Genomic DNA, 72,089 nt, shown 5'->3' with positions numbered 1-72,089 from the left:
TCTGGAAATGTTGGTGATCTAGTGGGTTGAGATTGATGATTTTTCATTAGCAGCTCGTTGTTCTTTTCCGCCACAAGAAGACATGCGATAAGTTCAGAATATCTCGCAAATCCACGCACTCTATATTGTTGTTGTAAAGTTATATTTGATGCGTGAAAAGTGGAAATTTTTTTTTAAGCATTTCCGATTCCGTAACATCATGTCCACAAAATTTTAATTGCTAGATTATTCGATACATCGTCGAATTGTAATCATTGACTTTCTTAAAATCTTGGAATCTTAACGTATTTCATTCATCACGGGCGGTCGAAAATATTATTTTCCTTATATGTTCAAATCTTTCATTTAATCATTTTCATAAAGTCATGAGATATTTTTCAATGAGATATTCACATTTTAATCTTTCATCAAGATGTCGACGCAAACATATTATATCTTTTGCTTTTTCTTGTGATGATGAGATACCATTTTCTTTAATGGTCTTAGTTAGACCCAACGAATCAAGATGCATTTCTACATCGAGAGTCCATGGCATATAATTTTTTCTCGTAATGTCGAGCGCAACAAATTCGAGTTTTGCCAAATTTGACACGATGATGCTAGAAAAATAACAATGCATTTTATTACTTAAGTTTTAAATCTATTAATATGGCAATAAAAAGTAACAGTTAAATTATAAGTACAAGCATTCTTAAAAATAAAGAAAATACGCGAGGCGGATATTCTCCGATAAATACAAGACTAGTTAGTAAATAACTAAAATAATTATACAAAATAACCTTGAAAGAACCATTTTCTTCTTCTTCTTCGAAAATTTTGATGAAGAAAATTTTTAGGGAGGAAGATTAAGTTTGGAGTGATTGAATGTGTTTGTAAAATCATATTTATAGGGTAAAAACTAGCCGTTTATGACCATTACAAAATCTTAAAAAAATAAATGTATGTATATGTAAATTTTATGGTAATAATATGATGTATACACACAATAAATAAACAGTAACACAATAAAATTATATAAGCAGTTTAATAATATAATCACATCACGTTATTATAATGAGGTGTCATAGACTCCTTTTATATATTAACATGATATTATATATTAACTATATACACAATAAAAATAAATATACAGTAAAATAAATATTCTTACTTTTGAATATTTACCTTTTTATTGTGTTTTGGAGTTTGGAAAAATTTAGAGAACCGAATCTTCGAGTATCGTGCTGATATCGTGTTAATAGTAAAAATTTACGGTAAAAATTTAAAAAAATTTCAAACTCACAAAATATATTAAACTACATACTTTATAAAATTTTGTCTACTCAATTGTGTTCTTCTTCACAAATTGAGGGACCTATTTATAGAATTTCTTTGGAAATAATTCAAAAATAAATACCTAATTACATACATCATCACACACTAATTTTCAATATTTACAACTCTTATTTTCAACATTCAATAATTTCAACTCTTTATTGAGTAGGTCTTTTATGATACGGTAACACGAATCTTTATCTGTGAGACGGGTCAACCCTACCGATATTCAAAAAAAAAAAGTAATACTCTTAGCATAAAAAATAATACTTTTTCATGAATGACTCAAATAAGAGATCCGTTTCACAAAATACGATCCGTGAGATCATCTCACATAATTTTTCTCTATCTTTATTTTCAACATATACAACATATGTGCACAGCCTATTTGCAAATTAGATAAATTGTGGGCCAAGCGGGTAAAAAATATTCGCTTTTCGTTCGATTAACGAATAACTGCTATAAATCCCAATCTCATAGGCATCGATTAGTGGCCCTGCTCGACCAATCAAAGATTCCAACTGTTTCTCATCTGAGAAGAGGATAAACCCGAACCCAATTCCCCGTTATCCGAAGATGAACGATGCAGATGTCTCGAAGCAGATCCAGCAGATGGTCCGATTCATTCGCCAGGAAGCGGAGGAGAAGGCCAACGAGATCTCTGTCTCCGCTGAAGAAGTATGCGTTTTTGTTGCAAGTCGATTTAGCTGTTGAATTCTTGCGTTTTGCGTACGTTTTTGGTTTGGAGTGGGTATTATTTTATCGATTTGTTTGTTTTGCAGGAGTTCAATATTGAGAAATTGCAACTAGTGGAAGCTGAGAAGAAGAAGATCAAACAAGAGTATGAGCGCAAGGAGAAACAAGTTCAAGTCCGGAAGAAAATGTAAGCTTTTTTTTTAAATGTGATTCGCTTCTTTATTTGATGTTTTTCAATTTTGTGCTGTGTATGCATCAATCGCAGCAGAAATATTTAATTTTGTGCTGTATGTATATATGTGTGTGTGTGGTTAGTGTATTGTGCTTCCTAAGAATTGGGGCCACCCGATGCATTTTGACCAAGAAGGATGAAGTTTGGGCAAATCCCTTGTATCATCAAAACTTTTTTTTTTGTGGAGATAACATATTTCTGAAAAATAATTGTTTATATGAGAGTTGGTTACCTCTCTTGCTCACTGTAGGATATGCTACTGAAAGTAATGATGATGTGTATCGGGGACTATTTTTCTTTCGTCATATTTGTAATATATTTCAAGTTTATTTCTATAATGGTGCTGATTCATTTGTTTTCTAAAATGTTCTATTCTCTAGATGAGCATTAATGTATTACTCTAAACTCAATATGTTTTTGCTTTATCTCCGGTTGGGGCCCTATAGGGATATGGACAAGTGTTCGTTTGAAAAATCCTAACAAACTGCGATGTTCTTGTAGTGGAAGTTATTTACGATATATTGAATTGAATTTCTATTAACAAATGTTCGTTTACTATTGTGTTTTACAGTGAGTACTCTATGCAACTTAATGCCTCTCGAATCAAGGTTCTTCAAGCTCAGGATGATTTAGTCAATTCAATGAAGGAGGATGCGTCGAAGGAGTTGTTGCATGTGAGCCATGACCCCGATAGCTACGAGAATCTCCTGAAGGATCTTATTGTTCAGGTTTGTTAAAGTTGAATCTTGATACGTAGTTTATGCTCTGATTTATTAGAAAATTTAACATCGTTCATCTAAATTTTGGATCCAGATAGTGTAGATATTTACAAAAATAAAAGCAAATTGTATTTAAAATATTTTTTTTAATCCTCTATTGGTACCTTGCTAGGTCTGAGTTTTCCTATCTCCATTATTTTTGGACGTGGTAGGACTGAAGCTGTGAAGAACCTGCTGACAACATTTTAATTTATGATATTAACTTTGTTGGAAGAGAGAAGATAATCCATGCCTATTGTCAAATATACTTTCCATTTTATTGATAGACGTCGATTTTGTATTCAATTTTCGCTAGACATAAAATTAACCCAATTTTTAATTCTTCGAAGTCCATGGATCAAGTTTGCAGCAGATGCGAGTTACTATTTGTGTTGGAAGTTTAAATGATATCAGAATACACCTTATCTTTGTTGTTGAGATTATTTTTGTCATTCATTTTGAATATATTATATACCAGCTTGAGGTCTGACTCATTGCCACATCTGTTGAAATATATATTTGCATTTCAGAGTTTGCTAAGGCTGAAAGAGCCATCTGTGTTGTTGCGCTGCCGTAAAGATGACGTGCAAGTGGTAAACTCTGTTTTGAACTCAGCAAAGGAGGAGTATGCACAGAAGGCAAAAGTTCATCCTCCTGAGATAGTAGTCGATGATGTCAACCTTCCTCCTGCTCCTTCCCATCATAATGCACATGGGCCTTTCTGGTACTTACTGATAGATTCTGGTCTTACTTTCACAAATAGGAACTTGCAAAACAATGATTTGTCAGTGCTATATTATAGTGAACAACAGCCAATCAACTAAATACTGATAACTGTCTCTGCTTTGGTAATTGGATATTTTTCCCAAGAAATAACTGATGTATTGTCTAAATTATAATTATTTCTCCTGCTTTCTTTTCAGCTCTGGAGGTGTAGTATTGGCATCTAGGGATGGAAAAATTGTATTTGAGAATACTCTTGATGCAAGACTTGAAGTCGTTTTTCGTAAAAAGTTGCCAGAGGTTATTTCTCAACTCTCTATCTAGACTTTCATCTGCATTTACGTGTATTCATATATCCTTGGTGTAATATACTTCTTACTGAAAGTTACAAAATGAGCCATATGTTGCACCTCTTGTCCAGCAACCTCGTTCTTTCCCACACGGATAAAAGAATTACTCTTTGTGTAGATTCCTGCCTTAAGATTTGTTATTTTATTGAGTCTCTTTGAAACATATATTTTTTATTTAGTAGGAGTCAAGTAAGAAATCTGAAGGATAGAGAAAAGGGGATGTTGTGGTGTCACTAAATCTCTCTGTTGTTATTGTTTCCCTGGGATTTTACCTTGGCATTTTCCCTGACATCATGAATTCGTTGGCTCTTTACTCTCATTAGGAACTAGGGTTTGGCTCTCAAAAAATATTGATGGATTCAAAAATTCACGTATCTCTAAATAGTTCTATGGGGATTGATGGGTTTCTATCTTGTTTTGGAGGATATTAATTGAAGAATTGAAATGGAACACATAATACAGCAAAATGCCAAAAAGCACCTCTGTAACTTGTATATTTACATATACTAGGAATGATCACGTGCGATGCACGTTGGTGATTAATAATGAAATATATACTAAGAAGATTTAAATAATTTTTAAAATCGTTTAAATAACATCTTGTTTATGAGTATTTATTGATCTAAATATATCAAAACACAATAAATAAAAATACATCATACTGATAAATCAAATATATTCACTTATTTATATAACATTTTTCAATTTGCATGATTATAACATAATGACAGCTCTCGCAAATTAACAAAGATAATTTTCATCCAAATGTCATTCACAATGGAAAACAATAAAAATAAAATTAAGATAATAGTAAATTTTTCTAAAATCAAAATCACAATATATTTAAATGGAGTGCATATAGTGACTGTCAAATAAAATTCTCTTAATTAACTAAATTATAATAATGATGGTAAAATAAAACCCCTAAACTTGTTATTAAGTTAAATATCAATTGTGTTTTTGCTAACTTTTAACTCCTTGCGAATTTTGTTTAACTTTTTCTTTTTTTAGAATAGATATTACATATCAACTCAAATATTTTAAACTGTATAGTAGCTCAATCATCATGATTCGATCGATGTATCCAACAAAGACAATTATTGCACTCCAACAATATCAATAATTACACTAATTGCAGTATATGAGAATTGATCTCATGACTTTGACTCTTATATATACCAATTGTAGGATCATGCAATTGCAGCTTTATCAAAGGTTATAACCAGGATAACGATGCAACATTAACTAAAATCTTTTAAAATCGTAAAACAATTCAAACGTCACATTTCGATTGTTATACCTTACATAAACAATTATTGCACCTAACAAATATGATATAGTTGTTATTTTACATTCTAGAAATCATTTTTCTAAATCAAATTTATTCTCACTAATCAAATAATTTCATCGAACACAAAGTAGTTTTAATTACTAATAATAATTTAAGCACAAATATTAATTGTTAGGGTGACCACTATATGTCCTCACCTATGCTTCATTAAATTGCAATCATAATAATAATGCACAATGAATTGGTAAACATAACTTAGTTAATTTATTAAGTGAGTAATATTAAATAACAATTTTGTTATTTTGAAATGTGAAAAATAGCTTATATATATATAAATTCATCATATATAATGCTAAATTAATTAATATGTAGAAAAGAGAAAAAATTGTTTTTTATGTATGTAATTTCATCATATACAATTAGAAATTAATTAATAGGTTGAAAAGAACAAACAGTATAACAAATAATATATTATATATGATGATTTCGTAATAGAATAATGTTAATATAATCATATTTTATATTATGTTTAGAACGCAATTGAAAATTGATAACAAAATATATAATAATAGAAACTTTAATTTTAAAAACATTTTTTTATTTAAAATATTATTATAATACATAATGAATAATAAGTGAAATCACTAAATTGTTGAGTAACTATTTATTTAATTATTACTTAAATCAATTTATTGGAATTTGTCAAAAATTTAGCATTTCTTATCATCTACATAAAAATATCAAGAGTTTCATAAATTCATTGATTTTAATTAAAAAATTTAATTTAAATACATAAAAAAAATTTTAAGTTCCTAAAAAAATTATTTTATAGTTATATCTGAAATATTAAACATTTTATTAGAAGTTTTTTTATCAGCTATATAAAAATATCAAGAGTTTCACAAATTTATAGACATTAATTAGTAAAAATAACTTAAATTAAATATATAAAATTTATAAAAAAAATAACGTGTTTATAATATTATGAAAAAATTGAAAAATATAGTTGAAGAACTCACAAATTTTATTAGTTATATTTTAAAAATTAAAGCGAGTTACACCCATATATGGTACAAGGTTTTCTACCCCGCAATGAGATGTACAAGTAGTAAAACCACAATTAAAAAATAATTCATTAAAAAAGTAATTTGAGAAAAGTATTGCAAAATTGCAATCACAGAATAATTTTACGTTAAAAAAATATTCTTACAAATAATCTCTAACATATTTCAATATCTACAAAATATACGATGCTTATTAGTTCATATTTTAAAATCAATTTGTTATAAAAGTGACTTATTTATATGTAAAATAAAAGAAAATATAAGATATAAATATGAAATATTCATTAGCAATTATGAAGAAATACACTAATTTTAGCAGCAACAAAAAAAATCATGGGTAAATTGATAAATTCAACATGCATTAATATCCAAAGACATTTATTTAAGATAGACAATAAATTATAAAAGAATCCATTAAAAATTTATTGATTTAATTTGCTAAATTAAATCAATAAGGGTATATTAAAACATTCACAATTAGAAGTGATATATTTATATGTATGTTAGATGTTAGATTTTACTAAGAAATGTAAATAAATAATTTTTCTGGCCTAAAATTTAAAAAAGAAATAGGAATGTGTATTAATGTCCAAATCCATTTAAGATGGACAATGAATTACAAAAAACTCCTAAAAAAACATATTAATATAATTTGATAATTTAAATTAACAAGAAAATTTAATTAAATAAATTTTTTTGGCATTAAAGTTAGGAAAGAAAGATGAATGTGTATTAATGTCCAAATTCATTTAAGATGGACAATGAATTGCAAAAAAAACCTTTAAGATAACCTATTAATTTGTTTGCTAACTTAAATTAAATTAAATAAAATAAATGAACAAGGACAAATAAGGAAATTCACAAATGAAAGTGGTATATTTATATGTATGTTAGATAAATGCTAAAATATGTTCTCATCGCCTTTAAACTATTCCAAATTCTGTTTTGATATAAAACCCTCGTAAGATAATGTGTTGCTCTTAGTTTTCTTGTTGGCTGTTTTTTGTTATCTGTTGCATGTAATAATGCTTTTTTATTACGGTTTATTAATCAGTTCACCCAATGCTTTAAGCATGATATTTACTTTATCATTACTTGTATGGAAATTACAGATCCGGAAGAGCCTATTCGGTCAGATTGCTGCCTAATGGGATAAAATTGAGCTTGCGTTGTCCTGAGATTGGAAATTTATCCTTATACGTCTTTTGCATGATCTCATATTCTCATCTTCTCGTTGAAGTCCTTTGCCTGGATTCTCATATTTATTCAAGTTTTTATCTTGAAGATGATTCTGATTTTGGCTTTCAATTTGTGCAATAAAAGCAAGATGCTCAGGCCTGATATTTGTTACCTTGAGTTAACAAGTCAGATGGAAAAAGGCTTTGCTCTTTACATTCAGCAAGAGTGCTCTTTTTTCTTTACTTATTCTTCTACATGTGTGCATTTGTACGTTTTATTCTGGCGCAAATGATTGTATATTTTCGTGCTTATTTCTGCCATCTTGAAAATCTTAAACCATTTTCATATTTTGTGTGAAATTTTAATCAAATTACAACTTTTAACTTGTTTAAACAATAAAAAAAATTAAAATTTTATGTTGTGATCTTAAAAAAAAAAAAAGTTCTTTTTGCTAATCTTAAAATGCTGTGATTTTGTCATCCTTATCAATGTACATGGATATGTCCCTAACTCGCGCCTTGAAGCAATATTTAAATTTCAATACATAAGTAGAAAAAAGTGACAAAATTCGGAATGATGATGTGAAAAAGGCCAAATGTTTAATCATTAATAAATAATAACAAATATGGCACTAATGTCGATCAAGACCATAAAATAGAGTCGAAATTTTGACAAAACCAACAAAAACACCAGCATTATAAAATGTGACCAGCGAGGAAAAACAAAGGATAGGAGATCAGAATGGTACATGAATAATAAACAAGAAATTATAAAAATGCAAGAACCGAAAGCTCAAATTAATCAAATACTCAAATTAATGTTTCAAGAGATGGGATTTTTTTTTCTGAATTGCTGCCTTTTCACAGCATCCATTTCTATGTTACGTCCTCGAGCAGAAAATCAAGCAAAACGACACTGTTGCATTAGGGGCCCATTGATCAGCAAACATTCGATCGTAGAACCCAGAAACATGTTATGACCAGACACTCGACCATAATTGCGTTAAATACTTCATTAAATGTCTCATTAAATGCTTAATTAAATACCACATTAAAGATGATATCCGTACCACAACCTAGGAGATCCGTTCTATCACTAGGTTTGTCAAGTCAACTTTAACCCATGTTCACCGTCTGACAGACTCATGATTGCAAGGGTTTGAAGACGGAAAATATGTAAAATATTATAATACATTCATGACAAAACGAAACGTCAGGGGATGTATTCAATGTAGGAGATTTATTGACTTTTAATGATTTTTGTAGATTTTAATAATGTTTCTGACAAAACATTAGCAATCAACAAATGATTGGATTGTGAATATTTTTATTGTTGTTATTTCTTTTTTCCTATATAATATGCTTATATTGTACAATTTCACGCACACAATTCTATCCTTTGAATACATCTCTATTATTCCGCGGTAATGATAAAATCTTCTAAGTGTCTCAGATTCATTTTAAATTCTTCAGAAGAGTTTCAAGAAAATTATAAGCGATTAAAGGCATCTTGAAAATTTTAAATCACTTCGCTAACTGTTTTGGATTTAAGTCCATGAAAACTATTAATCACGTAAGAACAACAAACTCTTAGAGTCAAAATAACCAAAATCTCCTAGCATCAGGTTTTTTATTGGTAATATTAAGTCCTAACTTGTTTCAGTCACGCAGAGCTACATGAAAGGAAAAAAATGAAACGACGCTAATGATGGCTTGAAAAATGAAATGGGATTTCTGATCACTACAGGACTGAAATGATGGTTTTGAGACATATAAAACCATACATCTGGGAGCAGTGAACGAGTTCTTTCAGACGGCTGTAGCGGCTGAAGAAAAGGATGAAACCAAGGTTGAGGTGAAGGAGCAAGAATTTTCAATCACCTCTAATAATATCATTCTTACGTGAAGGAGTTGAGGATGTTCCAGAGCTTAATCCGGAAGATTTGGTCAGTGCTTGGACAGGATTTCTGAGATGACATACAAGCCATCATTCAAGAAGATTGAAGTGCCTACTGAGTATGTCTTTCTTATTGATATGATAGTGAAGCATGTTGGATACTGGTTTGGAACTTTTGACAACTTCACCAAAGTTCGTTTCAACTTCATTGTTGTTGTACTGGAGAAAACCCAGTCAGTTGGGGGCATGCGGTATTCAAAAAGTTGATTGATATTGTCAAATGAGAAAAAGAGCGATAGGTTTTGGTTTAGCCTCGAGCAGACTATTTTAAGCCTATGGCCTCAACAATTTGGGTGATGATTCGGATATGAGCTATATGAAAGTGATTGGTATATCTACTATGAAGATAGCACATAAGCACAAGGCCAAGAAGGCCTCAACAAGTGCATCCAGTGATCTAGAGTCTCCGAGGATGACACAAATCGAAAAGTGGAAAGCATTGAGCAGCACAGTGGGAGAGCAAGTGTCTCCCAAGAAGACAGCGGAAAAAAAGAATTATTCAGTTCAACCTAGTCCAACCAAGCCGAGGTTCAAGTCAGTAAAGTAGAGAAAGTGGCTCAAAGCAGCAGAAGTCAACATCACAACTCCATTTTACAGCTTCATCAGATATGGAATCTGTTTCTAAGTTTGGAATCTCCAAGGACTCAGCCGTGGGAGCAGCTGAAGAGGAATACACTCTTCTAGCTTCAAAACTTGTTCATAATCAACCAATCCAGCCTACAACCTCTTCACAACAAGCACCCCCAGTTCAAACATCATCCGCAGCTAAGTCACACATATCAGCTCACACAACCTCATCAACTAGTACAAACCCTATACTTACACAAGCCCAACCAATCTCTAAACCTGTAGAGCATACCACACCCCAACAACACTCAAACATTCGTCTACAACCAGGTCAAATCATTCAACCAGAGCAGCAAGTTCATCAAGATCATGAGATGGTTGACGCTCCAAAACCAAGAACTGCAGAACAATTTTATCAGACCATGATAGCCAACACATCTTATGATTAAAAACAAAAGGCTAAAATTGAGAGATATATAGCTGAAAAGATGTTCAATTTGATGAAAAGGATCATATAGCTTCGTGGATTTCATAATCAACCTCTCAATTCAACGAAAAGCAAGTTATCCAAGATGGTTCAATGGGAAGTGATTTGATGGAGCATTCTGGAGTTCAACACTTCTCATGTCTTGTCTGACAATGGTAATGTTTCTCTTATGTTGGTGCATAAAGCATATACGAGCGCACCCGAGTGGTTGAATTTCTATACATAATATGCGACGTTAGCTTCAAATCCTTTATCACTTTGGTTGAAGACATCACTTGGAGAGAGTCGTCCAGAATTAGACGCATTGCAAGGAATTGCCAAGGAAGTTGTTGAAGATCAGGAGAAATCCGAGGCGACAGCTGATCACCACACGGGACTCATGTCAGTCTTATTCAATCAATAATGTTCAAGTTCCCAAATCCTTTTGATCCAATTTTTACATCTATTCATAAAGGCATTGAAGAAAATAGATTTATGCTGCAAAATCTTCAGAACTACATACCGACTAAGCCTATGCTGCAAGATTCCCTTGACAAACTTGTCTCCAAGACTCAGTTAGACGATGCGTTCCAAACTCTACTGATCTTGTCAGCACTAAAATGTCATCTCTTCAATGAAAAAGTAATGCTCTTCAGATCAACATTGATGCATTTCACAAATTGGACCAGTAGAGATTTTCTGACATATTCATGCTGATAGACGTACGCCACTAGGTCATATATAATGCATGGAGATTCAGCTTGCACTAAGCAGATGGAAATGGTTTTAGAGAGAAAAGACGTCCAATCCAACACTCTATGTAAAGTGGATACTCATATGGGCGAACTGGTTACCCATTTATGTGATGAATCCAATAAGGGGGAAACCAGGAACTAGCAGCAGCAAATGTCGAGCATCAACCATCAACCATAGGCTACTAGACAAATTCAGAAATCTTTTCAATCTTCAGGAAGTACTAGTTTGCCCAGATGAGGGAATAGAGGAGGTGGAAATTTTGAAGATGACTGGCTATAGTACTCTTGTTCTCAGCAGCAGTATCAAAGCTGATCAGAACAAAGGAAGGAACAATAAGGTTGATTGATTAGAAAACGAAGACAGCCAGATGACAGAAGATAATATTTTTCCTAATACTTGTAAATGTAAACACTTAAATTTGATAATATTGATAACCAAAATCGAAACAAGGTAAAATATATAGGATCAAGAATACAGTTTTCCCATTTTTATTATTATCAACAGTCAAATAATCAAATTTAAAATAAAATTTTCATTGTGAATGTTGTATGCATAACTTAGACTAAAGTGATTGAAGTTCTACCATCAGTGGCTGAATAAAAACATCAAGTTTATCTTTTGGGTTACTCGCCCAGGTTCAATATGTAGTACTCAAAAACTAGTATACATAAACCTCATGTATAATTATAAAATTTAATTTGATTAATTAATAATTTAAATGACGCATGATACATGATTAAATTATTTTAAATGTTCATATGCTCATTTTTATACCATTCAAAAAAGTTTTCTCGAATTTTAGCTTTTCATGCGAATATTAGATGTCGGACAGGGGAAAAGAGATCGGAGACGATTAAAGTGCAAAAATTTAAGGTTATATTTTATTTTAAACCAAGAAAATTAATTATTTTAAATCATTTACGAGTTTAGTATTTTTAAAGTTTAATTTAATTTATTAGGCGAGTTATAAAATTTTAAGCGTTTAAAATGTAAATTTTAAAAACTAAGGATTTATTCCTTAGATTTGGGTTAAAATATTTATAATGATTTTAATGCCAGAATTAATTTATTTAATTAGTATTTAAGTTGGATTAGGATTTTTAGTATCTTATTTAACATTTTTAAAAAAAAAATATAGGGGATTTAATTCTTGTAAATTTGGAACTTAATCTTTTTAAATTAAAGGGTGAGATTTTTTGTTTTTGTTTAAATTATTGCTTAGAGTTTTAATCTACCTAAAACACCTAATCATTGTTCCATTTAAATATTAGAAGAATCCTATCTTTTCCTAGAATTAAAACCCACGCACACAAACCACATCACACGCACACACACACACATTAAACGCAAAACACACACAAGCCACACACACAAAAATACGTGAGTTTCTTAGCTTGGAGAAATGAGTTTTTGGCTACTTCTTCTAGGGAACACCATCACCGAAACATCATCCATTATTATGGAGGATTTTTGGATCCTTGGAAGCAAGAAAAATGCAGCACAACGCCCACCCACTACAAGAAAATACTGAATACACAACACTTAAAAGACAACGGTTTTACAAAAAAACCGTTGTATTTTACTTTTTAACAACGGTTTTAGTGAAAAACGTTGTTATTGAGAATTTTTTTTAAGCAAAGACAACGGTTAAAAGGTTTTTGATCCCCAAAAAAACTAACGGGTTATAAAACCGTTATCTATTACCTTGTTTTTTTGGACAAACGACAACGGTTTTAGAGAACCATTGTGGATTAGCGTGTTTTTTGGACAAACAACAACGGGTTTGGTTAAACCGTTACTATATTTAGCGACGGTTTTAATAAAATCGTCGCTATTTTTAAGTAAAATTGTCTCAATTTTTAAAATAGCGACTGTTTACACAAAACTGTTGCTACCATCGCTAATAGCGACGATTTTTGCTTAACTGTCGCTAATGGCGATGGTTTAATAAACAACCGCCGCTAATAGCGATGGTTTTACAAAAAACCGTCGCAAACTGTCTATAAATACTCGTATTTTCGGTCCATTTTCCTCACACCGCTTCACATCTACGATAAATGTTTCTCTCTTTGACGATTTTAGTTTCAATTTAGGGTAAGTTTTTTCGCTTCAATTCTTGATAAATTTTTAAGTGTTAGCTTAGTCAAATTGTAAGTTTTTTTGGTAGATTTATTAAATTATAAAAGTAGATTTTTTTATTTTACTTAAAAAATTAGCGACAGATTATGTCTAAACAGTCGCTAATTTGCGACGGCTTAGTCAAAAACCGTCGCTAATTTTAGCGATTGTATATCTTAAACCGTCGCTAATGAGCGACGATTTATTCAAAACCCGTCGCTAAAATTAGCGATTTTAGCAACGGTATATCGTAACCCGTCGCTAAACCGTCGCAAATGATAGCTACGACAACAGTTTTAAAACAGTTGTCGTTGAACGCACTTTCAACAACACTGTCAATTACAACGGTTTTCTGGCAGCTACAACAACGGATATTATCCGTTGTCGTTTTTTGTTTTTGTTGTAGTGTCCATTCGTCCTCCATTCTTCCCCGCGTCGATATTCGATAATTCGTGTGTTTTAACACAAAAGCATGTCTTAGTCCTTTCTTTACGCATCGATCATGTTATATTACGTACTTTGATACAAATTATGCATGAAAATTTGTTTGGTAAGTGCCAAGATTAAAAGCAAAACAATTTGGATCAATATCTGAAATTTTAAGCATGAATTGGTTCATTTCTTGGTTTTCTTGATCAATCCTTCGGTTGTATCCCTCCGGAATGTTGCTGCTGTGTATGGCTGGGTTCGAGGTTGTTTTTGGACATGGTTAAGTGATCTGGTAAAGGTTAAAAAGGGTCTGGAGAGACAGCACAACCGCTGGAAGTGAATCTAGCATGTGCGATTCGTTTTGCATGCGAGTAGGAGTTGTGGATGTTCGGTGATCTGGTTCGGTGAAGGGCCTGGTTTAGGGCTTGTGGCTGTGGTTAGGGACGTGAGTTAGGGTCCTAGGGGGAGTCTAGATAGGGTGGTTCATGGGCTGGTTGGCTGGATAGAAGGCTGGAACCAGAAACGCATAGCTGCACAGAAATCGGTCTCGTGGAAGGGCTGTAGGTGTTTGGCCTTATGGTTTCAGTCAGGGGCTGGGTTGGGGATCTTGGCTATGGTTTAGACAATCTCTAAGAGTCCTAGGATGAGCCTAGTTAAGGTGGTTCACGGATTGGTTGGCTAGAGAAAGCGCTAGAACCAGAAACACGAAAGCTGCGCAGATTGAGTCCCATGAAGGAGTTGTCACGGTTTTGGCTTGTTGGAGGCTTGGGCTGTGGGTCTGGCCTAGAAAGGGCTGGAACAGGGCCTCATGGGATGTCTAAGGGTTGAGTCTAGAGTCTAGTTCAGGTCCGGTTCATGTTGGTTTAGGCGTGAAGTCGTGAGAAGCGTATTCGGGTCATAGTGCATCTCATGGGTTGTTTTTCTTGGATGGGCTGTTGTTCACGTCTTTAAGTGGTTAGAACATGGTTCGGGGATAGTTTAGGCTCTTGGACAGTAGGTTAGGGTGTTGGCTAAGAATGGTTCGAGTCTCGGGTCGTTCGGTAGGTCGTAAGGTATTTTATTTAAATCAGGAATCGTACGCGTCCGAGTGCATCTTTAGGGCTATGTTTGGTTAGTTAAATATTGAGGTTTTGGCAGCATGTTTAGGGTGTTCCAACGAAGTCCACGATGTTCATAATTATGTATCACGTGCAAAGTAATTATTTTTGAGCTATGCGATTTGTCATGTAGCCAAATTATGGAAGCCGGAGAACGTGTCCGGGGACCTCTCCAACATCTTCGGAGGATTATGTTATGTTAGGGAGCGGATATCCAGTCCAAGGGCTGTGGTGATCCCTGACGGCCCAGTACTGCGGTTTAGTTTGATCAGACGATTTATGTGTATGGGCTACCTGCATTGAACAGAATTCTACGCAAAATTATTTACGATTACGATTATGCATGACAAGTATGAAAATATGATTTTTATGAAATTTTTTATGTAGGAAAGTCACGTTATACATATTTATGCTTATGATATTTTATGTACGAGCTATGTTAAAATTGTATGGATTTTTACTATGTATTGTTCATTATTTACGGTTTATGGATACTGAGTCATTAGACTCACTAGACTTGATCAATTCTGATGATGTAGTTGAGGAGGCTGGACGTGGTGACCAATAAGCAGGCTCAGGCCAGTGGCAGTGAAAACTTGAGGACCTCGTAGTTTAAGTTATATTATTACGCACGTTTTTAAACTATTTACTCTGAATTTTTATTTATTAGGATTGGTGACGAGCAAATTAAATTTATGGTTTTTGTTATACTATTTTTAAATTAAATTAGTCGTTTTTGGATGTTGGTGATTTCTTTTAAATGATGGAGTTTTATTATTAAATTTTATTTTAGTATGTTTGGTGACCGTTATTTATTTTAAGAGTTTTATTTATAACGTATTATTTAATAAAAAAATTCAAATTTTTCCGAAAATATTAAAGTAGTAGTATTTTAAGATATAGTTCGTCACAATTCAATCACAGTAAGAAACATGTACTCTTCTTTCATACATATCCAAGGTGGAAGTTTATATGGCATCAGAATCACAGACCACGATGAATATTGTTGACCACTTTGACCAAAAGGTTGGAATCCATCATTTGATAGTCCTAATCTAACGTTTCAAACTCTCATACAAAAGAAAGGTGTATGTCGTCAAAATGACGCCATGCTGGTGAATAGAATGGATGTGTCATTGTTTTACCATCATAATGGTGGTCGTGGTGCCACCCCATATGTGTTGTTGTAGCAGTTAAAGTGTGTAACCCTTATAGACGAGGGGTGATGGGAAAGTAATTGAAACGTCTACTACTCAAAATACTACTAGAAATTATTTTTCTTTGTAAGATTATTTTCAAAAAATATATCTTTATGCATGCATACAGTAGTATCTCAAAATTTCACATTTTAAAGTAAAAGTAATCAACTAACAGATAAAAATACTGCAGTTTAAAAATAGACAATTCATCAACCATTGGCATACGTTTTTTAAAATAAAACAAATATGAAACGTGTAAAAATCCTATCAAACATCAACATAATAAAAAGACATAGTATGAAAATATCCAAGATCACTTCATCTCATAAACATGATGTGCGGAAAATACGGTCCTCGGGTTCGTGTGCGCACTACCAACTCTGTCTACTCAGTCTTCGGCACCTCCAATCTCTTTATCAATATGCTCACCTGCATCATTCACACCTAGTGAGTCTAAAGACTCAACACACCTGTAACGTTATAGAAAGTACATAGACATAGCAGGCAACAATGAAAAGCACCATAATAAAAATACATTTCATGATCTTTAAAGCGTAAACGTAAACATAATAAAGCATACGTGTCAAAGCATGTCTCAACATATCATCATATACGTGTTCATTTTCTTTAATTGAATTCCGTTCATTAGTTGTGACTTTTATATCAGCTCTATCGTATCAGATCTATTCTATGGATCCATCTATGTATAACCGTGGTACCCGACGACGGGGACTTCAGCGACAGTATTACCCATCTACTAAACCTTGGCCTTACAGCTCATTGTATACATATACATATTAGTCACAATCGACTCCATTACTTCAAAACGTGTCATCATATTCATCACTTATCAAAATCACGCATATACGTAATTTTTCTCAAAATCAAGCATGCAACTTATTTTTCATAATTTCATAAAAATGCATATTCATGATAAAATAAAAATTTAAAACATGTCAAATCGTGTTTAGGACGCTGCCATGACTGCTAACTCGACCCGGGTGCAAAATAACCATTTTGCCCCTGAAAACCCTAAATGACCGTTTTACCCCTAAACCTCAAAATTTCGATCCGAAGCCAACCAAACTCTTTAAAACACCTAAAAACATAATTATAAACATTTCCTAGAGGTAACCTCGATCCCATTCCATAACTTATACGATTCGTTTTAAACTTCGACCGGGGTCCCGGTTTTAACCCGAATCAACCCAAAACTCAACCAAACTTCTCCCAACTTAAAACGTGACTTGAACCTACACGACCAGCCCCTAAATAACTTGTTCTAGGCCCCTTAGGACCTACGAAACACGCCTGAAAGTTGCTGGAAATTTCCAGCGCGCACAAGTTGTAACCCTTGTTGCACCAACCCGCGTTTTATCGATCCTAGCCTAAAAGCCGATGTGTCCAGCCCTCAACCCGACACTCCACATCTATGTGAGCCAGCTTAGACCAGCAACCACCAGCCAAGCACGCAAGATCACGATAACTACCGAACAACTCAAAAGAAATGAGGGCCACCTACATTAGACCACCTTCGATCGACCCCAACTCGTGACCAGCTGTTCACGAACTTTTCCCAGCCCAGTCACGGACCCAATAGGGTTGGTTTCTTGGCTGGAATCAAGCCATTCACGGCTGCATCACCCTATTCTCTCGATCTAGCCGCAAAGACCCTAGTTCTTCAACACAAAGCCGATCGGCCCTCACCCAAGCCGACCAATCCTCAACTCCAGCACCTAATCCCCTTAATTCTCAACATTTCCGGCCCCTTGACACCTAGCCATGGCAGCTCCTTACACAAAATCAAAGGAGAACGTGAGTATGTATCCAACAATGCATATTTCATGTCAAAACTTCGCAAAAAGCATACTACATGATAGAACAATTAATTTCTCAGGCAAAAACACACACATCAGCAGTAAATAGCATGAATGATGAGAAAAAATAAGATTCATGGCATGCTTTTGCATTTATGCACTCGAAACCTTAGATGCCAACGCGTTGAACTTGCACCAGAGAGATGAGAAAGGATTTCTTTGAAGAACTAGGGAGAAACTTAAAGGAGGCTTCTGTTTTTTCGTGAAAATGGCTGCTGGAAAATGAAGGGGGCGGCCAAGTGATTATAAAAAAGGTTTAGGGTTGATAAATTAGGTTTAGGTTAAGATAATAACACTAATGAGCTCTTAATTAAAATTAAAATGGTTAAAAGAATTTTAGACCCATTAAGCAATAAAATAATCCCATCAAGCCTAATAACACTCTCGAAAAATATTTTGTTTAGGTATGTTTTTGAAAATATTGCCCGAGCCCTCAAAAAGTTCCCCGACTCGTTGAAATTTGTGTACCAGTTAAAAATATGACCCGACAGGTAAAAATACACAACCAAGGATCATTTTCGAAAATCACTTTTAAATACATCATATATTAAATAATTAAAACTAATTATTTAATAAAAATATTTTTCCTTAATTATCACAGGTCTCTGTTCCTCGTTCGAACGCGAAAACTACTAAAAGTCCTTATGCATGAAATTTTAATAAACCATGAATTAAAACACATATTCATACAATAAACATGCATTTAATGCATTAAAACCATTTAATAAAACATACAAGAAGTTTGATAACTTGCATGCAGTTCACGTGGACCTTCAAATTTTCGAGGGGTTACAGTAATACATATTCTTTTATAGAATTTGCTTATTTGCATTATGATATCTACGCCTACAAGGTTTATACTGCGGATGTTCACATATCTTACACTCATTCAAAGAATTTTCTACAACCCAATAGATCATGCAGTTATTGTTACAAGCATCAATATTCTCGACGAGCAGTCTGAATTCTTTAATAAGTTTCTTCGTAGCGTAAAAACTCTCAGGAACATTGTTATCAGCGGGACATAACTCTGAAATTAATTGACATATGTCATTGAAATTTCTCTCGGACATATTATGATCATGCTTCATATTTAATAACGTCGCAAAATGAACAACAAAGAGTGACCATGTGGATTTCCATCCCATATCTCTTTCTTTGGTGATGTGATCAACTCATAAAATGATTTTACGTAGATGTTAAGACTTTCAGGAACCTCATAAACCTGGTTTGATAGTGGGTGTTCTTCATTGAAGTTGTCATTTTCCGTTTTCAAAATTTTCTTCGAAATTAAAATTTCTTGAAAATTATTATCGAGCACAACAGAATCATAATCATCTGGTGCAATCATTTGCGGTTCCCTACCTACATTCAAAACACGGTACGAAGAAAATGGAGCATCAAGATTAATATTTTAATATGACGGATGAACGTATTCCTCTCCATGATAATACCAACAGTAATAATCAGACACAAATTCATATCGTCCTAAGTGTACTTTAACTGTATCGTCATCTAAATAATTTTTGTTCTAACATTTTTTGCGTTTGCACTCGCAACGTACTTTGCCATTTAATAAGTACTCTTGATGACTCAAGACAAACACAACATATGACTACACCAGTATATTATTCCCGAGTTAAGAACTCATTCTCCAACCTACGATATAATATCTATATATACTAGTTAGATATACGCTATAACACATGCAAATATCTATATATACTAGTTAGATATAATATACAATTAGATAGTATATAAATTAAATATATATATATGTGTGTGTGTGTGTGTGTGTGTGACACTTCCTAATGAGTTTCATTATTTTACGTTGAGAGGTAAATTTCATGGTACCTATTATATATTCAAGGTCTTTATCTATGCAGATTGTATGTGTATACAGATAAAGTAAATTTTATAATTGGATAAAATTTAAAATTTTATTAAAATAAAGATCGTATTTACATTAAATCAATAAAGTAAAAGTCATAAGTTAGCTTGCTAGGCACCTACTCTAAATCATCGTTTGGTTCGTGTGATAGAATAAGTAAATGATATATAATAAGAGTGATTATAAAATAAAAGGTAAGGATAAATAACACATTATGATCAATTATATGATGTTTGACATCATTTTAACTTGCTTGATTATTTTTGTTAATTATTTACTAAAATACCCTCATCGTATATTAATTAGTAATATATTCTTAAAATGATTGAATAAATAAATAAAATTTCTAGAATTAATTGATTTAAAAAATTATAAATAAAATTAAAATATTATATTAATTATTAAATAATGGTTAATAACAATTATAATATTACAGTTAAAAATAATATAATAATAAAAATATGATCAATAATAATTAAATTATTTATAATATTAGTCAAATTAAAAATTATATTTAAATATTATTAAATTTTTTGAATTGATAATTATTTTAAACTTTAAAATATTAAAGAAAAATTTAAATTAATCAAACATCATCACTTCTGTAAAGCCCGAGATTTTATCATTTTAATCCGAGATTATTTAATTTATGATTTTGGAATGTTGAGGATTGAAATTGAATTAAAAAAAATTGTGAGGACCAAATTGCAAATAGTGAAGTTTCAGGGGCTAAAGTGCAATTAAGTAGATTGAATGGGACACTTGGCTTTCTTATGCAACTTGATATGTCAAATATCATTTCCTTCTTCAGACTCCAGCAAGAATCGAACGAATTCCATAGCTATTCTCTGAAATTTTCCTCAAAGCCTAGAAATTTATTGTGCAAGATCCGTTTAGCAGAATTTAAATCCGAACACAGTTCTGTGCTCCTCTCGTCACCTACTACACAAGGACGTAAGTTTCATTACTTTCTGATATGTTTTGAAATTTATGTATTGGGAGAATTATAATTTGATCATTAGTATGTGTTCTGGGAATACTAGACATCGTAGAATCGAAGTCAGATCGAAGAACATGTTGATTTTGGAATTGTTATGATTTTCTAATTTTATCGATTGAAATTGAACAGATTTGGATTATGGATTGATTACAGATTGTAACGGATATGGGTTATGGTTTGTAATTGATATATGTTGCTATTGTATTGACGGGGATATCGGGATTGTGCCGTTATGCCGTTGATTTGCATTAAATTCAGAGTAATCAGATTCAATATTGAATTGGGAATGGAATGGTGATATTATTATTCTCGATATGTCATTTCAGATTTACAGAGACAGTCTTGAGTTCAGCACTTATATTGCTTCAGACCGAGACTACGAAAGAAAGGTATAAGTCAATGTCGAACCCGGGAGAATGACTCGAGTTAGATATAACTTGAGTTTCCCTAAACCACATACTTATTGTTATTATATGCATTGATTTGAATTGATATGCTTGTTCTATTGATTTATAGAAAGCGTGATTAGACGATTGGTCTTAGGTGCCAAAGTCGTTGACGGATAGGTCAAGACACTAGATGTTTGGTTTATATCGATGTTTGATTAGGAGTGGATTTACTTCTATTACTGAGATTCAATATAGTATGCCAACGTCTGGAAACCGAGATCCCTAGACTAGGAATGAGTCTAGTCTGAGCTGTAGAGTCACGAGTTATTTTCAGTTTTATATCGATTTATGTTTTCAGATTTAATACATGTGATTGATATTTGTTTCATGCTTTTATATCGATTATATGTTTGCATGTTTTGTTGATTTATACTGGGATGTATTTCTCACCGGAATTATCCGGCTGTTGTCGTGTTTGTATGTGTGCATGACAACAAGTGGGACAGGATCGGGGTCAGGAAGAAGATGAGAGAGATCGTGATTAGAGTGGAGACTTCGGACTTTGATGTATATAGGGTTTGAAACACTTGACATTTAGTTGTTACACCTTAGTTTGAGTTTGATGTTTGTTGTACAAGACTTGTACTATTATACTGATATGTATAATTAGAGTGATTCCATTACGTTCCGCACTATATTAAAAAAAAATTGTAGACCCATATTAATTACATTGATCCAATTATCCAAATGATGATTAAGAAGATGATTAGCGTCCGGGTCCCCACAATAGGTGGTATCAGTGCTGTAGGTTCCAGAACTGTAGGTTCCTTAGACTGAGATAGAAGCTATTGAGCGAGGTAGATTGAGTTTTCTTCCTTGCTTTTGAATGCTAGCATGTTTTACTGCTTTGAAAGACATGTTACTTGATTTATCTGATTTAATTGGTAATATGTATTGTTTGAGCATGAATCAGAACCGATTCTTGATCAGAGGTAAGATGATCAGAAGAGGACTGAGACAGAATTGTCAGATTTGATTACTAATATTTTTGTAATCAGATATGCCTCCTCGAAGAATCCCAGAACAGGGCAGTACCTCTGCAACTCCGATGGATGTGGCAGCAACACCAATGGAAACCTTGCTAAAGAGATTTCAGTCATTTCATCCACCGACTCTGAAGGGTACTGAGACTTCAGTTGATTGCGAGAGTTGGCTAGATGATATTGAGATGCTATTTGAGTCTTTGGATTACACTGATGAGCGGAGAGTGAAACTGATTGGGCACCAGTTGCATGATGTTGCCAAGAACGGGTGGATTACGACCAAGAGGGCCTTGGAGCAACGAGGTACGCCTATTACCTAGAATTTCTTCAAAACCGAATTCTATCAGAGATTCTTCCATGTGTCATACAGAAAGGTAAAGGTGCTGAGTTTGCGAATCTGAGACAATGAGTTTGCGAATCTGAGACAAGGGCAGTTGAACATTGAGGAATATGTGTCTAAATTCTCTACACTACTACGATTTGCTCCACATGTGGCCGAGAACGACGAAACTGTTGCTGATCAGTTCATCAATGGCCTGCATCCTGAAATCTTTACACAGGTGAACACTGGACGACCGAACAACTTTGCTGATGCCCTGAACAGAGCAAAGGGAGCCGAAGCTGGTCTGATTAGACAGAAAGGAGCTTCGTACATCGCACCAGCACCGAGACCACAGCAACCATCCTCAGCTCAGTTTCCACAACCTCCTCCCAGATTTGAGAGTGGCAGTAGCAGCAGTGGAAAGAGAGATCAGTTGAAAGCTCGAGGAAAACAGTGCAAGAGATCTGGAAGCATTTCATCCAGTTCTAGTGGCTCACGACAGACTGCCCAGAGCCAGAGTTATACCGGAGCTTATTGCAGCACGTGTGGAGGGCGAAATTCCACATAGCAGTGCCGAGGAGTGTTTGGCAGTTGCCGTATTTGCGGACAGCAGGGACATTTTTCCCGAGTATGTCCCCAGAGAGGTGCACAGGGATCCCAGGCAGCAGAGTCATCTGGATCAGTGGCTCAGACTTGTAGAGAACCATCAGCTGTTCATTCTTTCCAGCCAGCACCATCTTCCCAGTCACAACAAGGCCAGGAGGAAGCCAGACAGTTAGCCAGCCTCCTAGACAGCAGGCCAGAGTTTTTGCTTTGACTGAGGAGCAGGCACAAGATGCACCTGATGATGTTGTTGCAGGTAACTGTTTTATTTCTGGTTATCCTGCATATGTATTGATTGATACTGGTGCATCGCATACATATATTTCTGAGAGATTTGCATTGATGCATGCATTGCCTGTTGAGTCCATATCTGCTGTAGTATCTGTCTCTTCTCCGTTGGGGACAGGATTAATATCAGTGACTTCTGTTAGATCTTGTATGCTACAGTATGATGGACATGAGATTGAGTTAGACTGCATTGTACTTGGATTATCTGATTTTGATTGTATTATCGGTATTGATATGCTGACCAAGTACAGAGCTACCGAAAATTGTTTTCATAAGATTGTGAGATTCAGACCTGACCTGGCTGATGAATGGAAATTCTACGGTAAGGGTTCTAGATCCAGAATTCGTTTGATATCTGTTATGTCCATGACTCGATTGTTACAGAAAGGAGCAGAGGGATTCCTTGTCTATTCAGTTGATTTACTGAAGTCGAGTCCATCATTGGCGGATTTGCCAGTGGTGTGTGAGTTTGCTGATGTCTTCCCAGATGAGATTTCGGGATTGCCTCCGATTCGAGAGATAGATTTCAGTATTGAATTGATGCCGGGTACAGTTCCGATTTCTAGATCTCCATACCGAATGGCACCGATTGAATTGAAAGAGTTGAAAGAGCAGTTGGAAGATTTACTGGCCAAGGGGTACATCAGACCGAGTGTTTCTCCTTGGGGTGCTCCAGTATTGTTTGTGAGGAAGAAAGACGGTTCAATGAGACTCTGCATCGATTACCGGCAACTGAACAAGGCGACGGTAAAGAACAAATACCCCTTGTCCCGTATAGATGATTTATTTGATCAGTTGCAGGGTTCTTCTGTATATTCCAAGATCGATCTGAGATCTGGATATCACCAGCTGAGAGTCAGAGATTCTGATATCTCAAAGACAGAGTTTAGAACCAGGTATGGACATTATGAATTTATTGTTATGCCGTTTGGGTTAACAAACGCTCCAGCTGTATTTATGGGTCTGATGAACCGTGTATTTCAGAAATATCTTGATGATTTCGTGATTATTTTTATCGATGATATTTTGATTTACTCCAAGAATATGATTTAACATGCTGAGCATCTAAGAACTGTTCTGAGAACTCTGAGATCTGAGAAATTATATGCTAAACTGTCGAAATGTGAGTTTTGGTTGAGACGGGTTGTATTTCTGGGTCATATTATATCGGGAGATGGTATATCAGTTGATCCAAGCAAGGTTGAGGCCGTGATTTCTTGGCCGAGACCGACATCAGTGCCGGAAATACGCAGTTTTATGGGTTTAGCAGGATATTATCGATGATTCGTTAAAGATTTTTCCAGTATTGCTAAACCGATTACGCAGCTGACTCAGAAGAATGCTCCATTTGTCTGGTCTGAGGAGTGTGAGTCCAGTTTTGTTGAGTTGAAGAATAGATTGACTAGTGCACCGATATTGACTATTCCGTCAGGTACTTGTGGATTTGTTGTATATTGTGATGCTTCTCACAGAGGTCTGGGTTGTGTTTTGATGCAGCGAGGACATGTGATTGCTTATGCCTCGAGACAGTTGAAGCCGCATGAATCTCGCTACCCAATTCATGATCTTGAATTGGCAGCCATTGTGTTTGCACTGAAGATATGGCGAAACTACCTCTACGGTGAGAAGTTTGAGATTTATTCTGATCACACAAGTTTAAAATATCTGTTTTCGCAGTCAGAATTGAATATGAGACAAAGAAGATGGCTTTATTTGCTGAAAGACTTTGATTGTGAAATCAAGTATTATCCAGGAAAGTTCAATGCAGCAGCTGATGCACTGAGTCGAAAGGTATGTTCTTTATCCCTATCGACGATAGGTGTTTCAAATTTGATAGAAGATTGCTGTTTGCCTGGATTGGGATTTGAGACAGATCGTAGACCATTGCGATTGTATGTTGTTCAAGCCGAACCAGAGCTGATTTTGAAGATTAAATCGGCTCAGAAAGTTGATCAGAATGTGCAGAACTCGATTCAGATGGTCAGATCAGGTCATCGATCAGAGTATCAGGTACGTGATGATGTACTGTATGTGAATAATCGTATTGTCGTGCCGAAGGTTTTAGAGTTGAGACAACAGATATTGTCAGAAGCGCATAACAGTCGATTCAGTATCCATCCTGGTGGCAGGAAGATGTACAATGATTTGAAGACACAGTTTGGTGGAAACAGATGAAATCTGATGTCACAGAGTTTGTGTCAAAGTGTCTGAATTGCCAACAAATGAAAGCTGAAAGAAAGAAACCAGGAGGACTATTGCACAGTTTGTCGATTCCTGAATGGAAATGGGATCACATTTCCATGGATTATGTGATGCAGTTACCGAGATCCTCCAGAGGTTGTGATGCGATTTGGGTTGTGATTGACAGATTAACAAAATCAGCATGTTTTATTCCGTACCAGATGACGTACAGATATGACCAGATGGCAGATATTTATGTCAGAGAAGTGTTCAGATTACATGGAGTGCCAAAGTCGATTGTATCAGACCGTGATCCTCGGTTCACTTCGCACATTTGGCAGAGTTTGCAGCAGGCGCTAGGTACGAAATTACATCTGAGTACCGCATATCATCCACAGACTGATGGACAGTCAGAGCGGACTATCCAGACATTGGAAGATATGCTGAGAGCTGTAGTGCTTGATTTTAGCACTAGTTGGCAAGATTCATTACCACTTTGTGAATTCTCGTACAACAACAGCTATCAGACGAGTATTGAGATGGCTCCATTTGAAGCATTGTACGGTAAGAAGTGCAGATCCCCTCTGTATTGGGATGATATCTCTGAGGTACCTGAGTTTGGACCTGATATGATTAGAGATATGACAGAAAAAGTGAAGCTGATTCAGAAGAGAATGAAGACAGCTCAAGACAGACAAGCCAAATATGCCAATGTTCGACGTAGACCGTTGGTATTTGAGGCAGGAGACCGAGTATTTTTAAAAATTTCACCTTTCAGAGGAGTTGTCAGATTTGGCAAGAAAGGGAAGTTGTCTCCACGTTTTATTGGGCCGTATGAGATTCTCGAGAAGATAGGAGATCGTGCCTATCGACTCGCATTACCGTCTTCTCTATCTGAAATACATGATGTTTTTCATGTATCTATGCTGCGGAAGTATCTCCCCGATGATTCTCATATTATTCAGCCAGACGAGGCCGAGCTTGATGAAAGTCTGAGTTATATTGAGAAACCAATCCAGATTATTGATCGTAAACAAAAACAACTCAGAACGAAGATTATTCCTCTTGTGAAAGTCCAGTGGACTCGTCACGGCATTGAAGAAGCTACTTGGGAGACTGAATCAGATATGAGACAGGAGTTCCCAGATTTATTCCACTGATGTGGGTTTCCTATTTCAGTTTCTGTTATTTCTGATTTGAATGCCTGTGATATGATTGCTTGAGATTTCGAGGACGAAATCATGTCTCAGAGGGGGAGAATTGTAAGGCCCGAGATTTTATCATTTTAATCCGAGATTATTTAATTTATGATTTTGGAATGTTGAGGATCGAAATTGAATTAAAAAAAATTGTGAGGACCAAATTGCAAATAGTGAAGTTTCAGGGGCTAAAGTGCAATTAAGTAGATTGAATGGGACACTTGGCTTTCTTATGCAACTTGATATGTCAAATATCATTTCCTTCTTCAGACTCCAGCAAGAATCGAACGAATTCCATAGCTATTCTCTCAAATTTCCTCAAAGCCTAGAAATTTATTGTGCAAGATCCGTTTAGCAGAATTTAAATCCGAACACAGTTCTGTGCTCCTCTCGTCACCTACTACACAAGGACGTAAGTTTCATTACTTTCTGATATGTTTTGAAATTTATGTATTGGGAGAATTATAATTTGATCATTAGTATGTGTTCTGGGAATACTAGACATCGTAGAATCGAAGTCAGATCGAAGACAAGTTGATTTTTGAATTGTTATGATTTTCTAATTTTATCGATTGAAATTGAACAGATTTGGATTATGGATTGATTACAGATTGTAACGGATATGGGTTATCGTTTGTAATTGATATATGTTGCTATTGTATTGACGGAGATATCAGGATTGTGCCGTTATGCCGTTGATTTGCATTAAATTCAGAGTAATCAGATTCAATATTGAATTGGGAATGAAATGGTGATATTATTATTCTCGATATGTCATTTCAGATTTACAGAGACAGTCTTGAGTTCAGCACTTATATTGCTTCAGACCGAGACTACGAAAGAAATGTATAAGTCAATGTCGAACCTGGGAGAATGACTCGAGTTAGATATAACTTGAGTTTCCCTAAACCACATACTTATTGTTATTATATGCATTGATTTGAATTGATATGCTTGTTCTATTGATTTATAGAAAGCGTGATTAGACGATTGGTCTTGTGACAGAAGTGACAGACTGTGATAGAGTAGTCACTGGCCCATTGCACATTGTCACAGAGGAGTTATTGGCGGAGGTGCCAAAGTCTTTGACGGATAGGTCAAGACACTAGATGTTTGGTTTATATCGATGTTTGATTAGGAGTGGATTTACTTCTATTACTGAGATTCGATATAGTATGCCAACGTCTGGAAACCGGGATCCCTAGACTAGGAATGAGTCTAGTCTGAGCTGTAGAGTCACGAGTTATTTACAGTTTTATATCGATTTATGTTTTCAGATTTAATACATGTGATTGATATTTGTTTCATGCTTTTATATCGATTATATGATTGCATGTTTTGTTGATTTATACTGGGATGTATTTCTCACCGGAATTATCCGGCTGTTGTCGTGTTTGTATGTGTGCATGGCAACAGGTGGGACAGGATCGGGGTCAGGAAGAAGATGAGAGAGATCGTGATTAGAGTGGAGACTTCGGACTTTGATGTATATAGGGTTTGGAACACTTGACATTTAGTTGTTACACCTTAGTTTGAGTTTGATGTTTGTTGTACAAGACTTGTACTATTATACTGATATATATAATTAGATTGATTCCATTACGTTCCGCACTATATTAAAAAAAAATTGTAGACACTTATTAATTACATTGATCCAATTATCCCAATGACGATTAAGAAGATGATTAGCGTCCGGGTCCCCACAACTTCTCCCCCAGAGGATTATATATTGGGATTGCCACAAATTCATGGAATCTTTGCACTGTGGACCAAGTCGAGGAGTTCAAATCACTACTGCGAGTACTGTCGATATAGTCTTCAGGAATGATCATGTATCTAAACATATGCCAGACCTCGTTTCCAGTACTACGATAAAATGAAAAATATCATCTTTTGAATTTCCTGCAGCCTTGTTCACCACGTTTATTTCCCTATCCCTCATAATATGGAAAAAAAAATTAAGGATGATGGTTAATACAGTTTAAGTTTTTAATTAGTTTATATTTTATATTTTTTTGAAATGGATTTATTTAAACAAAATGTTATCAAATTGACATATTTTGTAGAAACTAATTTATTTTAAATATAATAATATGTTTTGATATTTATTCAATTTTTTCTTTACACGTGAATAATAAATCGGCTCAAAGAAATATTTTTATTTAACATATAAATTAACTTCAGTGTTTGACTGTCGCGCCAGGATACCATTCGCAATTTAATGTTTTATCCAAATATATTAGAATTTAATATTTTTCCCAAATATATATTATTAATAAAGTGCTCGGTATGTTATGAGATTTACATTATTTAAATTTATTGATAATTTTATAAGGATAATTGTTAAGCATGTAGTATTGTGGTTTTATTCTCTGTTCATATATGACTCATGCGAATATCAGTTCCAACATTAATTCAATTCATATGTTAAATGGCTCAAACTTCAATTATGGCAAGAGAATCTGCTGATAGTTCTCAGAGTCGTGGATTTCAATCTTGCAATAAGTATTGACTCTCCTCCTACTATTACTTATAAGAGTACCTCTTATTAAAAGAGGGAGTTGGAAAAGTGGAAGAGGTGGAATCGCATGTGCATGATGATTATGAAGATAACCTTTCCAGAAACCTTCAGGAGCATGGTGTCTAGTGGCATTGATACAACTAAAGAATTCCTTAAGAATCTTGAAACGATGTTTGAAAATTCTGAAATGGTATTTTTTCGAAAAATCTAGCTTCAATGAGTACATTATGTAAATGTCTCATCTTACTTATAGATTGAAAGCACTTAAATTTGAACTCTCTGGGGACTTGCTAATGCATCTAGTTTTAGTAATTTTTCCAACACAGTTCAATCAGTTTTAAAATGAGCTACAATTGTCAGAAAGAGACTTGGTCTCTAAATGAGCTCATATCATATTGTGTTCAGAAAGAGCAAAGGTTAAAAAAAGATAAGACAAAAAGTCTAATTTTGCCTCTATCTCAAAGGACAAAGGAAAGAAAAAAGATAAGGAAACTGCAGATCAAGGCCTCAGAATATACAGCAGAATAATCTCAACGATTCTCAAGGCTCTGGTTATTACTTTTGTGGCAGTAATGGGTATATGAAGAAGCAATGCACCAATTACCAGATTTGGCGTGCTAAGAAATTTATTTTTCCAAATATGATTTGTTCTGAGGTTAATTTTATTTCAGTGCCCATACACATTAGCCATAAGATTCATATATGCTGGTTATGACAACAAAGTTCAAGTTGAAGCAATTGAGAAATTCAGATTATTGTTAAAGACTGAAATTTGTTTGGATCTTGTTGAAACATTCATTGTACTTTCTTTTAGGTAGAGTTTGATTTTCATTTTTGCATTAGACCAATCCGGTTTTTCTTGTTCTTGTTGAAATGGAACATTCAATATGTTTTGTGATTCAAATCTTGTTGGTTCTGGGTCTTTATTAGCCTAAGATAATTTTTATTCGTCGGATATTATTGTTTCATTTAATGAATCCCTGTAAATCAGTAGAGAAACTAAAAGAAAATTAACATGTGAGAATTTAGTTGCATTATGGCACAAGAGATTAGGACATATCTTTGAAAAGATAATACAAAAACTTGTGTTAGACAAAATTCTCGAGCCTTATTACACATATTTTAATAATTGTGTTAATTTTATAAAAGTAAAACATTCAAAAAAATAATATTTTAAGCTAATGAGAGTTCAGGCATCTTAGAACTTATGCATACTAATATTTGTGGGTCATTATCTTCGGCTTCATGTAATGGTCAACAGTATTTTATAACGTTCACAAACGATTTTTCAAAATATGACTTCATTTAGCTCATTCATAAAAATGCACAATCATTGGATCTGTTCAAAAGTTATAAAGCTGAATTTGATTAAGGATTAAAAGTTTGGTGGCGAATACAATGGCAAATATAATGGTTCAGATGAACAACGTCCAGGACATTTTTCTAGATTCCTAGAGGATGTGGTGTCATTCTACAGTACACTTGATGTCGCACACTATCAATGGTGTTGCTGAAAGACGAAACAGAACGCTTAAGAACATGGTGAGGAGTATGATTAGTCATTTTACCTTACCAGAATCACTCTGAGAAGAAGCACTAAAGACTGCAACATATATCCTTAACAGGATTCCAACTAAGGCAACGACCAAAAACCCTTATGAACTTTGGACATGCAAAAAACATGGTCTTAATCATTTGCTCGTATGGGGATGTATAGCTAATTCAAGACCTTATAAGTCTACTGAAAATAAGCTAGACTCAAGGACAATTGTTGTTTCATTGGATACTCTAAAAGATTCAGGGTACAAGTTTTATGATCCCACAACTAAGTTGATTTTCAAGTCGGGAAATGCCTAGTTCTTTGAGGATGTTGAGTTTGTGGTGGGAGATACGGTTAGATACATTTTCTTTAAAAATGAATATGTAAATTTCCTACAAATGTTTTGGGCATCGATCAGGATCACATTTTTTACCTTGACCAAGGCACGATACCTGAAGACAATATCGGATATCCTCTCATTCAACACATTATTTCAGATGAACAAACTCAAAAACCTCCAAAACTTACAACATTAAGAAGATCTACTAGAGAGAGAAGAAATATAGAGCCATATGATTACTTGGTATTTCTTGAAGAACATGAGGTAGACATTGGAATGATGGATGATGATCCTATCAATGTCCATCAAGCCATGGAAATTTTTGACTCTCTGAAGTGTATTGATGCCAAAAATAAAGAGATAAAGCCCATGAAGAACAATGATGTGTGTGATCTTGTCCCATTGCTTATAGGTGTGAAGCTCATTGGTTGCAGATGGACATTTAAAATCAATAAAGATTTGAAAGACAAAGTGAAAAAATATGAAGATCGTCTTGTCACAAAAGACTTTATATAGAAACAAAGAATTGATTATTAAGAGATTTTATCTTTGGTTTTTTCGAAAGACTCTTTAAAAATTATAATGGATTTGGTAGCACATTTCGATTTTGAATTACTCCATATGGATGTAAAGATAGTATTTCTCAATGGTGACATTGATGAAACCATTTATATGATGCAGCCATAAAATTTTGTGTCTGGGGACCCAAATAATATAGTTTTCAAACTCAAGAAATTCATCTATGGACTCAAATATGCATCTCCACAATGATATTTTAAGTTTCATCAAGTGTCGTTTGATATTGAGATGAATTCGGTAATGAATTTGTATATTATAATTCAGTGGGAGCAAACATATTTTTCTGATTTTATATGTTGATGATATTCTACTCGCTAGCAATGATATAGATTTGTTACACAAAACCAAGAGATTTATAGCTTGAAATTTTGATATTAAAGATCTTGGTGATGCATATTCGAGATTTTCTTGGATTTAAAAATGCAATATTGAGAAGATTCTCAAGCGATATGTGATGCAGGAATATAAGCAAACTGATATCCATGTGGCTATGGGAGACAAATTTAGTCTTAATCAATGCCTTAAAAATGATTTTGATGAAAAAGAAACGTAGAGGATTGCTTATGTATCTGCAGTAGGAAGTTAGATGTATTATCATGTATGTACACGTCCGGATTTTTCATATGTAACAGGAATGTTGGGTAGATACCTAAGTAATCCAGGAGCAGAACATTGAAAAAAAAGTCAAAAGAATTTATGGCATGTACAGAGAAAAAAAGATTATATGGTCATATATCGAAGGTTGAATCAATTTGAGATCATTGGATATACTAACTACGATTTTTCTTGATGCCGAGATAATATTAAACTATATCGGAATATATCTATCTCCTTGGTGGAGATGTCATTTTTGGAAGAGCTAATAGTCTCTTGTAGTCTCTTCTACCATGAGAGCTAACTTTATACCATGTTATGAGGCATCCATTAATGGGATATGACTGCGAAATTTTGTCACGGGACTGCGCATTTTTATGGTATTGAAAGATCACTAAAGTTACAATAAATCAACATTTTTATATTCCAAAAACAACATGAGCACGACAAAGTCAAAACATATTACATCAAGTTTCTGGTTGTTAAAAAATGAATATAGAGTGACCAGTTGTCTATTGAGCACATCAGTACAAGCTTCATGGTTGTGAATTCGCTTACAAAGGAACTACCATCCAAAATGTTTTATGAACACACTGCTCATATGAGAGTTATGTCAATTGAGGATATTCAATTTTAGTGATAGTTTGTAATTTTTTATATATTTTTTGTTATAAACATTTTCAGTTATGGTTATTTAAAGTTATTTTCTGCATACATAAATTCCAATTCATTCACACTTTGATTATGGTTAAAGTTTAATCTCAATAAGATTCAAAGAATACCAATTAAGAAATAGGCAAGTTATAATCACATTGCATGAAATTTTCTTACTACATCTCCACATCATTATATGTGTCATTCAGTTGTTTTGGCATGTGTGACCATTGATGGGTTTGCCACAAGTATAGCTAATACTGCTTTGATCATATGTTGATATGATTGATTGATCAAACTAGTTATAGATATATATCAAGAATGACAAAAAATTTGAGCTCATAATGTTATTTTCACAAAACAAGATTATAAGGATACGCATATAGTCCAAATGGGAGATTGTTAGATCAACTAAAGTTATATGTGTTTATATATGAATATATGTATTTTGAGTTGTCTATTAAGATTAAGCTCAAACTACAGTAAACAATTAAAGTATTTGGTTAATGGGCTTTAATGCATCAGATAGATTGTGGATCTTTAATGTGTAGAGTCTAAAGTGTAATTTCTATTTTTATGATGGTTAAAATAGTAATATCATAATATAATTAATATAATTATCTATATAAGGGTTATGATTCTCAGATCTCGAGTATCATGTTCCCTTATCTCTAAATCTCACTACTAGAAATATATCAAGGGAGAAACTAAAAGGCTCTCAAAGAATAACACGTCGATCTGGAATATCGACATTTTGTTCTAAATGATTATGATTTCATGTACGTTTTCGCTACAACTTATCGTTTAATTCTTGATTATATAACACAATGGATTCTAGATTTATTTATGGTTATCCACCAACAGGCATGGCTTCTGTGGTTGGGGATTGAACACAAAATAATGAACAGAGTGCTGCATAAAAAAAATTATTTTCCATGAACTTCTTGTGAATCTAGGATTTTGGTGAAGGGATTTTGGATTGAATGTGGTATTGGGTGTTATATTGCAATTAATTAGTTGATGGAAATTCCATTTAACAGGATTTGTCATGTTATCATGTATGTCTACATTTCCATCGTTTCTGGTATGTACTATTTTAAGAATATGTGCATACATAATAAATAAATCGTACAACGTTATTGGTTTTACTTTCTGAAATAAAATACCTCTAGTATTGGTGTAACATTAAGCAATATTTGGTAGCATTGCATCCATACATACTGATTTTTAGCACTTGGTAGCATTTGAGATATTATAATTTTTGTAAAGAATATGATACTTTAAGCTAGAATATAATAAAATGTTAGAATGAGATGATAATCATTGATAAATATTGTGGAATTTGACTAAAACAAATACTAACGGCGCGTCATAATAAATAGATTATAGGTTCATTTATGTATTACAAAATAGCATCAACGGACAAGTTCATAGATCATACATTCAGAGAGGTTAAGAACAGCGGCAATAAAAACCGGTCACAAAATTGTCGAACATGAACCACGATTAAATGGTTCGTCAAACTTTTTGAAACTTATTGGGACGATTTGTCGAGTCGTTCTCTCTCGAACGGGAATGCTTTCCACCAAAATTCCTACCGCCTCTCTTGTGCTTTCCTCCCCTGTTAAACATCAAGAAGATAACGAGATGGATACAGTATCGACCTGGTGGACTAAAGTGTATACGTGCAACCAATTTATGAATGACTGAGCATACCTCCTGTGGTTGCTCTGGTGATTGTCATGGTGCCTCCCCTGCTTCTCCCGAAGCAAACTCCAGTATTCTTTCTCGGCATCACCTATCGTGACAGAATAATCACAAAGAGATTGAAAAATGCAAAAATAATGCTATCAGAGATCCAAGTCGGCAACCCGGCAGTAGTTTGTTACATAAAGCTGTGTTTTTTTTAAAGAAAAAGTTAAAAAAAATTCTTCCATTGTGGGATGGAAGATGAAGATTAAGCTATTGATTAGTGGTGAGTGATGATGACAGAAACAAGTATAATATTAACTGTCATATGGTAACTCGCAAGACATTATCTTCTTCGCGCAACTAAATGAAAAAATTAGATTAATAATGAAAGGGTTTGACACAAACCAGTTAAAGGGTCAAGAATGATAATGAAATTTTTCACTGCTATACCACCCTTTTCAGAAATGGCAGCAGCAGCACGTGCTTTCTTAACAGCTTCAGCATCTTCAAACCTTATATATCCCGAATCACTTTTAAACTTGAAATCAATAAACTGTTTAGGAGAAAGCAGAAGTTATGTGCATGCCAATGAATACGAAATCAAAATAAAAATATTTAGAAGTTAATACCTTAACATTACCAAACTTATTAAAAATGTGTTTTAGGTCCTCTCTTAAAACAACGTCTTGGTCATCCTTGTAAGCTTCAATGTTTATTCTTTCTTCACGGGATCCTTGGTCTTCCTTATTATCTGCTATGTCTGAAGATTTTTCAGATTTTTGGACAACAGTCTCTGCACCAGTCTTATCCACCTCCTCTTCACCCTCTGCATTTTCTTCATCGTTCTCCATATCTTTAACATCTACCACGATATCTAATGAGGTATCTCCAGACGTGTTTAGTGGCAAAGCTTGTTCACCATCTTTTTCAGGTGCATCAACATTATCACTCATGGACTTTTGATTACCATTTTGTTCCAAATCATCTCCAGCGATGATTCTTTTCAATCTAAATGCAACAATTAAGCCTTGGGGATAACTGTCACAACGATAGCTTCAGAAAAGAACAGTAGAAGAAACATAAGGACCTCTGCCACAATTTTTTTCGCAGAATACTCACTCCGGTTCAGCATCAGCATTGGCATTGTCCTTATTATTTGCACCTTTTTGGGGCCGAGTCTTTGCCACTTCTATCCCTTGCTTAGCTCTCATTTCATCGAAATCCTTCCTGTGTCACCAGGTAAGGAGAACAACAGCATAATGAGTCTAATTAAATGGGGTTGGAGCAATGTAAAACCATCCTTTCAGGCTTCAAGATAAATGAGGTTAAAATTTAGAAAATACAAAGAAAATAACTATTTTTAAGGGGAAGTGGGAATCAGGAAGATATGGCTCACTTTTGGAATCAAACACAAGGAAGCCTTCTCTATGGCTGAGCAATGAGGTCAACAACCATAGCAAATGGTGGAAAAGGGAAAAAACAACGGAAATAAGATAATAAAAGCATCTATCCAACGATTTGATTCATGCCCTTCATTCCTGAGATGTGATGCACATTTTACATCAAAGAGTCGGTATAAAATTGCAATCGGTTCGCATGCAGATGTACGAAAGTTAAGTTAAACCAATCCAGTACACAAAAAATATAATTTAATTATATTCATGTCAGCGCCAGGGTATAAAATTTGGATACTAACAATGCAATCAACCATGAAAAATACAATAGTATGCCATGCTTTCAAGGCTGTCAAAGAATGTTGTTTGAGAAAGTGACAAACCACATTCTACAAGAAGAACGATGAAGTTGGAGAACAGTAGAGAAAACAAGCATGTGTTATACACCACCAACCCCACCAATATCTACCCATGAGAAAACTGCTAGTTGGAGAGAACATATCTTCTAACCTTAACAGAATTGGAACATAAATATAACAATTTTTGCTCAACACAGCGAGACTGCAAAACACAACTAAGATCAAATAAGAAACCTATGCCCATAACTGTTTCATACTTACTTTGGTTTCAACTCTAACTCTGCCCCTGAATAATGCAAGGTTTGGTTCAAAATTTTTGCAGCATCTTCATCATTTGAAAACTCAATCAGTGCGGTTCCGCAAAACAACCTATTGTCAGCAACATGACGAGGTAACCTCACACTATTAACCTGGCATAGATCAGTCACCAGAATTTACAGGTTTTACCCGATCTTATAGGTTCGAATCATACTTCAGAAACAGCACAATAGAGGCTTGAAGTAAACGATTGCAATCTTCAAAATTAACACTGGAAATTTAGCTGTGGTGAGAAATACCTTAGCATATTGGCCAAAGAAAGCTTCAACATCCTCAAGCTTCACATCATAGTCCAGTGGTGAGGCAGCAATTGTTCTAACATCTGCTTGCTTCATGACCTCCTCCGCCTTCGCAAGCTCGGTAATTCTACCAACCTTCTTCCCTTTAAGAAGAAGGACAGAAAAATAACTTAAGACATGAAAGCATTTCATCCAAGCATATAACATCCTGACAAGCTTGAAAAAACTAACCATCTTCTGAAACTTTAAGGAATGTAGAGGTCCTCAAAGTTTCCACAACAGCCATGATGGTGTCATCTGCCACATCTTCTGGTTTCACCTCACCCAAGCCCAAATGACCTCTCATTCGTGAAAATGAGATAATCAATGACAAACTTACCACTGACTGCTAGTTAAGAAAACGAATTTGTGGCATACAATCAAATAAATAACAGCACCATTGTATATATTTTACTAAATCAAAAATCATGTACCTTGTCCTCTCCAGCCCAAACTAAGTTTTAGCAAAGCCCGTAATCATTTTGGCCAAAAAATATCTAGATTACAACCGTGTGAGAAATTTCTCGTTTATTGATAATTTAAGCAGCTTATCACGAGGAAACGAACATGAAAAGCTTATTTAGTAAACCACTAAAAATATTTTCCTATCTCCTTTATTTTCTTGAGCAGTCATGTTGCCACCCAGACGGTTAGCACAATCTATCCAAATATCTTATAAATTTACTACACTATTCATAATCATACTGCATACGAACTAATAAACTATCAAATTTATAGTTTTATTCTAACTACTGTATAGGAAAACAAAAATATCATAGCATATCAAGCTGTGAGCAACCACATGCACCATGTAGTAACACAAGAACTAACTTCATTAACAAGGAAAAGGATACTCCCATCTTCACTTTCAGAGATGGTTTTCTTCATAAAAGCATCTCTCGGAAGATTACTGTCACTGAAATAGAACTCTACCTACAAGGCAACAGAAATAAATATAAAATTTACTAATAGCACGTAAAAAAACAAAAAACAAACCTTCCTTTTATAATCCAAAACCCAAAAACTAAATAAATAGCTACATCAAGCAAGAAAACATAGGTACAGCGATGATTTCAACCTGGCGAATTACTTTCTTTGCTGTTTCTTCGTCCAACGACGTCGACGTCGTCGGCTCCATTGATGCCGAAGTAATGGCGGAGAGACTAGAAATTAGGGTTGCAGAAATTTCGAAAAACTTACAGCTATTGCTGCTTGGGATTTATTACAATTATTTTCTTGTTTGTCGATGGAATGGGCCACAAGCGCACACTGCTCTCGGTAAGCTATCACCATTAGCGGACATTCGGGTACGGNCACTATGGTATAGTTTGGTACACTGGATAAGAGATGGATTGCTAAATAATCCTCTTTATCCCACGTTTGATATCTTTTTAGAAAGCCCCTGATAATATCATGGGTATGAGATAAATAATTTTATATAAGGATAAAATACCCTTAATATGAGGTGTGATAATTTTAATTTAATGATAAAAAAACATCACAAATAATTTAATTATCCTCAATATATAAAAATCATAAACCTGTGATAATAAACATATGTGCTAAATTAGTATCACTAGATGATAATTATATAAATTATTTTTATAAATCTCTACTAGTATAAGACTTTTAGAGTAACTAACTTTTAGTGTCATGATCTGTTTTAATAATTATATATATTAATAAAACGTTAAAATTTTAATGCAAATAACATGTAACTTAACGGATATGACATTTGTTTCATGAACTTCAATTTGTAGGTTCAATTCATATTTGCTCTTTTTTTCTCTTTCTTCTTCCTATTTATTTTTTAATTCATATATCCAAATTACAGTGTAGTCCATCACTATTTCTTGTAATTATATTTTAATATTCATTTAAATATAAACTAAATGGATTATAAAAAATATTATACAAGCACGCAACGCGTGCGTGCGTCGGTGTACAAGTATATATATAAAAAATTCAGTTAATATCGATTGAGGTCGTGTAGGATTTTTCGTGTTCGATACCCGATCGGATACTCACATTAAATTTATTTTTCAAAAATATTTTAAATATATTATTATATGATAACTATAAATTAATTACGAGTAGATACGTCTTTTATGAGACGGTATCACGGATCTTTATTCGTGATACAGATCAATCATGTCGATATTTATAATAAAAAGTAACATTTTTCATAAAAAGTAATATTTTTCATAGATGACTCGAATAGAATATGTTACGAAATTATTATTCCCAAGAATTTTGGTGTACGACAAAATCAAGATAAAACGATTCGGTTCATATATGTGACAAGTATCAGTTCAACCGCCCAGCTCAACAGATGGAATACTCTTCTAAACTGGCTAAAGCTTAAAGAAGTCTCAACCGCTGACCGTTGGTCTGAAATTTGATAAGCTTGGACTTAAATGATCATCCTCAGAGCCGGATCATTAAAGAGAATCATTTATTGCTCAAAGACATTCTCTGACCGGCTTAATACATTCAAAGTATTACACCGCCTTGATACATCAGTTCCAAGAATGATCTGCATTTATGCATCTATCCCAGAAAAGATAGACCAAGTATAGACTTCAAGTTCTGATGATAAATAACAGTTGCCATAAAAGGAACTCCTCAAGAAAAGCGCTTCAGAACTATGCTGAGCAAAAGGAACATTAAATGCGTTCATTGGAGAACAATTAATGCTCATAAAGACGACAGCAACACATCCGGTCAGAGGATCAGGTTAACGTTGCTTTGTCCTTTTCGACTGTTAAGAAGATCGTGTATATTAACGGAGGAGTGTGCTAGCCAAAACACACCTCTTGAAAGCAAAAATTACGTTGCTAGTGTGCATACTCAAAAGATCTCAGAGCGCTATCAAAAGTCGACACACTTCATCGCTCTTTCAGCACGCTCTAAACAGAATCACATTCGATCATCTAAGGATCAATTTCGTGCTACTCAAACCAAACTGTGTATCCATATCAGTAACCGTTTAGTTATTTAATTAAGTCTTGATATCTGGTGAACTAAGTGTTCTTAAAATCCAGAAGTGTAAAGTGATCACTAAGAGTTCCAAAACAGGCAGTGTGATAAGTCCTGATTGGAGTAGGCTGTTGCAAGATGTTTGTAAAGCCAAAGTCTTTTAGTGGAATCCTTCCTAAAAAGGAAGAAAGGATGACGTAGGAGTATTCATTCTCCGAACATCCATAACAAACTTGTGTCATTTTACTTTCCACAAACACTCACTTTTCCAGTCTCTAGTTATTGATTTAGCTTGTTAGCGTGTTTAAAGTCTTATTGGAGATTGTGAACCGTTTTTCGCACTTAATAGTGGTTCACATTTCCAATCGTTTGAGAAGAATTTTTCAACCGCCTAAAAACAGTTGAAATCAATATTTTACACGAGAAAACTTGAAAGAGTTCATTCACACCCCCTTCTAAACTCTTTCTCGATCCTAACAGAATATTTATCTCATAAAATTCACTACAACAAAAATGGTTTTTCGCAGCGCGCAAATTCGTTTTTCGCGGCGCACATTGCACGCTGCAAAGTTGCAAGCCGTTGAAAGTTCAAGATTATATACGGCGTGTACAAGCACGCCGTTAATACATTTATCCGCAGCGTGCGTAGGCACGCCGTTAAAACTAACCCTAACTAATTAGCGACGGTTTTAATATTCCGTCGCTAATATTAGCGACGGTACTACAATTCCGTCGCTGCTTAGCGACGGGATATTTTAAAAGTCCGTCGCTACATTGCGATGGTGTTTTAAAAATCCCGTCGCTAATTAGCGACAAAATTAAAATTACTGTCGCTAATCTTAGCGACGGTTTAAGCCAAATCCGTCGCTAATCTTGATATTACAATAAAAAAAAATTACGTTTATAATTTCATAAATCTTAAAAAAACGTACACTATAATAACAATATTCATCTGGTGATATATAATAGCAATTTAAGTTTCGATTTAAGGTACACTATAACTAACACTTAAAAATTTACAAAAAATTGAAACAAAAAACGTACCTTAAATCGAAACTTAAATTGCTTAAGAGAGAAAAATTTTAAGTGTTTTAAAGTGGTGTGGTAAGAAATGGTTCGACTGGTGATATTTAAAGACAATTTGCGACGGTTTTGGTTTTACCGTCGCTCTTAGCAACGGTTTTGTATTAAACCGTCGCTAATTGCGACGGTTGTTAATTTGTCGCTAATAACGACGTACTTATACCGTCGCTATTAGATATGGTTATAATATAACCGTCGCTAATTTGAATATTGCGACGGTTTTACTAAAACCGTCGCTAATATAGCGACGGTTTGAAACAAACCGTCGCTAATATAAATATTGCGTCGGTTTTCAAAAAACCGTCGCTAAATATTAACGGCGCACATTTACATTCACGCTGTCGTTTATATAATTTTTTAACTGCACACATAAACGCACGCTGCGGATAAGTAATATCCGCAGCGTGCTTTTAATGCACGCCGTTAATACTGTCAACTGCAATAATATCAACAGCGTACATATGAGTGCACGCCGTTAAAAGTAATATTCGCAGCGTGCTTTTAATGCACGCCGTCGATGACGTGCTGCGGAAAATCATTTTTCTTGTAGTGATTGATTCGTGAAATTGTAAGGTTTTATGATTAATTATATAAACTCTACTTTCAATCACAATACTATATTAAAAATAATCAAACTAATATTGTAACAATTTAATAAATTATATACAATCAAATTATCTGAATTTCCAAATTCTAATATTTAAACAACATATAAACCATACCTTTTTTAATATATCAATTGTCAAGTTTTACCAATAATTTAATTTTTCCATGACTTCAAATTTGGGTCTCACATCTAAATATAATCGTGCATTTAATATTAAGTTATTTTTCTACTAATTATTTAAACAAATGTAAGTAATAGACAATATATAATATATTTTGAATTAATAAGTCTCTTGTGAGATAACAATTCAACACCGTCAATATTTATAATAATAAATAATATTTTTAACATAAAAAACAATATTTTTTCATAGATGACCCAGATTAGAGACATGTCTCACAAAATTGATTCGTGAGATCATCTCACAAAAGTTTTTGTGATTTTGAATACATATCTATTTATAATTTGCTTTTATAAATATCTAACAAAATAATTAAACTTGTGTCACTTCTATAATCTATACGTAGTTTTCGCTTCCCATTCTGTTAAACTTTTGTGAATTAGTATACTTGTGAATTGTGACTTTGGGCTTGAGTTCGAGTCGGGTTTTGTCGGGTTTGAGTGATTGTAATCGGATACCTGTTATATCGGGTGGGAAAAATACCTGAATAATATTGAGTACCGATAATGCTGGCCACCAGACATCTGGTACCCGATAAACCTATTATTTTAAAAAATATATTTTAATATCATAAATTATAACAAGACATTTAAATAAAGATGTCTTCAAAATATATTATATAGATTATCTATTAGTTACATTTTTTAAAATAATTTGTAGAAAATAATTTGATATTAAAAAGTATGATTATATTAAATTTGGGTCCAAAATTTGAAGACATGGAAAAATTAAGTTGGTAAAAATTGACAAATGATTATAAATAATTTATATAATATTTTCGAAAAAACCATTTATATATAGGAACAAAAAATACGTTTTTATAAGCATGTTGAATATGTCACGTGAATATTATTTAATTAAGAGCTAAAAGAGGTAACTTTATAATATTTGATGATATTTATATTAATGAGTAAGTCTCTTGTGAGACGTTCTCACGAATCTTTATCTGTGAGACGGGTCAACCCTATCGATATTCACAATAAAAAGTAATACTCTTAACATAAAAAGTAATATTTTTTCATGGATGACCCAAATAAAATATCCGTCCCACAAAATACGACCCGTGAGACCGTCTCACACAAGTTTTTGCCTATATCAATATACTTAAAATATATGTATTAATAATTATGAAATTATGGCATATTTGATAATATATTAAATATAGTATTTTATATATATTTATATATTTTTCAACCAAAAATTAAAAAAGAATATTTTTTTAATAAAAGTAAAAAAGTATGGTTTCAATATTGTTTAAATATTAGAATTTGGAAATTTAGATAATTGAATTGTCTATAATGTTTTATATTAGTATAATATTAGTTTGATTATTTACAATATAATATTGTAATTTAAATTAGAATTCATTTATCGTATAATAATATATTTAAAGTATTTTTTAAAAAAATATATTTAATATAAAGTTTTGCCTTTCGGACATAACATTATGGTGATCAAAATACAAATAAATTTTATTTTTTTAAAAAAAAAACTAAAAAAATCAACAAACTAACTTATATTAATTAAAATATATAATTTTAATCAAAATTAATTTAAAATTCCTAAGAGACCGACTCATGAACCAATTTGTGTCCGACCTAAGAAAAAAAATTTATTTTTTTATATCAAAATTAGTATTACTTTTGTTTCCAAGTATCGATCGAGTTTACATATATAACAGATATAGAACCATTAAACCGTCTCAAAAGAGACTTACTCCAATTAGTTAAACCCTATAGCATAATTATGTTAATACTCTGTGGTTGTAACTTGTAAGTAGCTATAGTTTGCTACATATCTTGTATAGAGTTATTAAATGTTAAGATTTTCAACATACTAGTTAATGTATTAAAGTAATGTACATTTGTATTTCTATGGACTATGGTTATGAATTTATGATGCATCATGATTTGGAATTAATATAAACTTTAAAATTTTTTTTTGTAAATTAAGTAAATACTTTCTAAATTTCTGAGATCGAAACAAATATTTACCATATTTATTTTCCATGAAACAAATATTACTTATAAAATCCAAAATCAATCATCGATAAAAATCAGCAAGAACAACAAGAACTAGAACAAGAACACTAGAATTCATGCAATTACATAATATAATACAACAAAACCAAGACACATGGTTCAAAGTTCAAAGTACTGCGTGATATCCTTCTAATAAAGGAACTGGAAATATGAGCAAATGATTGCTATTTGGCATATTAATTTGGATCCGAACCTGCGTCCAAACAACTATTAATTCTTAGCGAGGAACCCACACAACATGATCCGAGGGAAGAAAATGGCAAACTGGAACAGACCCAGGCTTCACCTTCAATACTTGAAAAGCCAAGTGTTTTGGGTTCCACGCAGCCGTGTCCAAGTGGCACACGGCCACCGCCTCTGCCTTCGACGACCCATCTGCAGCCACCATCGATACCTTGTAAGCCACCGTGGTTTCCGTCTTGTGGCAGTAAAATACTGCGTATGCATACGCCTGTATGTGGCAAGCCACCACCGCCTTTCCCCTCGACATTTTCTTGACTCCCACAATATTGTACTCTTTCAAGTTATCTCCATTTTCCGAGTTTGTGGATATCGCATCCACATTTTTTCCAATCTTTGAGGTGCTGAAATCGATCATGGACTCCAAAGAGGTTGCACAAAACTTCTCTTCTCCTTTAATGGTTGTTTCATCCTCACATTCTTGGATTGTTTTCTTCATAATCTCAGCTTCTTCTGAGCTTGGGTTCACGGAAAACTTACTGAAAATTTCTGGCCACTTTTTTGACGTGAAGGGTATCGAGTCAGCAACTTTGCGAGGTAAAACTGTGGCGCTATTTTTAGTTTTGTAGAAATTAAGGTTCATTTTTTTACCCGCGGCCAAGTCCTTTTGTAAGAAGAACAGGGCTACGCTGGGGTCATCGTGTAGCTGAGTTTCAGTGGCGGCGTATGTGTAGATAAATGGGATTACGCCCGGGTGGACACCGACATAAACGGGTTTACCAGTCTTGGGGCGCGTTCCAACGGTTACACCCCCTTTTCCTACACCTACTTTAGTGCGGTGGCCGGGCTTGCCGGTATAAACGCCAACGCCGCCGTGGCCGACGTACACCGCGGTTCTCTTATCTTCTCCCCATTCTGAGGTTGAAATAAAGAAAATATATTTACATGAGAAAATTTGGGTGAGATAATATAATGTATAATAACATAACGTAACTTTAAAATATAGTAAATATGCATTATATTAGAATATACTATAATAACAATATTTTATATAATATTTCTTCTTATTTTCTAAAAAAAATGTTAATGTGTAAGAAATAAACATATTTTCCCCATAAATATAAGGATCGAGCTTGTTGCCTGAATCCGAAAACAAAGTCACGGATTATTTAAAATAATTAGAACATAGGATAATCACGAGTTATTTGTGAAAACATATTTCACTATGCAACTGTAAAAACTTATGTAAATGTGATTTTATAACCCAACAATTACATTATAAATTAGAAATGGTTATATATATAATTTTGCTATGTTATTCATCAACCGTGCTCACCAACTTACATTCACTTAGTCGATATATAATTTTAATATGTTTTATCACGTCGAACAGATGAATATCACCTCAACGATGATGTACATTATATTTAAAAAGTTTGACCTGCAGGATAGAGGAGATCTTTGACGGCCTTGGGCATAGGAGAATTTGGAAGCACAGAATTCCAGTAATCCTCTGAAGGCAAAGCTGCATGGCTTCCTATCAATCCCACCTAATTAATTAAAAACCCAAAAAAAAAAAAAGAAATATTAAATATTAATCATTATTCAATATTGAAAACAATGGGGTTTATTCATGGGAATGTAATTGAAATTATACTTATATATATTTACTTACAGAAATAAATATTAAAATGAAGTAGAAATTGAACTCCATGGATAAAATTCAAGTTGGTTCTGAAAAATATGGTGTGAAGTGATCAAATGTAGGTGGAACTATTTATAGTTGAAGTGTAAATATAGATACATAGGATTATCTTGACCAATTGATCCATCATTAATTACCAAAAAAATTAAATATATAAAAAAAGAAAAAGTAAATTCTATAGTATTTTGAAAATGTCGTGTTGATTGAATACAAAAACCAAAGTATTATTTTCAGAAAGATTATATTTAAATTTTAGATAACTTTTAATATGAGCTACACGATAGATTCTACACCAAATTTTAATGATGTGTTCTTTACTAGACTTTCGAGTTAATATGATAAATTACTCTGATTATGATAAATTGAAAGATAACGATTATATTATAATTTTTTTTACTCTGATTATAATAAACCTGAAGTTAAACCAACGGCGGAGTTAAGAATATGGCTATATCTCGGGCTAGAATTTTAAAATTTTAAATTCTTTAATATTTTAAATTGATCTACCCGGACTACTATTAAAATAATCTAAAATTATACAAAATTTATATATAAATTTTTTTAAAAAAAATTGGATAGCCCGGGTACCAATGAATATGATTCCGCAACTGAGTTAAACACAAGATAATGCGGAAACGTCGAATTTCAACATTCCCAAACAAACGGTTACTTTTATATCCAAAACGACTCGATTAATACTAATGTCGGGCCTAATTGATTAGAGCTATACATAGGCGATTTAATATTTATTAAAATTTAACATAAAGTTTAAATTTTTTTTATAATAATGAGTGAGAAAAGGAGAATTATCAACAACAAAACTTATTGATACTTTAATGACTGCATGCCTCGTCAACCGTACTTGGCCCGCAAGAATTGAATGCAAATTATATTTATTTTAGTTATTTAAAATTGTATAATTTTTGGGAAAATTAATAATAATATATACATACAAAAAAATCTTATAAGACCGTCTAATTTTAAGAAACAAATCTCTTACACAACCTGACTCGTGAAAAAAATATTATTCTTTATGTTAAAATTATTATTTTTCACTTTAGATATAAATCAGATCGACCAGTTTCACGAATATAAATCCATACTATTGTCGTGATTGTTTTTGATTTGAAGTATTCAATTAAGTAATTATGCAAATGGACTGATTGTTGGGGGTAAGGTAGTAAGTAGATCAACACTTAACGAACAACTACCGAATTTAATTGGGTATGATTGTATAAGGAAATTGAGAGCACACTCTGTAATATGTACTTACGTGGATCATATATCAACGTTATTGTGTAGCTTTCATCTTGACTTTCTACTATTCTCTATTAAAATATTTTTAAAACATGTTTTTATATTAAAAAATATATAAATTGAAAATGGGATGCGAGTAATTTACTCAGAAATCTCAAATGCTACATCTGCACACTCACGAAAAGAGAAAAAGTGAGAGAATATAAAAGATCGACTTAGGATATAAAAGATCGACTTAGGGATGACAATGGGCGGGGCGGATTTGTCATCCACATCCCCGAATTTCATCCCCACACCCATACTCGTTCCAATACTTGCTTTTTCGGGTTCGGGGAATCCCAAATCCGAAACTTCGGGGATCAACTTCTCATCCCCGTCTCCATCCCCGTTTCAAAAATATTACTACGGCAATACGATGACGGATTTGGATATTTTCTCAAACCAAAACTTATTATTATCTATTATTATTAGTGATAATATTAATAATAATATTATTATGTTATTACTTCTAATAATAATATTATTTTATTATTGATATTTTTTTCGGGACGGGTTCGGGGATAGGGATAGTAATCTCATACCCGGCCCGAACTACATCGGGTTTTCCCAGTGGAACCTCAAACCTGTGGGGAAAGTTGTCATCCTAAGATCGACTTATTGAATTAAGAGCACTTTGGTAATTTACGGAATAAATTACAAGCAAAAATATTGTACTTACTCATAAGGTGAATTTCATAATTTTTGCCTTTGACGAATGATGACCGCTGATCGATGATTTCGGTTGGGATTAGACTGGCAAACCGATGAAGTCATGTTATAATAAATTGGAGTGAATCTAAGGCATTTTCATGTAGATTAATGATCGGACTTTTCTAGTACTGTAAATTCTCCAATAAAATTAATATCTTAATTCGAATAAATCGCAAGTGTACGATTTAAGTTATAATATAATGTACGAAATATGAATATCGTTTCCACATAGACTTATTAGACAGATTGACTTTAAGCTAAATTCGTTAGTTAATTACAACAAAAAATAAATTAATTTATAAACTAATTTAAAATTAAAATAAAAAGATAAACAAACAAAATATAAATAATTGAAAATAAAATAATAAACAAACAATTGTTAGGATCTCAGTTCACATATCTCTTAATCTTAATTTAATTTCAATCTATAAATCAAGTTTTTTATGGGATTCCCTGATCTATTAATATACTTTTTCGAATTATATTAATTTAATTTACAAAATACGGTAATCAAGTATCATTGTGTTATTTAACAATCGCAATCATATTAACAAACCGCGGAATCCTCTAAACTTCCGATTTTCAGTCTATGGCTATCAACATTTACCTAACTCATATGTCTATATAAGTTTTAGATCTTTGGATTATGTTACCTATCTTGTTATAAAATCTCTTATCGGTCTAAATTATAACATAAAAAATAACTTTGAAGTTGATCATGCTCCAAAGTTACAATAAAAATCAATAACATAACCAAATATGCTTAAAAACCAAATTCAATCTTCAAAAGAATTCAAGACATAATTGTTTTGGGATAGGATCCCCCAAATCCTAACTAAAATGAAAGAGAAAAGGGAAAAAAACGTTGTTGAGTTCTTCTTCAATTAAGTTCCCGCGTTCTCCCTCTTCTCCTCTTTTGAAACATTGCTTGTGGTTGCTTCTTTTATCAAATCTGATGCTTGTGGGCCTTTTTCTCATGTGTTAGGGCTATCCCTATGCGAAGATGCCTCTAAGACTTCTCAAAAACTGAAACAAATCGCGCAAATCTTCTTTCCTTATCGGGTCTTGCTACGGCAGTCGAAATATACCGCTCTAGCGTGAACTGCTTGAAATTTATATATTTTGTTATCCACTCGGGTGCGCTCACCCGTCCTAGCACTGTCTGCTAGCAGATTTGGGCTTTAATCCTTTTTTTTTCCTCAAATATCTTCAAATCAACCTGAAATATATGAGGAACGAACAATATACATATATGAATAAAAAGGACCAAAAATAGACTCAACATATTAGAATCATGCAAGAATGAAACTAACAATGACGCAATGAAATACGTAAAAACAACATATATCAACTTAATCAATGAAGTGATGAATCACGTGATTATTTAAACTAATTAAAATGGAATAAACTAAAGTAAAATAAAATTTTCAATTTAATCAATCGAAGACATGACTAAACTTAAGGTGAAATCAAAAGCAAAGTAGGTTCCTAAGATCATAATAACAATATTAATTTATGTCTTAGATGAAAAATAAGAAATCTGATCATTTTAGTATTAGTTTTGTATCAAAATGTATTCCGATGGATATGGTTATAAGTTTAAAAATCCATATTAAATCAACCACACATATACACAGAGTATGAAACATCACCAGATGGCCAGAATCATGTCGAAAATTGTTCAAAATTCGATCGTAAAAGATACAACAGTTATGAATATAATTAACATCAATATGTTGAGTTCGAACAGGTTTTACAATCAAGCACCAACTTTTTACAATTCACATTGTGTACTACAATCTTTACCACATCATCAAACTTTTTGCTCTCTTTTAGGAGATGTTATCCGATATGTGACACTTCCACGAATCTTCCTAACACTAGGTGCAATGACATCCAAACCATCTTAGTTTGTAAGAGAATCATTAGTAGATAATTATCAATATTCCAATCCATCATATACTTAATTAACTATCATATTAGCAAAGGCCTCTGAAGTATGTGGAGGGAGAACATGAAGCAAACCCTACTTATATAATTCAAACACAATAATGTATATATGTAAGTATCTGTTTAATTAAAATCATAAAAAAGTTTGAAAATATTACATATTTGGGTGACAAATAGAAAATATACTTCGAAATGCGACTTTGTAATTAATGGACAATCAAATCCAAAAATCCTTTCCTCTGAAAAGCTCAATATTTTTGTCTTAATTTTCATAGTCATACATTTTCAGTATATCACTCTTGAAATCTTTTAATAGCAAAATCTTCCTTGTTTCCCTCCTTAACTGGTAGTTTTTCTTTATATCACTAACAATTCGTCTTGGACAAATTTTGAAATGCTCACGCAAGTGTACGGTGTTGTTCCATGTTTACTGTTATCAGAAATGGATTTTTTACAGTAGTTGCTGAAGGGAAATAATTTAACCGAGCTTAATTGATATATTCTATTGATTTGAATTATTTTCCCTAATTTACTTTCCCTTTGTGATTTGATTGACTAAATATTTTAGTATGGTTTTACCTTTCTTAGATGATGAGATATTGATTCAAATATATTCGAAGATTTGATTATTAGTGATAGCAAATTGATGAGATATGGTATTAGTGTTTAAAAAAGAGTTTATTCCTAATAAAACTCTTACTTTCCTTGTATTTTAGGTTTCCTTGTGGAGATAGTATTCTTCACCTATAAATAAGAGGTAAAGATCATTGATAAAGGTTGCTTCGATATTGACTATACACACCTACACGTAGCAGAGTTTTAGCTAAACAAAATAATTCTCGAAGCCGTTGCTGTTTGAAGTGGTGATCGCCGTGTTGCTCTGAATGTTGCCAACATCTACATACAACATCCGTAACGATGTTGACTGAAGATTGCTTCTGATTGATCGTGCTTTCCGGGATCACGCTTTGTTTTGCTTTCTTGATTAAGTTTTTGTTTTGGTTATTTTATTTTTGAAAGCATTTGTTTTCTCAAAGTATTGAGGAAATTGATTTTCGTGGAGATCACTAGTGATAGGTTTTTATGTAAACGATTTGGTTTTCTAGTGATTAATTTTTCCCATAAGGCACCGCACAAGTATTTATACTTGTGCATATTTAATCTTGTCAATCGATTTATTTCGAGTCAATTTGTGTTATAAAATGATTCCGCTGCATGAAGATGTTGTCCGAGATATTGTAACATCTGGCACAACATTTAATTCTGACAAAACACAAATTTACTACTTTTACTCTTATTCTGATATTTTCATTATTTATTGATATCTGTTGGACAAAATAATCCTTACAAGTGGTATCAGAGCAGACTCTTGACATACTAAGTGCTGATTTTGGTTTTTGTTTTGGTTTGACAGAAATAATCAATGGATACATCACTTGCCAACGCAGCGCTTCGACCACCAGTCCTAGATGGAACCAATTACAGCCTATGGAAGGTTAAAATGAGATACTACATAAAATCCTTAGATGAAAGGGCATGGCAGCGTGTCATCAATGGTTGGACTTCACCAAGCATGACAGATCAAGATGGTGACAGCTGACCAAAACCCGAAACCGACTGGACTGCTGATGAAGTGCAAAGTTCGAACTATAACTGAAAGGCCTTGAATGCTATATTTACGTCGGTTGACACAAACATGTTCAGTTTGATCACAAATTGTACTTCTGCTAAAAGCGCATGGGATACTCTCCAGAGACACTGTGAAGGTTCCGAAAGTGTGCGACGAACCAGATTGAGAATGCTTACTTCCAAATTCGAGATGATGAGGATGGAAGAATCTGAGAACATATTGGAATATGATCGTCGTCTACGGGAAATTGCTAATGAGGAGTTCAGTCTTGGAGATCCTATCTCAAATGAGCGTTTAGTCAGCAAGGTCCTTCGCTCTCTGCCTGAAAGATTTAACATAAAAATCTGTGCAATAGATGAGGCCAAGATACTTCTCAGATGGCTTTGGAAGATCTTATCAGCTCACTCCGCACTTTCGAGATGAACACGGACATGCAGAAGAAAGATAAGGGGAAGACAATTGTATTCCAAGTCTCGAATGACTCTTATGATGATCTTCTTCAAATATCCCAGGAAGTTAATGAATCGGATCTTTGTGAGGACTCTATCTCCTTTATCACAAATAAATTCAGGGATTACTTGAAGAGAATCAGAGATAAAAAGAAAGATACACAATCCTCGAAATTTCCAAGTCTTCCTGCACCTGAAAGACCACAAAAATTCCCAGCCAAGCAACAATTTCAACCAAAGAATGAAGGCAAGGGACAATACAATTCAAAGAGGTATGATTCGGTGCAGTGTAGAGAGCGCAAGGGCTTTGGACACTATGCCAATGAATGTGCTAACAGATTGCGAAAAAATAAAAGATATAATGTGTCCTTAAGCGATGAAGAATCTGATGAGGAGGAGAAATCTAATGATGAAGATAATCACACCTCCTTGACTGCATTGCTGATAGAAAAACACTGCCTACAAGTGAACCCTTTAGGTGTTGCCCTAGGTGTTGCCACACCTGGTCGCAACATCTGCAAAAATTCAGTCTGCTTAAAATCTGCAACTTCTGAAAACCCCAATGCAGATGATGACTTGGATGATGATGGTGAAGAAATCACTCTTGAGAGTGTCCATAAGCTTTATGAGGAGTTGTATGCCGATTGGACCAAAAGAAACAAGTTGAATTCAAGTCTCATGAAGGAGAACACTGATCTAAAAGCCGTGGTTGCCAAACTTAAAGTAATCTTGAGCAAAAAAGACTTAGAATTGGGTAAGACCAAAGAAGAGCTTCAAAAGGCAACTGAAACATTGACAAAGTTCAACTCGAGCACGTCTAAACTTGAGTCCATACTTTTGATGGGAAGAGATGACAAGAAAGGCTTATGTTTCAAAGACAGCGTTTTTGAAATTGGTGAATCATCAAAATCTCCTGTCTTTGTGAAAGGAAAAACTGAAACATTCACACCGCCACAAACTACATCTTCAACTAAAAGCTCTTCACCGAAAAGACAACATGCTACACATACCCCTAAGAAAAGAAAACGCAGGTATGTTTGTCATTACTGTTTTAAGGCTGGACATATAAGGGCATATTGTTTTAAACTCAGGAAAGACCGCATGAATCAAAAGGCGAGTCAGATGTTGCCCCGAATGTTGCACAACATTTCCCACAACACCTCCTATCATCGACCTACAGTAAGACAAATTTGGGTCCCGAAGGTAAAAACTCACTGTAATGTTGTTTATACTTCACTGAAAACTAACACTGCAGGTCATTGGTACTTTGATAGTGGAAGCTCACGCCATATGACAGGATCACGAGAATATCTCATCGATTATGTTGAGCAAAAAGGTGGTAGAGTGACCTATGGAGGGGGAGCTAAAGGAAAAATGGTTGAGAAGGGCACTTTGAACGTTGAAGGACTACCTAAGCTTCACAATGTGCTTCATGTTGAAGGATTAAATTCGAATCTTATAAGCATAAGCCAATTGTGTGATGACAATCTACTTGTTAAGTTTGATAAACATAACTGTGAAGTTTTCAATGAAGCTAACAAATGCATTATGACAGGTACAAGGTCCTCAGACAATTGCTACCAAATAGGTGAAGAACTTTCATGCAAACATGTGCAAATCACCGAACTTGACCTGTGGCATCAAAAACTCGGACATGCAAATTTCAAAACCTTGAAGAACTTAAGTAAGTACGATGCAGTAGGAGGTATGCCTAATATTTCATCTGGAATCCCATATGTGTGCGGAGATTGTCAAAAAGGAAAGCAGACTCGCGTGTCGCACCCAGTGTTGCCAACATCTGGGACAACACGCTGTCTGGAATTACTACACATGGATCTTATGGGTCCTATGGAAGTTGAAAGCCTCGGAGGTAAGAAATATTCCTTTGTATGCGTTGATGATTTCTCACGTTTTTCATGGGTTAGATTTATTAGAGAGAAATCAGATACCTTCGATGTATTCACAAATTTGATCAAAAGAATCATCAACTTCCACAACTTGAAGGTAAGAAAGATCAGAACTGATCACGGTAAAGAATTTGAAAACATTTCATTTTCATCCTTCTGTAGCAGGAAAGGTATTTCACACGAATTTTTGGCACCAAAAACACCACAACAAAATGGCATTGCCGAACGTAAGAACAGAACTTTGCAAGAAATGGCAAGGGTGATGCTAGCTTCAAAGAATATCTCAAAGCGTTTTTGGGCAGAAGCCCTTAATACAGCATGCCATAGTTCGAATAGGGTCTATTTAAGAAGTGGATCAACCATGACTTCTTATGAAATAATCATGGGAAGAAAGCCTAACCTTAAATATTTTCATGTTTTTGGCTGTGTGTATTACACCTTGAATGACAGAGATCAACTTGCTAAATTTGATTCAAAGAGTGACAAGTGTTTATTTTTGGGTTATGCCACTAATAGTCGTGCTTATCGAATGTTTAACTTAAGAACTAGAACTATTCTGAAATCTATTAATGTTGTTTTTGATGATTGTGCAGATCTCAGGAAGAAAACTGCTGAAGATGAAGTTGAAGACCTTCTGGAGAATCAAATGCCACTGGGAAATACAGATGTTCAACATATGAAAATGAAGTCACTAACTCACAAGAAGATGATCACATCGATGATGAGGCAGTAGATGATGGACCAAACATTCCAAGCAAAATTCAGAGGAATCATCCATCATCTCAAATAATTGGACATATACAAGAAAACGTTCAAACCCGTGAGAAAGAAAAAGTCGATTACCGAAAAATGGCTGGACTCATATGCATGAGCTTTACATATTCACAGGTTAGATTTTCATGTTTTGTATCCAATGTCGAACCTAAAAATGTTGATGAAGCCTTAAAAGATGAATTTTGGATTAATGCAATGCATGATGAGCTTGAGAAATTTGTTCGAAATGATGTTTGGACTTTGGTTCCACCTCCTGACCATGGGAATGTAATTGGACAAAATGGATTTTTAAAAATAAAACTGATGATTCGGGGAACATCATTCGAAACAAAGCAAGGTTGGTCGCTCAAGGGTACACACAGGTTGAAGGGGTTGATTTTGATGAAACCTTTGCACCTGTTGCCCGTATTGAGTCAATCCGACTTTTGCTAGCCATTGCATGCTTTATGAAAATCAAACTGTTTCAAATGGACGTTAACAGTGCATTTCTGAATGGTATCTTGTGTGAAGAAGTATATGTTAGACAGTCTAAAGGATTCAAATATCCACATAATCTTGATCATGTGTACAAGTTAAAAAAGGCTCTCTATGGCTTGAAGCAAGCACCCCGTGCTTGGTATGGCAGACTGACTGAATACCTACTCGAAATCGGATTCAAAAGAGGTGAGGTAGATAAGACTCTGTTTATTCAAAAATCCAAAGGTGAGATCCTTATTTGTCAAATCTATGTTGATGATATTATTTTCGGTTCTTCATCCCAAAGCATGCAAATGATTTTGTTGAATGCATGTCTACTACATTTGAAATGAGTATGGTTGGTGAATTACACTTCTTTCTTGGCTTACAAATCAAACAAATGCATGATGACATCTTCTTGTGCCAAAGTAAGTACGCCAAAAATCTGATAAAGAAATTTGCTAATGAGAACACCAAGCACATAAAGACACCTATGGGTTCAAATGAAAAATTATCCAAAGACGATGCTGCCGAAAATGTTGACAACACCCTATATCGCAGCATCATAGGAAGTCTCTTGTATTTGACTGCTAGCCGACCTGACTTAATGTTTAGTGTTTGTTTGTGTGCTAGATACCAATCTAATCCTAAGATTTCTCACTTAAAAGCCGTAAAACATATCTTAAGATACATAGCCGGAACCATAGACTTAGGGTTATGGTATACACACGAAACCAACTCAAATCTAGTAGGGTTCTCAGATGCCGATTGGGCTGGGGACTTGGATGATAGAAAAAGCACTTCTGGGGGCTGCTTTTATCTAGGCAATAATCTGATTTCTTGGCATAGTCGAAAACAGAATTGTGTTTCACTCTCCACTGCTGAATCAGAATATGTGGCAGCTGGAAATGCGTGCACCCAACTTTTGTGGATGAATCAAATGATAGAAGATTATGGGCTTAAGAGTGAATCCTTAGTCGTATACTGTGATAACTCTAGTGCAATTAACATTTCGAAAAATCCAGTACAACACTCTCGAACAAAGCACATTGACATAAGGCATCATTTTATTCGAGACCTAGTAGAAAAAAGATTGATTAGAATTGAATTTGTTGATACAAATAACCAACTGGCCGACATATTCACAAAAGCATTAGACTTTGAGAGATTCTCCAACCTTAGGAAATCTCTCAGCATGTGTTCTGCCTAATCATTTTCGGATGTTGTCTCAGATGTTACAACATCGCGGACAACATCTCATTTGCATGTGCATTTTTAGGACTTAGGCATACAGCATTGCATTCATCCTGTGATATGTTGTGTTGAAACTGTGTAGCATAATTTTCTGATGCACCTACAATTCCTTGCTATCTTTTATATCTTCACACCTATACATGCGAACTTTGTCACCTAATCGATGTGACAAGTAACCCGAGAGATTGGAATACAATCATTAATTATGTTGGGTCTGTGATTAGAAGGAAAGATGGAAAAAGCTGCCTAAAAGAACCCAATGAAGGTTGTGCTTTTAGTGTGGGAGCTACCCCTTCTAAACTTTACATATAAATAGGAGAAAGTGGAAAAAGCTACCTAGGAGAGTCCAATGAAGACTGTTCTTCTAGTGTGGGAGCTACCACTCCTATGATCATAAAATGTGTAAATCATTGAGTGTGAAGAAAAATTTAAAATTGTTTTCTGGAATTGTACGTGTTGTCAGGCGATGTTGCCAACATTTGTGACAACACCTCATCTGTAAGCATATCTCATATTTGTTCTCATGTTTCTATTAATGCTACATTCTGTTATTAAGCATCCGTAAGTCATGCATAAACATAAACATTGTGAAATCTGTCATGTCATAAGGATATTCGTATGACGACAAACGAAAATTCTATGAAAATTCAATTTTTGCAGTTTTTCGAATACATGTGATCCTTGATGACTAGTGGTGCTAAAATTTGATGTGGAGTTAATTCTGGAATTTTTGAAAAATTGTTAGACATGTTTATAACAGTAACCTTCGAAGGTAGTAACGGTAAAATTTTTTTTCGTTCTTTTTTTACCGTTGGAACTGAGTCAATTACTAAAATTATTACCGTTGCACTGCTCGTTAATGATTTTTCTCTCATTTTTGTTACACCGCCTCACACAAATCATTCGCATTTTTCACTATTGTGCCAACCCTCGCATTCATCTATTGAAATCTCGAATTACTCTCTGCAATTCTCCCCTGTTTTCTTCACTCATTTTCGATTTACAAACAATGGCAGGAAAGGGCTTTGATCCTCATGATATTCGAAACGAAATGGGACACACAGACGATGTTGCCCCCAACGAGACAACATCTCCTGCAATACCCTCTGTTGGGCCGCACCTACCATTGATCCTCGCTGTTGAAGAACCAGTGCCCTTGGAGATTATTGAACCAGGTGAGCCCGGAAATCCACAGGATGTTGATAGCCCACCAATAATCCAAGTGTTCAATCCTCCGCGTCAGCCAGTTCGGCGCTCCAAAAGACAAGCAGGGTATAACCTGATTTGACCACCTCGAAGCGATTTCGTCGTAAAGGAGAGGAGCTCAGCCGATCGTCTCTTGCTGACCCTGAAAATTCCTCAGGAGATGATTCTGACGATGCAGATTACGAATTTGTGGCCCACAAGAAGACTGCACCGCCGCCGACGGAAAGTAGCTCTTCCCCTAGCAAAGCCACTGAATCTGTTGAGGAAACATCTTCTGTTCCTCCACAAAGGCCCTCTCCATCTACTGAAGAAGAAATCACATTGGCCCAATTTATGGCAAACCTGAAAAATCAAAAATCTGAAGCTCCTGCTGCTCATCAAGACTCTGAGAAGCCCACTGATTCGAGCAGTTCTGCCGATACACCTGATGCGGTAGATGAAATCCCTGACGAACAAGAGCCTCTGGCCGAGAATGTTGTCGAGGATGTTGAAGACACCTCTGACAACACTGACCTCGGCGAATATGATCTGGTCAGTAGCTTCAATCCCAAATTTTATTCTGAGAATTCGTTTTCCAACTGGGATCTCTACACCAACAGAGAGTTTATTGAAGAACGCAACGCTGATATGGTAGCTTTCTCCCGATACAATCTGATCGAGTTTCTTCAAACTCGCGGTCTGCTATCCACCGTTTCATCAGTTGTGCCATATTGCCATAAAGCTGTGCTTGAATTTTATGGCAATCTCTCATCCGGTGTCAGCAACCCAAGATCGGCCAAATTTGGGCGAGTTTTTGTCCGAAACAAGGTATACAATTTCGAACCGCAGATCATCAATGATTATTACCGCACCCCGGTTGTTGCTGAAGGCCCTCCACCAGATCTTGATGAGGTAATTACTGTACTAACTGGGGGTGTGATCACCAAATTTCCACCCCATCCACACAAGGTTTCAGGTGCAAAACTCACATCCCTATACTCAGTTCTGCACAAGGTGGCCATCAGAAATTGGACCCCGACCACAAACACCACGGTGGTTACCAAATCTCAAGCTCTGACTCTGTTTGCCATTGGCAAAGGCACCTTGAACTTTGGGCGTATGGTCTTTTACACTGTTATGCAGTATGCTGATGGTGGATTGAAGTTGTCCAAACTCCCATTTCCCAGTCTGATCTATGGGATACTGTCATCCCAGGGGTTTGTTCGAAATGTTAATGAGGGACTTTTTGACTCCAGTGAAAACATCAAAATTGCCACTGCCCTGCTCAAAGGCACTCGAAAGGTTGATCTCCCTTGGTCTGCATCACCTCTCGGGACAACCTCCGGACCCTCTCAACATGCCCCTGCCCCAGCACCTCCTGCCACTGGCCCTTCTCCCAGTTCCTCATCTCAAACCCCTAAAACTGGCTATGTGAAAATTACTGTTGCAGGCGCTCAGACACATCTCGATCAAGCTCTCAAGAAAATTTCCCAGGCTAAGGCTGACTTGGCCTACTATGAGAGTTTGGCTGCTGCCATTACTGTAATGTTATAAATGGCCGTTCATGGACAAAAAGGGGGAGATAATCAAACTGGTGCTGGTACGTCAGGAACCAAGGATAATGTTGAGGAAGAAGACGGTGATGAGGATGATTCTGAAACGGAGGATGAAGATGATAGTGATAGTATTTAGAGTTTTCTGTCTAATGTTTCTATTGCTACTCTTTTGTGTCTGTTAATGTTTTTGCTAGTATTCTTTTTTTTGGCTAATATCTCTGCCTAGGTTCATATCTAAACTGTTAATGGAATAATTGCAGGTGTTGTGTCAAGTGTCTCCAAAAAATTCTAACAACACCTTTACTAACAGTAATTTAGTCAGGGGGAGAATACAAGGATAATTGAGTTTGATCTCATTTTGTCCAAGAAAGGCAAAAAAGGGGAGATTGAAGGGAAATAATTTAACCGAGCTTAATTGATATATTCTATTGATTTGAATTATTTTCCCTAATTTACTTTCCTTTTGTGATTTGATTGACTAAATATTTTAGTATGGTTTTACCTTTCTTAGATGATGAGATATTGATTCAAATATATTCGAAGATTTGATTATTAGTAATAGCAAATTGATTAGATATGGTATTAGTGTTTAAAAAAGAGTTTATTCCTAATAAAACTCTTACTTTCCTTGTATTTTAGGTTTCCTTGTGGAGATAGGATTCTTCACCTATAAATAAGAGGTAAAGATCATTGATAAAGGTTGTTTCGATATTGACTATACACACCTACACGTAGCAGAGTTTTTGCTAAGCAAAATAATTCTCGAAGCCGTTGCTGTTTGAAGTGGTGATCGCCGTGTTGCTCTGAATGTTGCCAACATCTACATACAACATCCGTAACGATGTTGACTGAAGATTGCTTCTGATTGATCGTGCTTTTCGGGACCACGCTTTGTTTTGCTTTCTTGATTAAGTTTTTGTTTTGGTTATTTTTTTTTTTGAAAGCATTTGTTTTCTCAAAGTATTGAGGAAATTGATTTTCGTGGAATTCACTAGTGATAGGTTTTTGTGTAAACGATTTGGTTTTCTAGTGATTAATTTTTGCCATAAGGCACCGCACAAGTATTTATTATATACTTGTGCAAATTTAATCTTGTCAATCGATTTATTTCGAGTCAATTTGTGTTATAAAAAGATTCCGTTGTATGAAGATGTTGTCCGAGATGTTGTAACATTTGGCACAACATTTAATTCTGACAAAACACAAATTTACTACTTTTACTCTTATTCTGATATTTTCATTATTTATTGATATCTGTCGGACAAAATAATCCTTACAGTTGCGAATTGCCTTATCTTTTCCATTAGTTTTTCTTTTTTTTCAAAATGATTCCAAACCAACTTATAGTATTTTGTGAACATGTGGAACCTCATGATTTACATCAGATAGGGGTACTTCGTTTTCTATTGCAGGATCTATTTTGTTGATCTGAAAGTAGTGGTGTTGTATGTTAAAAAAGAAAGAAAGAAAAAACTAAAATAGAGAACATAACAGTACGGCTTTCTTGTTCAAACTTCAGAGAAATGGAAATTAATATTAGAAATATCACTAACAATTTTTCATCTTTCGACTCATGTATTCAAATAAGATTAAGATTTAAAAATTCATAATTCAAAATGACAAATGCCTTGACAGTTCACGCTTCGTCCCTTGTTGGAAATTTTTATTTCATCTTCTTTTCGTCCAAAAAAAAAAGTTGATTTTTAAAAATGTTTAATGCTCAGTTACATGGGGAACAAAAGGGAAAGAAACATAGCAAATTTTGTAAAAGTAGAAGATGAAGAAGCGGGCAGGTGAAAATGAAAATCATGTAAAATCAAATTGAAGAGGTGGTGAAAAAAAAGTAAAGACAAAAGCAATAAACACTACTTAGCATTATTCTATCATATCCGTCTCCATTTCCGAATCCGAAAATCTCCGTACCTGATTGCCAGAGTATTTAATTAAGTCCAAAAAATCTCTCTATACCATTTCCAAAATAAATAATCTTAACAAAATTTATAAATATTTCGTTTGAGTTAACAACACTGACTTAGAATTCTTGTGCAGAAAATACTGACTGAGACTGTTTTAACACGAAATGTCTTATAACAAAAATCATCATCCTTTCTGCCAGATCTTATAATTCTGGTAATGCGCATGAATTGTAACATTTTATTGAGAATCAATGACTGTCAGTACGAAAAATTTTATCTGATAATTTAGTTGAGCTCTGATTTTTAATCATTGAGTAAAATGACAAAATTAGGAGAATGTTCAGATTTGAGTAAGCTGATCAACTGAAATAAATTGTTAGCATTTTGGCTCTCTCTTTTGTCCTTTGATCAGTTTGGTTATCAGTACACCTTTTTGTCTTTGAATAATGCCATGTCAGTTTGACTAGCTAGTCAATTGGACTCTTATTAACTTAGAATTTGATCGTGAATATTCAGTTTACTTCTTGAATTCAGTTTAGTTAGGGTCTATAATTATCTATTGGATCAGCAGTCTTGATAAATAACAAAACTTAAATGTTTTAACATTTTTTATTATGATTTTTCTGATAAAAAAATTCTTTGATTATATTAAAATCCAAAATATCATAACAAAAATAGTATTTTTAATCGATTGTGGGTTGGTGGACCAAATCAGTTATCATATTTTTCTAAAGAAATATATATATACACACCAACCTACGCGTGGATCGTATTTTGTGAACCGAATCAGTTTAGATTGAATTTGCGAATTTCCAATAAATAAATACCGTTGATTGGGTTGATTGCCCAATCCACATATTATCGTCACGTAATGAAAATGGATCGGGTATAAATGGGCAGGTGAGCTTCAGAATGGTCCAATAAAATCTAAGCGGGCCACGAACAAATTATAAGGCCCACAAGATTAGACTGCAAAGGACTGGCTATTAACATCACTATATTGCCTCACTAGGTATAATAAGTCATAATTAAAGGTTCAATCTTGATTATAACAAAAAGATAACAATTAATTAATCAAAAAACTTTTGTGAGTCGATTTCACAAGTCAATTTTGTAAGAATTATCTCCTATTTTGGTCACTCGTGAAAAAATATAATTTTTTATGCCAAAAGTATTAGTCACTAGGTATAATAAGTCATAATTAAAGGTTTATTGAGATGTGAACTAAGAGCACAATGATCAATTTAGCTGCTCGCAAGTATGTCTTAGCATTGTAAAAAAAATTTGTATCTGTTGTTTGTCAACTCCAGTCCAAATATATATATATATATATATATCTATAGAATAAACGGGTAATAGGATGTTGATACATATAGACATAGAATTCAACTCAATTTATTGATCATTACATAGAATTCAAGTAAAATATTATATGAAAGTATGATTTCTTCTATTCCCCTTTTAAGTTGAGAATTGGAGGATTTTGTAATTGGGTGGCTTCAAAAAGAAGAAGGATTTTTTGTCTACAGTAACTGACTTTATTCCTTCTTCCTTATATCAAAAACCCAACCAAAATGTAATTATCTCCAAGAACACAAAAATGTCTGTTATGCTTAATATCATTAGTTTATTCGGGTTCAATTCCGGTCGTTCGCCCCAGACTAAAAAAAAAGATTTTTTTTAGTGAACGTATCACAACTAACTCTTATTTCTTTTTTGTAAAGCCGAAAAAATAAATTCTATTTTCTCGTCTATTTACTACGGCGACGAACAATCAAATTATCACTATATTCATTCCTTTTTATACTTCTTTTTCCAAGTGCAGGATAACCCCAAGGGGTCTTCATGAAGCTATTAATTAAAAGAGTAAATCTCTTGTTAGACGGTTTCATATATCTTTATTCGCGAAACAAGTCAATCATGTTCATATTTCAATAATAATTAATATTTTAAATTTAAATCTTGATTGTTAATGCTAAGATTGCAATNATGTATGTATATTGGTGTATACGGTGCATGTACGTACATACACATACATGTTATATGCATGCATCACACATACTCATACATGGATGTGTACCTTGAAAAATTAATGTGTATATATGGATGTGTCATGTGTATGTGTTACTTCATGCTTATTAATCTATGGCCACAATATATAATTAAGTACATATATATAAATTATCTCTTTCTTTTTAATTTTTTTTTAATTGGGTGAATGGGACGAAGCCAGCATCTTGATTTAGCTCTACCTATAAATTTATCATTAGAATACAAGTATTAAAGAGACTATATATATATATATATATATAAAAGCAAATTGAAAATTTTTAATTGAAAAATGTCTGTGTGTAATAAATACGAAATTGTTGTCTTTTTCAATCGAGAAAGACGCTAAAGTGAGTTAGAACCAAGAGTTTAAATTCTGTTTCCTATCAAGTCAATGGATCAGTGTTAAGACTCAATTTGACAACAAACACATCACGATCAATTACAATCTTTCTTTTTAACAAACTTTTAATGTTGAGTTAGATTCAATTTTTAATTTTAACATAATATCAGAGCTCAACCTTTCCGTTATGTATTAAACTGGCCTATTAGTTACATGACAATATCTCGTAAACTTCGCACTCCAGTTGTTATTTTTTGGTTTGATAAGACTAATGTATTGTAAAATTTACGTTCCAGTTGTTCATTCTTGGGAGTATGAGGTGTGTTAGATGTCTTAAATTGGCTAGATTAAGTCCTTGTGAGTTGAATATATATGGACTTGAACAATTTTCTCATTGAGCTAACTTTTATAGTTGAGTTATATCCAACTCTCAACTTTAATATGATATTAGAACTCAAGCTCTATATGAATCACCCGATAATGTTTTGAAAACTTCACGATTCAGTTGTTCTGGGGGTGTGTGTTAGATGTCTCAAATCTTCTGAATTACCTTGAGAGTTAAATATATGAACTTGAACAATCATCTCTCATGAACTAACTTTTAGGGTTGAGTTAACTCCAAGTCCTAATCTTAACAAAACATATACACGCATGCATAAATACACACACACAAACACATGTAATATGTTCCATAATTGTTGAATCTTCCGTCATCGTTTGTATCATTAGCATTTATATCGAATTTTGTTATGTATTTATTTATATAAATTAAATACAAAAACTCATGTGAGATATGGGTCAATTATGTGAGACGAATATTCTATTTGAGTCACCATGAAAAATATTATTTTTGTATCAAAAGTTTACTTTTTATTGTAAATATAAGTATGATTGATCAATCTTACAAATAAAAATCTATGATATCATCTCACAAGATATTTACTCTAACTTAAATTCAATACAAACTGAAGAACAATATTTCAATGATTAAAAATATAGCATATATAATACTTACATCCATTGTCTTCAAACTTTGTCTCAAGTTTTTTTACTTTAAATATTGATGATTAAAAAAATCAATTAATTTAATTTCTTGGGACTTGTAATAATGCCAGATGCGATATAGGAAGAGAAAGACACAAAAGGATGAGTTAATACGGGCCCAGCCCAATTACAGAGGACAGTCCAACCCATTTCCAAATAACTCTGTCTCCCCCTATTAATTTGTTGTTTCAATGGTCATGTATATACCAATTCGCTTAGTGAAATTTCTTGACAAATTGTAGAATTTACATGCATGATTATATTAATATCATGTAGAGATAGATTTGTACTCAATTAAATAATAGCGTAGTTTATTTATTTATCTCTAAGGTTGTTACATATGATTCATCAATTGTAGATCCAACAGTTAGATTTTGATTTTGATTTTTTTTTTTGGGTAATGGGGAAGCCGTAGCCCCTACTAGTAGTAGTGTACTGGATAAACCTTTGGGTTGATCGGATGCAAATCACGTCAACCAAATAAACCATATTAGACAAGTTTTGTGTGTCATACTCGTCCAAGAAAGTGTTGGTAGTGAATAAAACATGCCAACCTTATAAGCGCTTGTGTTTTTCCAGCTTACGGGTCGACCTATGCACTTCATTTTACACCTCTCCTCGAACTAAGCCTCTAAATGAATACTTAAAAAAATTTATAGTGTTATGATTTTGGAAACAAACCCTATGATCATTTACTTGACAGAACATATAGGACATCTCGACATGTATGCAAGTGGTAATTAATTTCCAGCTACAATACATTTATCTCTTGCATGGAATCACAAAATATATAATTCAAATTTTAGTAGCTACAACGTTCTCTGTCTGTTGTCCACGCCGGATTAATGGTGTAATACTGTCACTTTAAAATTCTTTGCTGGTAGACTGATCGAAACGAACTAAACAACTTAGATTCGACGATGTTAGATGAAATCATCCTATAATTAGCTTTTAATTAGTAATGTTGTTGATGTCCATACAAATTACTGAAGAAATGCAGTATTGACTTCTACTTATGTAGTCATAAATGAGTGACAAATTTAAACAAACGATTTTATTTCATGATTATAATCACTGGATGCATGCATCTTAGCGTTGATGAAACACAGTATGAATAGTTATTAATAAACTCTTCACATGTAAATCNTATATATATGTATGTATATATATATATACACACTCCCACAAGAGTTACGACTTGTAGTTTACTGCTGAAGTTCTGGCTCTATCTTCTCTACTTCTCACTTGAAAAACTGATTAATTTTTATGGGAAAAGAGAAATTTTCATTCTTCTGTCACTCTCGAGCTCGTTTTTAAACTGCCTTTAAATGCGTAATATTGTGGAATGAATGCTGATTGATGAGCCCCGTAGCCTTCGCTCCCACCTCCTATTTTGTCTCAGATCGCAAAAATAATTAATCCCATCTCACAAGTGGATAAGAATTTCTTTGTAATCAGATCTCCACTTCTTCAGGATTTCTACTCATACCTGATCTTGTTGTGGGCGGATATATTAGAGCTACCCCTATGACTCATCAACTATTCTCCGCATCAACTGCACGTTTTTTCAACCCCTCGTATTCCGAATTTCACTCTTCTCTATCCACAGAATCTTTGAACAAGTAGCTGCAGTGGAGGTTACACAGTTGGGTTTGGATAGCGCAGTTATTTCTTTTCATTTTTTCTGGGTTTTTTTTTAAAACCGCCTGCTGGTTCTTGACTGTTGATCACAATACATCACAGAGATAAGTTCTGGTTAGTTATTAGTTATCATGGATGATTTCTTAAGGGAGATAGAGGGAAAATTAACTCATGATCCTTGTAGAAATAGAAATTTCGGAAGCACCAGATGGGTTCCGGGACCTGTGATCGTCGGTGCCGGGCCTTCAGGCCTGGCCGCAGCTGCTTGCTTGAAAGAAAAATGCGTTCCATCTCTAGTTCTTGAGAGATCCAGCTGCATAGCTTCCTTGTGGCAACTTAAAACCTATGATCGCTTGAAAATCCATTTACCGAAGCAATTTTGCGAGCTTCCTCTCATGTCTTTTCCTCTAGATTTCCCAACTTACCCTACCAAACAACAGTTCATTCAGTACTTAGAAGCCTATGCAAAGAGGTTCGAAATCAGGCCTATTTTCAATCATAGGGTTGTGAGTGCTGAGTTTGACCGGAATATTGGGTTTTGGAGGGTGAAAACAGCGGTAGCAGCAGAAGGGGCAGTAGAGGAGCAGGTGGAGTACGTGTCCCGCTGGCTTATAGTGGCGACGGGGGAGAATGCGGAGGCGGTGGTGCCGAAAATGGAAGGGACGGAGGAGTTTGATGGCGATGTGGTGCATACGAGTAGGTATAAGAATGGAGGGGTTTATAAAGGGAAAAAAGTGCTTGTTGTTGGATGTGGGAACTCTGGAATGGAGGTGTGTTTAGATCTCTGCAATCATAATGCCAGCCCTTCACTTGTTGTGAGAGATACGGTAAGATTTTCATTCAGTATTTGTCATTTGAACTTTTTTTGGGTATTTCCATGTTAATTGGAAAAACAAAGTGTGTTTTCATTTCAAAGAAGTTATACGAAAACAAGGCAAAGCCCAAGATTCTTGAATACTTTTTTCAGTACTTTTCATGTATTTTTTTATTATATATGTATTCAGTGTATCAAAAGGTTCGTATTTGCATGGAAAATTGACAGTATAAGAATAGTGGAGTTCATAGCTGTTCTGTGGGAGTGGGAGAAACTTTATTCTCAAGTTATAATGCTAAATGTTCAAAGATCTTTCTTCCTCACACAACTCTTTTTTTTTAAAAAAATTTCCCTTAATAAATAGAAAAGGAAAGTGAAACCCTATTTCGTAAAATCTTAAGAATTTCATTTTGATATTTTAATCATATAATTAGATCGATTAATTGCATTAATAACATTTATAATCCACCCATAACACCTCTTTTAGGTGCAGAAAGGAAACAACCTCCATGTTTTTCACTTTCTTGGGATTCTCAAGCATGCGCAACAATGTTGAAACGAATTTTAAATATTTTTTTTCACATTATATATAACTCTCTCTTTTGGCTAGCTGATCAAAGGGTTTTAAAAAAGAAGTTTAGAGATACTATAATTTTCAAGTAAATTTTATAAGATCTTTCTAAATTAGTTATTGATATATAATTTCTTTATGCTTTCCTTTATTTATTTATTTTTAATTCAGAGTTCCTTATTTTGTTAATGACTTAGCATTTTGCTATCAATTTAGGTCCACATTCTACCACAAGAGATGCTGGGAAGATCAACTTTCGGGTTGTCCATGTGGTTGCTAAAGTGGCTACCCATACAACTTGTCGACAGGATTTTATTGATCGTTTCATGGCTCATGCTAGGCGATACGAGCCGGTTTGGGTTGGACCGGCCTCAACTAGGCCCACTCGAGCTAAAAAACCTGTCAGGAAAGACACCAGTATTGGACGTTGGAACCCTTGATAAGATTAAAAGTGGAGACATCAAAGTACAGCTCCCTTAACAAATCATTGATTTGCTTTGCATTTGTTAAGTGGCAATTTTTAGCCTAACCAAAACCACCTTTTTTGTCCAAACAAATACAAAAAGAAAGGGTTTCTATATTTGGTTGAGATTGAATATGCACCGAAGATTCCACACACTACTTGATTAATATTACCTACCAACTTTGGTACGGTATTTTCGAACATATATTAATTTAAGCTGAATTTTTCGTTAATACATAGGTATTTCCCAGCATCCGGAGACTTGGGCATCGATCTGTCGAATTTGTTGATGGAAGAAGAGAGAGTTTTGACGCAATAATCCTAGCAACTGGTTACAAAAGCAATGTTCCATCTTGGCTAAAGGTACTGCATGTGAACTAATTTATGGTCCATTTTATCACATAATCTGTTTGCTTTTGCGAGTACCGTGTACTCAAAAAACTAATCTGTTCACCATTCGGACAGGAAAATGAAATGTTTTCAGACAAAGATGGCCTCCCAAAAAGGCCATTTCCCAATGGATGGAAAGGCGAATGTGGGCTATACGCCGTTGGGTTCACCAAACGCGGCCTTCTCGGTGCATCCATGGATGCTAAGAACATTGCAGATGACATCGGAACCTGTTGGAAGGAAGAAGCAAAGCATCTCTCGACCATGTCATGGCCATATTTAATGCAAAAGAGCAATTTTTGCTGATAAGTCGATATCATACGAGGTACAATATTATATGTGTGTAGGATTGACTCGATTCAAGTCTGATTAATGGAGAAAATTTTGGGTTGGCACCAAGAAGGGTTCAAGCTCCTGGTTATGGAGGGAAATCGAAATACCGATCCATGAAGGAAGGATTAAAAAATTTTACCGAGTGATTTGATCATGCCCGCAAAACATCAAAAAAATGGAGGGTTTTTGAGTGAAAACGCTCTTTTAGGCATGTAGTGTATAGATCTTGTACATTGACCATTCTCCCTAATTATTAGGTACTTGACTTTTAGTTAATAGGGTTAATTCTTGGCATATGTACGTATGTATCGGCAGTTGGTGTGTTTTACTTGATGTTTCATTAGTGAAAAAATATGTATATTTTGACGTTTGTGTTAATGCTTAATCCTGAAGAGNTATGTGAGAATTATAATAAAACATGATGGGGAAAGTCTGGTACCAAAATTCTATATGATCACTGCCTCATTTAGTGCAATTTTTATGGCTTCTGCCAATCTGGAATTGAAATGATTACATTCTCCAGCATTAGATCTTGGACCACAAGATTTAAATATAAACTGGGCAAAACTGACTGACAATTTATTAACAAGTCATGCATCAGATATAACTATATTTTATAATACAAAAAATTTATTTATCATTTTCACCATAAATTCAATACAAAATCTATTAAAATAATAATAAATCTTACTATATAATTGTTGTGAATATTAATATACGATATATTTGTTATATATTTATCATTATTCATTATTAATAGAGAAAGGTGTTAATGCATGTATATATTCACTAATTTCTTTGTGTCAATAGTTGAAGATGTTATGATCGGAAATGTATTAGAGGTGGAGTGAATAAACACTTTCAAATTTTTGCAATTAAAAGAGCTACAATAACTCGGTTCTTGAAATATTGAACACCGATAAATTAAATAGAGTTTGGATTTATAATCAAGCTGAAAAAACTCAAAATATTCCCTCGAAAAAATGAATAAACATTTTTAAATTTCTAAAAGATATTCAAGTTGAATGTGTAAAAACGGTTTGGTTAAAATATTTTATCAAACACTTTGCATGTAATATTTTGGTATTTGAAAGATACATAAAATGCTTCAATTACGCCTACCAAAAAAAGTAGCAAAAGTAAGTAAATGCAATAAATAAATGTGCACACATTTTTTATAGATGTTCGGAGATTGTTCGTGAGAATATTAAATCCATTAAAATATATTTATCTCTCAAATATATCATCACGCACAAGGTAAAAGCTTTCACTAAGCTAATATATCTATTTAGACTTTTCTTCTGGGGCTTGCTCTCATTTTAACTTGTTTTTCTTGTATATATGTTTCCCATGCTTGAATCCCTATCAAAGCTTGTATTTGATCTTCAAGACGATGTATAAATATGCTCCAAGTATGATATGAACGTTTGAAATAAAAATATGACCGTTTGGAAAAGTCATGTACGGTTTTTGACATTGAAACAAATATATTTGACTTTCTATTCACTTTTTTATATAGGACGCTGACAGTTGGACTTTGAGCGGTCCGATCAGATTTGAGCAGATGGACTTCAAGAGTGGTTCTGTTTGATTTTGAGCGGCTAGATTTTGAGAAGTCTGAAATTGAGTCCAACTACAAAAAATCGAGTTGTTTTCTTTTTTTTTTTATTATTATTATAACTCTTGATACGTCCATTTCTGGGTAATATGATCAAAGTGAAAGTTGTAGGTATTTTTTAAAAAAACTTAAATCTATAGAATTAATAATCACTCAATTTCGATTTTGTATAAGAGAGATATGCTCAAAATATTAGACTTTCGAAAAAAGTCCGACAAACGACTAAAACTTTTGTGGTCCGATCCAGTGATTATAACTTTTAATTTGTTGATTTTTGGACAAAGTGATAACCTAAAGTTGTATCCTTTTCTCATAGCTTTCCATAGAATCAAGAACCACTCCATTCCGAGTTCTTATGAGAGATATATGCTCAAAATACCAGAAGTGATCAAATCTAACCGAAATCTGTTATTTGTGTAGAACTAGCAAATTTATCGTAGTTATCAGACTCTTAAGCTCGATTCAGACTTCAACTATGGATGATAACTTGCAGATCATTATCATAGCTTTCTAACTCATGCTGAATCATTCCAGCCGTTCGCTGTATCCGTAAATTTTAGCCGGACGTTGCGGCATCTGGTTAGCATATATTACATCCGAACTAACATGATCGACATTAAAATTACTTGTAAGAATTAAGTTATCTTTCAACAGTTTAGTCCTTTAGTCATTTGAATCGCTGGTTTGTGAGATATCAGCAAAATACTAGAAGTGGTCATGTTAAGCTGTTTGCTGTATCCGTGACTTCTAGTTTAATATTGCAACCACTATTTCACCTATAACATCCGAACTAGCCAGACCATCTTGAAATATAATTTTCGAAAATTTTGTTTTCTTTTCAGTTGTTTTGCCCCATGATAATTTCAATCATTGAGCTATGAGATACTATTGGAATAGTGTAGCTCTCCAGAGTCTAGTCATTTGCAAAAAATGGAGTTCCAGCTTCCAACTTTAGGTAACAACTTCACAATTGAATAAATATATTAAAAACATAATAACAAGTGGTGAATCCTTTATCGAATCCCAAAAATATCCTTCACCCTCTAATTTCAATATCCATCTTTTTACTTTTTATGGTTCTACTAGGGTACCTTAGATTTTAAAATTAAAATAAAAAATTAATGCTTTTCATTAAATAAAAATCCCACATTGCATTTTTCAATTTAATAAATTGCCTTTAAACTTTCCGATATGTTTTCTCCTATGATTTTTGATTTATATCAAAATAATTTAAAACAAAACAATTATCTTATTTAGTTAATAATATTATTATACATAAGCATGCATCTCGTGCATAAAATCGCTAGTATAAATGACAATTACGACGTCATCTCAATTATTTGGGATTAAAAATTTCAAGAAAATATTTACGAATAAAAATATAACAATAACAATATATAAGAGAATCTGGCTATCTTTGTTGCTTTTTAAATTAAAGAATTCATGGAACTTAATCTAATTCCAGTGCATGGAATCAGGCTCATAGAAAACGCGACATTTTACTTTAAGGCAAAAGCGTGGTTTGATTTTTGTTTTTTTAATCGAATTTTTTTTTTGAAAGCCGCGTGACAAAAGTTCCCATTTTCCAAACTATGGTGAATAATAAATTTAATTTAATAAAAATTTCTACTTTTTCTTTTTTTAAAAAATAAAAAATAAAACTATAAGTTAAATTTGAAACTTTGGTTGAAATGATATATATATG

General features: G+C 33.9%; 4 protein-coding genes across 6 annotated transcripts; 2 read left to right on the top strand and 2 right to left on the bottom strand.

Annotated features, from left to right (window-relative positions):
* The first annotated feature begins 1,757 nt into the window (after positions 1-1,757).
* On the top strand, positions 1,758-7,826 carry LOC140980149 (V-type proton ATPase subunit E-like). The gene is made up of 6 exons (XM_073445844.1): positions 1,758-1,992; positions 2,097-2,197; positions 2,814-2,970; positions 3,531-3,724; positions 3,924-4,023; positions 7,541-7,826. Exons 1-6 carry the CDS (start codon positions 1,891-1,893, stop codon positions 7,574-7,576), a joined length of 690 nt encoding a protein of 229 aa, XP_073301945.1. The 5' UTR covers positions 1,758-1,890; the 3' UTR covers positions 7,577-7,826.
* Positions 7,827-34,563: 26,737 nt separating this feature from the next.
* Positions 34,564-38,520, bottom strand: LOC140981242 (la protein 1-like). Of its 3 annotated transcripts, XM_073447581.1 has the most exons (10): positions 38,336-38,520; positions 38,112-38,190; positions 37,450-37,599; positions 37,219-37,361; positions 36,923-37,071; positions 36,028-36,135; positions 35,538-35,946; positions 35,314-35,461; positions 34,933-35,014; positions 34,564-34,837 (listed from the first exon to the last, which is right to left on the bottom strand). In XM_073447581.1, exons 1-10 carry the CDS (start codon positions 38,393-38,395, stop codon positions 34,735-34,737), a joined length of 1,431 nt encoding a protein of 476 aa, XP_073303682.1. In that variant the 5' UTR covers positions 38,396-38,520; the 3' UTR covers positions 34,564-34,734. The 3 variants fall into 3 exon arrangements, with proteins under 3 accessions (XP_073303682.1, XP_073303684.1, XP_073303685.1); XM_073447583.1 differs by lacking the exons at positions 38,112-38,190; positions 38,336-38,520 and adding an exon at positions 37,692-38,066 and having other exon boundaries at positions 37,450-37,606; XM_073447584.1 differs by lacking the exons at positions 38,112-38,190; positions 38,336-38,520 and adding an exon at positions 37,692-38,066 and having other exon boundaries at positions 37,450-37,603.
* A 5,563-nt stretch (positions 38,521-44,083) lies between these two features.
* LOC140981369 (BURP domain protein RD22-like) lies at positions 44,084-46,146 on the bottom strand. Its single transcript, XM_073447752.1, has 3 exons — positions 46,005-46,146; positions 45,771-45,879; positions 44,084-45,244 (listed from the first exon to the last, which is right to left on the bottom strand). Exons 1-3 carry the CDS (start codon positions 46,041-46,043, stop codon positions 44,367-44,369), a joined length of 1,026 nt encoding a protein of 341 aa, XP_073303853.1. The 5' UTR covers positions 46,044-46,146; the 3' UTR covers positions 44,084-44,366.
* Positions 46,147-65,724: 19,578 nt separating this feature from the next.
* On the top strand, positions 65,725-69,124 carry LOC140980140 (indole-3-pyruvate monooxygenase YUCCA6-like). Its single transcript, XM_073445834.1, has 4 exons — positions 65,725-67,022; positions 67,797-68,045; positions 68,284-68,406; positions 68,509-69,124. The coding sequence occupies exons 1-4, from the start codon at positions 66,327-66,329 to the stop codon at positions 68,737-68,739; spliced, it is 1,299 nt and encodes a 432-aa protein (XP_073301935.1). The 5' UTR covers positions 65,725-66,326; the 3' UTR covers positions 68,740-69,124.
* Positions 69,125-72,089: the final 2,965 nt, after the last annotated feature.

Source organism: Primulina huaijiensis, chromosome 7 (assembly GCF_012295235.1).
Source record: "Primulina huaijiensis isolate GDHJ02 chromosome 7, ASM1229523v2, whole genome shotgun sequence".
NCBI lineage: Eukaryota > Viridiplantae > Streptophyta > Magnoliopsida > Lamiales > Gesneriaceae > Primulina > Primulina huaijiensis.
The sequence above is the reverse complement of the archived record's forward strand: the minus strand, read 5'-3'. Positions and strand labels throughout refer to the sequence as shown.

Bases quoted from the DNA above. Each gene is read 5' to 3' on its own strand.
- LOC140980140 (XM_073445834.1), top strand. From the start codon at position 66,327: ATGGATGATTTCTTAAGGGAGATAGAGGGAAAATTAACTCATGATCCT. The intron at 68,046-68,283 runs GTACAGCTCCCT...GTTAATACATAG, and splicing joins TTAAAAGTGGAGACATCAAA to GTATTTCCCAGCATCCGGAG. The intron at 68,407-68,508 runs GTACTGCATGTG...CCATTCGGACAG, and splicing joins ATGTTCCATCTTGGCTAAAG to GAAAATGAAATGTTTTCAGA.
- LOC140980149 (XM_073445844.1), top strand. From the start codon at position 1,891: ATGAACGATGCAGATGTCTCGAAGCAGATCCAGCAGATGGTCCGATTC. The intron at 3,725-3,923 runs GTACTTACTGAT...CTTTCTTTTCAG, and splicing joins AATGCACATGGGCCTTTCTG to CTCTGGAGGTGTAGTATTGG. The intron at 4,024-7,540 runs GTTATTTCTCAA...TGGAAATTACAG, and splicing joins TTCGTAAAAAGTTGCCAGAG to ATCCGGAAGAGCCTATTCGG.
- LOC140981369 (XM_073447752.1), bottom strand. From the start codon at position 46,043: ATGGAGTTCAATTTCTACTTCATTTTAATATTTATTTCT. The intron at 45,880-46,004 runs GTAAGTAAATAT...TTAATTAATTAG, and splicing joins TCATTTTAATATTTATTTCT to GTGGGATTGATAGGAAGCCA. The intron at 45,245-45,770 runs GTCAAACTTTTT...TTTCAACCTCAG, and splicing joins AGATCTCCTCTATCCTGCAG to AATGGGGAGAAGATAAGAGA.
- LOC140981242 (XM_073447581.1), bottom strand. From the start codon at position 38,395: ATGGAGCCGACGACGTCGACGTCGTTGGACGAAGAAACAGCAAAGAAA. The intron at 36,136-36,922 runs GTAAGTATGAAA...CTGGTGACACAG, and splicing joins GAGTTAGAGTTGAAACCAAA to GAAGGATTTCGATGAAATGA. The intron at 35,947-36,027 runs GTGAGTATTCTG...TCGTTGTGACAG, and splicing joins AATGCTGATGCTGAACCGGA to TTATCCCCAAGGCTTAATTG.